Source organism: Athene noctua, chromosome 11, assembly GCF_965140245.1.
Source record: "Athene noctua chromosome 11, bAthNoc1.hap1.1, whole genome shotgun sequence".
NCBI classification, from domain to species: Eukaryota; Metazoa; Chordata; class Aves; order Strigiformes; family Strigidae; genus Athene; species Athene noctua.
Genome location: NC_134047.1, coordinates 12,712,321 through 12,783,448, shown reverse-complemented (window position 1 = coordinate 12,783,448; position 71,128 = coordinate 12,712,321). Strand labels below are relative to the sequence as shown.

At 50.4% G+C, this 71,128-nt stretch overlaps 1 protein-coding gene across 1 annotated transcript; it reads right to left on the bottom strand.

The window, feature by feature from the left end:
- Positions 1–40,235: 40,235 nt before the first annotated feature.
- On the bottom strand, positions 40,236–66,516 carry LOC141964664 (Krueppel-like factor 5). Its single transcript, XM_074915328.1, has 5 exons — positions 65,855–66,516; positions 50,699–50,746; positions 46,803–47,706; positions 43,946–44,005; positions 40,236–40,787 (listed from the first exon to the last, which is right to left on the bottom strand). Exons 1-5 carry the CDS (start codon positions 66,017–66,019, stop codon positions 40,609–40,611), a joined length of 1,356 nt encoding a protein of 451 aa, XP_074771429.1. The 5' UTR covers positions 66,020–66,516; the 3' UTR covers positions 40,236–40,608.
- Positions 66,517–71,128: the final 4,612 nt, after the last annotated feature.

Below are 71,128 nucleotides of genomic sequence, written 5' to 3'. Positions count from 1 at the left end.
TTTTCAAGATGGACTGGGGATTTCCAGAGCTGGGTTTTCAAACTCAACTTGGGATACTTGTTGGTGCTTGATTTTCCATAAATGTAGAGACCCTGCTTTCTGGTGAACAAAAACGAGCCTTGTGTGAGAAGTCTTTATAAAAGCCATTGTGCATCACCCAGATGCTGCTGTGTCTGGGCTCAGGACAACATCTGGACCCCTGAGAAACCGATGCACTCGTTAAGACACAAGCCCTTCCAACTTTTACCATGGGGGCTCCATAGGAGCTGCAAAGGGTCCTGGCACCCCCAACAAATAGGGGCAGTGCTGAGCCAGGATGGTGTGCTGGCTCTTGGGCACCCTCACCATGGACCTCCTGCTCCCCATACATTTTCTCCCAGAAACAAAGCCACGAGCAGTCAGGGGAAAAAACCTCAAATGGCTGATGCTTTGCAGTCCTAGCTTCCTAAATTGTGTATGAAGAAGAGAAAGGCTTTCACGGCACATTTCTTCTGTCGGTTTAATCCAGCCGCTCCTGAAGATATAAATAGCACTTGTGTGCTGCTCCACTCCCTCCCACCCAGCAGGGAAAGGAGCTGATCCCACGGGCAGAGGCATTGTGCACAGTCAGAATAAAACCATTCTGAGTCTTTTGATTGCTGGTCTCTGCAAGTCTGATCTGAGCAGCAGCTGAGGTGGGCAATGTCACACTGATCCAGAGACCCTCAGGAAGCTGGTCTAGGACCTCTTCTGCCACTGATCACACCTACAGCATGATCAGCTCCTGTGTGGTGTCACCTCTGGCCACGATATTGCTGTTGCTCCCTGTGCCAGAGATGTGTGAATTTCAGTGACGTTTCTTGGAAAAATCCATTTCTGGACAGAACAAGCAATTATTGCCAAATAACAGCAAGACCTCAGGACTCTTTGAGGCAAACAACATCTTGGAGAATGAGCACTGATTGTATTTTGAAAGAGTTCAGCCACAGATGACCAGTCTCCTTGGACTGGACACAGGTCAGGCCTTTGACACCCCATGGCAAGGGCTACAGGGTGAGATGCAGGCATCCTGAAGGCTAATATTTGGGTTTGGGCCAGCTGAAGTCACCTACTGAGCAGAAGGACTACAGGCATGGCTGCAATGGCTCTTCAGGCCTCCTGGAAGGGAGGATATGTAGAGGGAGGGAGGGAGGTTGTTCCCTCCTGCTGCTGCATGTCAAGCTGCCACCTTGGATTTCATGCTTGCAAAAGCATGAGACAAACAGCTCCCCAGCAGAAGCTCCCCAGGGCAGGCACTGCATGTCCCCACGCTGCTGCTGCGGAGCATCCTCCACTCTGTGGTGGCCGGAGAAGACAGAAGGGTGAACGTCACACAAGCATCCCTCGCTCTCTGCTCCATCTTGGTCCAAAAACTGGCCCAAGTGCTGCAGCAGCAGCCAAAGTATGGGGAGGCACAGGGAAAAGGTTAGTTGTGAACACCTCTGTCATCTCAGGGAAGGATCTCTGAGCACATGTGACTGAATAACATTTGCAGAAGCAGCCTGTAAACTTTACCTTTTATTAATAAACATTAGTTAGTAAAGAAGAGTCAATATGATCCCACATCCTGTAGCAATCTGTATCTGCTTCTCAGCCTGCAAACAAACCCTGACAGTCCTGCCATAGGCAAAATTCCCATTCAAGTCAGCAGGACTGAGGCTTTGGGCTTTGCTCATGAATAACTCAGCTATCCCCAGCCCGCACCAGAAACCTCTTATTCCAGTCTCCGCCTCCACAGGTATTTCTGTGCCAGCCACAGAAGGAAATGCCAGGAGCAGAAACAGGAGTTGTTTGGGCTCTGCTGGAGATCTTTGCTGAGATGAACTGGGACACGTGTCTGGCTCTGACCTCTGGGTCCCTTCAGACTCTGCCTATATGGGTAGCTCTGCATGGCTGACCCCATCCATTCCAGAAGGTGCTCCCCAGCAGGGGCTTCCTAGGAGGCAGGGTTGGGGTTACCATCGGTCTACAAGCTCTGTTGTCCTGTTTTAGCTGCTTTGGGGACTAAGTCTCTAAACAGGAGCCAGGAGCTGCTGGGACCACTCAAAATGGGCATTGCCTGGACTGTGGTGGGGCTGGAGACTAGCCCCAGCCACCAAGGTTTGAGCACAGGTCCTCTCCATTCAGCTGGGTCACACCATTTCTCTAGGGTACGTGAACACTGGTGGTCCTGAAGCCATCCTTGATAAAAATGGCAAAGGCACTTACCCATTAACCTCCTAGTACCTGGGACAGGCCCTGATGCAAACTGCATCTGGGTTGCTCTGAGGTGGGGAGACACAACATCACCAGCACATCCATCCCATGGGGCCCCACTCTCACCCCATCTGGTTGGGATCTTCTTGCTCCCTAGGGCATAAAGCAAAAATTAGGTAAATAATCATTATTTCCTCATGAGTGAGGAGCCTGCAGTCAAGCAGCAGCCCTGACACATGAGCTGCAGGAGGCACCCCCAAAGGTGACTCTTTCCCAGGCAGGCAGCTCCCCAGGTGTCAGGAGGCTTGACCGTTCACAGCCTCGTGTCCTCCTGATTGCTTAACAGATTTGGGTTTTTTTCTTATGCTTCCACTATATCAAGGACTTGCCATGTCAGAAGGAAGATGGCATTTGGGTTTTGCTGACACATACACACACAAACAAGGAGATGTTGGGAGATGATTCCAGTTGTTCACCTTGTGTGGGTTTTTTGTGCTTTGCTAACTGAAACAACCAGCAAAGCCACACTGAAAACACTGCTGTCGAACATAACAGCCCTGAGGACATCAACAAGCCTTGATGGCCCTGAGCAGCCTCACCTGGAGCCTCCAGCCACACCCATGGGCCCAGGAGAGGTATTTAAGCTCCACCCCAGGCCTTAATTCTCTTCCTAAACTGTGTTGGAGGAGTGCTGGTCTCTAGCTCAGCCCCAGCTTGTGCCTGGCTATAGAGCCCATGGATCTGGACCCTATGCTGACCTCCTGGATTAATCTTGTCTCTGCCTTGTCACTATAGGCCTGCCTGATGCTCCTGGCCCATGGATTGACTTCCCAGCTTGACCTTGGACCTGCCTCATCACCCTGGTATTGCCTTATGATTTAAATTCTTGGTTGGACCTGGCCGCTATCTCTGTGTCTGTCCTGCTTGCCTTGCTTGGGTCATGTGGGACTGGGTCCCAGCTGGCCCATGCCCTGATGGCTCTGTGATCCACATTGGCTCTTGGCTCACCTTCCTGAAGGGAGCAGCCCTGCTTTTGCTGTTCCATCATGACTGGGAGAAATTGAGGAGTTGTAAAGCTTCAGCTGCATATGTGAGTCCTCTGCCTGGAGCATAAAACAAGAAGAATAAACACCCCCAAAAAATGGGGTAGGTTTATGGGTGAAGCATGTTCTTTCTTGAAAGTGCTTCACATCTTTTGCGAAGACAAAAAATGTTTTGTTGAGTAAAATGAGGTTTTTGTCCAGAGTAAGGCAGGGAAAAAAAAGTAACCAGCCACACCTCCTACTTTCTCATTAACTTTACAGCTACATCACAGCTCTCCCTCTTTGACTAGATGCTTACCCATTAGTATGATTAGCTGGGTGGAAGTAGCAGCTTGCAACCACTACCCAAGGAAATCTATTTGGGGATATTATAAACGCTGCTGGTTTTCAGCTACATGCTAATATGCTTTGGTTTCTGGACAGCTGAAGTCCTCTTTTTATTGCAGAATAAATAAGATATGACTTACTAAATTCATCAACGCTACTATGGCAGGGGCCTCTTTTCTCCTAAGAGGTAAGGGTTGACCTCTTATGAACCATCTAGACTCTTACCTCTCACTGGAAGGAAATATTTTATGAACAGGTAATAACAGACAAAGCATTCAATGCTATCCACTGCTCTCCTTTCCCAACTATTTCTGACCTAGGGGAGGAACCAAAGACTTCAGTCCTTGCCAAATCCCTTGAGCTCTCTTCAGTGACTAGGGCGTATCAACCAATTAATGAATATAGATAGGTTTTTATGAAAAATGCATGCTGAATGTACATATTGGAGAAGGAAGCATACATCTCTTTCAAGCCTGGAAATGCACCAGAACCTTGAGGAAGGTATCCGAAGTTTACTTGAATGACCTTGTAAATATGGAGAAATTATTCTGCCCCTACAGCTAAGGATTTGAGTGCTCTTTGTTGCATCTGGCATTCACAGTAAAGAAATAAAAAGGCATAGAGTCGTCTTGCTAACATCTCTAATGTCAGGGGCACCTCTCAGCCCATCTATAATAAATACAGTAGTGGGAAAGGCAGAAGTCACTTCCATTCAAGGGTGGAGCCACACTCTTGGTGTCTTACTGTCTCTTCTGGAGATCGAGTCTCTGCACTTATGGGGAGGGACCCCTGGACATGAGCTTGAGAAACAGACTCTAGCTGGAGACCAACAGCAAGTAGAGTAATTCAAAGGCTTATTCTGGCACCTGTCCTGCTTAATGTTTTTAATGACCTGGAGGAGATGGAGTACTTGCTCAAGGTTTGCAGATGACACCAAATAGGGAGAAGCAGTCAATATGCTTGAGGGCAGCATTATATAGTGACTGAATAGCTCAATCTATTCCTTTCATGGTAAGTTCCCAAACCCTGTAAATTAAAATAGTCAGGAAAGCCTAGCCTGCAGCCACAGACTGTGTAATAAAAACCTGTGTACATCCTAAGATGTGCACAAGTAGGCATTTCTCTCCTCTTTTCTGATTGTTCAGAAAGTGTCAAGATCCTGTGTTTCTGGGAGAGAAGTGACACAGCCAGCTAGCCCTGCTGGGGAAGGAGAGCAGGAGGGGGATTTGTCATGAACCTGCTGAACAAAACCAGCAGCCCAAGCTGGGGAGATGGCACATCCAGGGCTGCAAACATCACACTGAGTTCCTCTATTATATGCTTGTCGATGGCTTATTGCTTCATCGACCAAGCTGGTGACTGGGTGTGAATCACAAAGCCAAGCAGGCAGGGACAAATCAATGCACTGTAATTCCTCCCTTCCTGTCTCTCTGGAGCGCACATACCGAAGTTGGGCATTGGTACTGATGTTGACAGTGAGGGAAGTAAGCTAAAGGGACACTTGCTCGCCAGGAGGTCTCTGACTGCAGGTCTGTGGTGCCTCCACATCACAGCTACTGCATTGCTTACCCGACTGTGCTAAGAGCTACATATTGCTTCAACCCCCAGTGAATTTCACGCAACTGAACCTGGACTTGATGACTTATGTTTTTAAGGCAATGTTTTTTCCCCTTCAGATTTTACAGGGGGAGGGGGTAGTTTTCCTTATAGCCAAAAATGTCATATGTTGGGTTTGGTTTTCTGCAAAAGTTTAAGAAAAGTTTTACATTTCTGCACCAGCTCTAATAAATAACGAAGACTTAGAGCCTCAGACTTAGCTAGAAGTGTTATTATAACTGAGAAATCTCAGGGTTTTTCCTGCTCACTTTTGCTGAGAGAAATGAATCTCATCATTTCCAATGGAGAAAAGCAGCAAAGCTAATGCATATCCATTGCCAGCCCAAGCTAGAAAGGTAATTTTTTTTGACTGTGAGACTTTGAGTGAAGCTGCCTCCGTGGTTCATGTCTCTGGAGATAAGTTTCATTCAGACCCTTCTGCAGGGGTCTGTTCCATTTCTTGGTTCTGTTTACTCTGAAAGTTGGAGTAGGTCTATAGTGCAAGAGATAAGACAGGATGTTTTAATAATTTGTAACAGTTTGTGCAGTCTGGGATCCCAGAACAGGGGATTTATTACTTCACTGTCACAAATTCAATACTACTGCCACAAAACCAGCAATACTACTACTTACATCCTGAGATGTAGGTGGACAGTGGGGGTGTCTTCATGACATCCATTTCAGGCTGTCAGACACATAACACAGGATGCTGTGACACAATCCTGGCAGAGAATACCATCTTTCTACATGACCTTCATGCTGGCTTTGGCTGTCTGATTTGTGGAATGGTGTGGATTTTGGTAATTCACTTCTCTGACAGGGCTCTTGCTGGCAGCTACACTGCTGCTGGTCTTATCTTAGGACAGGGGGTACCATCTCAGAAGTGCTACTGCCCTATGATGGCACACATACCTTCTGCAGCTTCAGCTGTATTTCCAAATTGCTCTGAAAGGGGAGTTTTTCCCAAGGAGTTTTTGTGCCAGGTCACCATTTTCCACTTTCATGGCTCTAAGAGGAGATGGGGTTTCATCCCTGATACAAAGCTGAACAGAGAGGGATCCCTCTTGAGAAATCGGCTGCTGAGGAAATAAAGCTCTCGGACTGCACTTTCATTCCTCAAAGTTTTCAAAGTGGATTAAGTTAAATTCCAGACTGATGTGGATTACTTCAGCCAAGAGAAGTGTGGAACAAGCTCCTTGTGCATTGTGCATGGGATTGTTGTGCATGATGACTGCACCAATTGTTTTGGGCTGGGGAAGGAAGCAGTTTTCTGCAGTTAACCTGCCTCTTGTTTTTCTCTGTTGGAGTGTAGGGAGAGAGAGGAAGGACATACAGAGAACTTTGCACAGGAAATCTTTTAATGTCATGCAACCAAGCAATATTTTGAAGGCTGGCTGTACTAACCCAGCAGAAAGGGAAACTGGCTGAGGTTTAAGGACTCTTCCCTTGCTGATGCAGCCAAAACAGCCTTCACCTTTCTGGGGACAGCAGCCCTGTATGTAGTCCCAGGAAGCAGGGACCCTGCCTTGGAACCTGCCAGAACAATCTTTGTCTTTGAACAAAGTGCAAGCCAGCTGAGAAGAGCCAAACTGAAAGCTGGAGGTCACAAGTCAGCTTCAGTGGGATGGTTTTCCTGTTGGGTGGAAAAACAGTAAACTTATAGTCAAACACTAAGGAAAACAAAAAGCTCCATCTTTGTGGAGTAGGCTCTGAAGATCAACAGGCTTCAAAGGTCTGGCTACTTCCACCTATTCATAAAATAGCACCACTAGAGTCAGCAGCCACTTCTGGCAGAGAAACTAGAAGATGACTTTATGAAAGCAGGCTTTTGAGAGCCCCTCATTTAGGTGAGGTCTGTTCCCTGCCTGCTGCATGCATTAGCATTGGAGAGACCCTTACTGAAGTCCAGAGCAAACTTTACGGCTGCTGGTTGTGTTTATAGTTCACCAGGGCTGCAGAAACCCAGCAGGTTTTATCTCTGGCAGTGAGGCACAGCTCAGGCAAGGGAGCGCCCTGCCTGTACAGAGCCTCCACCTTGCTGCTGGCATCCCTGTTTGTGCTTTCAGGCCATGTGTCCTGGGAGTCAAAGGCTACACTCGCATGAGCCATTTCCTCAGCTGCAGGACCAATGTACAAAACAAAAAGGCCTTTTTTTAAAATATGTAATTTTAATGTATCTGTCTTGCTGTGTCTGCAAAAGCAGATGTTCTGTGATGTAATGCTCTTGGTACTCCAGGGACATGCAGGTTAAAAATGTGCATGTCTGGGGTTTGGATTCTAAATTTCACTCATTTTGAGTGGAAGCTGGTGAATGTATATGCTGAGTGAATATAATTATTGGTGATCTGACTGGCTCAGGGCCCAGAGTTGAAGATGCTCTGGAAAAATCACTGTTAGGATGAGGGTTAATGAGGGAGGGAAAGGCAGGCTGGAGCAGACTCCTGTGCATATGATCTTCTGCAAGCGAGTTGTTGAGCGCTAATTTGTTTCACAGTCCACTGAAGGACCTTGTGCCAAGCAGCTGTAACCCAGGACCAGATCTGCAGGAGCTTTAATTTTTCTTCTGCTCTAGAGGAAGAGTTGGGTGATAAGTTGCTGCTCATCACTGCATTAAATGATTGTCCCTTCTGCAGAATGTAGCTACAAATCAAGATAGTCTGTGGAATGAAATTGTCAAAAACACTGGAAGTCCCCACCCAATTCCTGACCACCCAGGGGGGCTGGGGAAGAATCTGAGATGGGATGACAACAACTGGGATGTGGCTGGTGTACCTGGATATGTCAAAGAAATAGTAGATACAGCTTGTTGGGCCTAAATATTTCGAGAAACCAGAAAGCTGTACAAATGTGGAGATAAGTGAATAAGTGAGTAGAGACCCTTGGGATGAGGTGTTCGTTTCTCTTGCTTCAAAGAAACCACACATCCAGTCACCTAGAGCCTCCAATCACAATTGTTTAATGTCAAAACAGAGCAATCCATCCCTTCCAAAAGCCTTTGGACAGAGGATGAAGAGAGAGGGCATTTGGGAGACTGCAGAAGAGGCATCTGCTCCCACCAACAGCTCTAGTTGTGGGTGGGACTGTGGTGTCCCCACTAGTACCTTTCACCATACAAAATAGAGCTGAAAAAAATCATTGAACTTTTGTAACTGATAGCCAGTGATTTGGTTTTCCAGAACATGAGCATATGTGGCAAAGATTTAACTTGGTATTTGCAAAAGCACCGTTAGAGGTGCCAGTATCCCAGCCTGGGCCAGCAGATTGATGTTGTCAGCCTGGAGAACATGAGAACTAGTCTGAAGACTCATCTGCAATCCTTGAGGATTCCTTCTAGGGTCTCTTCTACTGACCACCATTTTCAGCAGGTTACAGCTCCTGGAGGAAAGGCTGTTGGTGAGGTCCAGTTACACCTAATAAAAATCTTTTATATAAGCCAACAGGACAGTCCCAGAACTTGTGGCATTTGAGGCCCCAACAGACAAGGAAGCCAAAGCAGGGAGAGCCCAGCTTGGCAGTGCCCACCATATCTTGCTCAATATTGCTTGCTGCAGCAGTAGAAGTTGAGGTCTCCAGTGTTAGCTTTGAGAGACAGGCTGCTACCCCTGCCATGAATGCTTGGCAAAGACCTAGATGGAGTTAATGGGAACCACAAACTGGGAAGAGAGGAGCTGCCAGGGCAGATTTCTGAGTGCTGAAATAAAACTGAAAAGTTTTTTTCAGTTTTAGTTGTGATAGCCTGACCCAGGAGAGGTGACAGCAGTGGCAGGCCGTGCCTGACATGAAAGACAGGGCACAAGCTGTGATGGACAACCCAAGTGTGATGAATTCATCTGGAGATGTGCCTTGTGCAGCTCCACCCTGACCCCCCTGTGTCTTGTCCCATGCGGTGGGTTATGAGGGGGGGTGAATCTTTTGAATTCTCCCCAAACCTACGTGCCAGCAGAGCCACAGGGCAGGCCGAGTCACAACAACAATTCAGAGGAACAATTGTGGTGGTGACTTTATTAACTGATGACTTTAGTGAACAAATGGAGACAATCTGGCAACAATCAACTATTGATAATATCTGTCTGGGGAATGAATAAAGGCACTTTGGCAATGGGGCTATTTTCCTAACTGGTCAATGATCAATTTATACAAAACTTATAACATGAATATATGTAAGAAAGAGAGCAAAAAGACAAAAGAGGAGGAAAAGGAGAATCACCACCCCTGGATCCTGCGTTGTTACAGACTAGCCAGCTTGGTCTGTAGGTGGTGGCTCGACAAAGGCACATGTGGGGTGTTGCCTTTATATAGTCTTTCTTATGCATGTGCAATAGGTTGTTCTAGAAGGTTCTCATTTTCTCTGGCTTGTACCTGCACAGTTAGGCAAGCTCTGTCTCTGGGCAACAACAGGGGAAAGAAACAGCCCACCACCCCACCTCTGCAGAGCTTGCTCTGCTTCTCCCTCACAGGGTGTCCCACTCGAGTTGTCTGAGACAGCCTCTTTACAAACAGCTTGTTTACAGTTTGTGACATCTTGCTGGAGATTGTCTGAGTAAGAGTTGCTGAGGAGCAGCTCTCCTATGGTCAGATGTTCAGGCAGCTTGCTCCAGCCCAGTCCCAGCTTTTTCTTGACTAGTGGAGGGGCAGATGACCACAGCACTGGGGTGAGCTGGAAAGAGTCACTGAGTGACCTCAGTTTATACAACATACTGAAATGTCTTCTCCTTTCTTCCAAAGACTTCACTCTTGTATAAAATAAAAAGCTGACCAAGATGTTTTTATGCTTATGAGGCTTTCAGGAGGGAAGACTGGGAACCTGAAGTTGGGGATGAGAAAGGAAGGTTGTGACCCAGGCTGGTAGCAGAGGTGGAAGAGTGGTGACAAGTCACGGATCTGCAAGATGGGTTTCTGCCAGGGGTAAGAGTAACAGGGAATAATGTCTAGGAGTTTTTCTTGGAGGGTCACTCAATAGCTCGTGTTTAGTCTCTTCTATTTCTGCTTCAGTTGGTTCTGATTTTCTTTTCACTTAGAGAAGTGACTTTCCCCACCCTCGACTGCCCTGCTCAGGCAGTTGTCCCCTAGGAAGCTGAGGAAAATGGGTAAAAATAAGCATCAAAATTTCACCTGTGCTTCTGTAATCAAGCAATGCAGGCACCACTGTGACTGGGGGCAGCAGTGCTGGCTTAGAAAATTACAGCTGAGTCTCAGAGCAGTTAAAAACGCCCTCCAGTAAACTCTGCTTCCTTCTTCCTTTCTGGCAGCAGAAAGGGTCCTCCTTCTCCCAGTTTACTTAGATTCAGATTTAAGTCTGTGTTCTTATTTGTACCTACTTGCTAAGAGTTTTACTCCCCATCCTACCTAAAAAAGTTGAGGAATAAATTCAAGTAGTTTCTTTACTGCTTTTTTATCTCTGTGAAACTCCCCAGCTTGGTTGGTCTTGAGCTTCGTTATGTCATTTTTGGCTTATGGAAATATGAATATAATGGAGTGATCAATCCCCCTGAGTAGACTAGAAGCCACTGTGCTCCCATCTTCATAATGGCACATGCAGTCTAGGCTCATAGGGATAACACTAAGATGAAGATTTTCCTTAAGGCTTCCCAGGAACATCTCTTTCCTGTTATCTTTCTGGTCAAAGTTGTCAGACACCAGGAATAATGTGTGTTTGTGTGTGAGAAGGTAGAGGTACCTCTTACCAGGCTTTTCTGCCCATCGATGCCTTCGAGACCACTCTGTGCATGCCATTAGGCCAAGCCTTGAAAGCAACTCTGTCTTCCTCAGGCTTTGCCCAAGAGGATGGAGAGTGTTAATGCAGCACTGGAAACCTCATGTTCTTGTCAAACCCCCAGTGATTAGTGTTCCCAGATTAATAGATACAGCTCTACTTAAAACCAGATCAATAGTTTTCACTCGCTTTTTTGGTCCCGTTCCCTGGAGCTGAGGCATTAAGTGATCGCTCCTGGAGATATATTGCATAAGGTGCAGTTCTGTATGGAAATGAGCTTTCCGAGGAGAGCAAATGTTCGGATAATAGCTCATGCCTTTGACCATGCCTTTATGGATGGTGACTGCTTGATCAGGGATATGTATTTCAGGGATGTGAATAATTACTAACCTTATTTGGCAACTGTTGTAACTAGAAAAGTTTCTTTCTGGGGACTCAAACAAATGTTAGTGAATAAAGGAACTGTGTATCACTTGCTGTTCATAAATACAGGGAGTTTAATCATCCTGCTCAGAGATAAGCCTGGTGAATGTCAGGTGCCATCAGGGGTGTTCTGCTGTTGTCCATCCCCTCACATCCATTATAGACTTAGATTTGTCTCCCTGTGATCCACTTTGTCCAGACACCAGCTCACTGCAAGAACCTTGTGAGCAAACTCGGAACACTAGAGACATTTGGCTTTTCCTGCAGTTTGGTCATAAGCTGTAGGGCCACGTGGCATCCTGTACATCTCAGAATCAAAGATTAAATATCTACTGCACAAGTGCATCTCGGTAGCAAAGAGGGTTCTTGTGTTTCTGGTTTTCTCTAGGCAGGAATGGTGCCAGCTAGAAACCACTGTCACAGGATAATGGGTCCCCCACTGATGCATCAGCACCAAGGCAAAACTGAGACACTTATTTTCCAAGCAGGAGATGCTCATCTTGTGACAGAGCTTCTTGTCTAATGACACTAAATGATTGATGCTGCAGATGCAATCATTTGCTTCATTGGACATTGCGGGAGCTGTGGTGATACACACTAAAACCCATTACTGCACTGCTCTGTCCTCATTGTCTCCCTCACACTACAGGACTCTTGTCTTGAACAGACATTAGCCCATCTATAAAACAACTCCTCATCCAAAATGCATCTTAACTCAGTATCAAGAGGATCCCTGGCTGACTAAGCTTTATCTTTTAAAATGTTTTCCTGTCTGCTTCCCTTCTTTTTGCAGGGTGACAATGTGTCCCTTGGAAGATAATGCACTCAAAGCAAGATGGTGGGAACTCTGAAATAATGAGTTTGTGTGTGTGGACTGTTCCTTGTGCAGAGGCAATGCACAAAGTAGTAAAACCTTCCTGAGTTGGGAGAAAAAGCCCCCCCCAACAATTTCTGTTATGTAAATGCTGACACTTTGGGGTTTTTTTTTATCCTCTGGCTGTGAGGATCTCTTTTTTGGAGGATGTAAACTTTGAATCTGAGTAGATTTGCATATGTTAAAGGGCTGAGTTTCTATAGGAAATGGCTTGGTCCTGACTGGACACCAGATCTGCCCCATCCCCACAGAGGTGCCTTGATGCCCTTGGCTGGGGGTTACCTACCCTGGAGAGTTAACAGGGTATAATACTTGAGAAGCAAGCAGGGGACTGCTTATCAGTCTAGTATGACAACACTGCAGCAGGGCAAGCTGATTTTAGACTTGCTTAGGCACTGTGTGTAGGGGAGCAGGGAGGTGTTTGGCAAATGATGGTATTTTGAGTGCTTTCTCCCCATGTGTGCTGCTGTGATGGGAGACCTTAAGGGTTGAGTCTGCTGATTTGGACAAAGACCCTACAGGAGTCAGTGCTGGGTGTAGTGGAGTGCAAGGTGCTCCCTGGGTGCAGCTATGGGGATGCTGGGCTCAGTCCTGTGAGATCTCTTCAGGTGTTCTTCCTTCCCCATGAACCTCTCTGCAGGGGATACATCAGTGGAAAGGAGGAAGGGAAGCCAGGACAACTTCTATCCAAACCCATGTGCCCAGTCCTTGCCAAGAGGCTGTGCAGCCCTTCCCCTTGTCCTGAGGAGGTCTGTGTGCCTAAGAGACATAGACCCATGGCCAAAGTCTAGGACCCCTTTCTCTGGGTACACCCTTCTCCTGGAGATGACACACCACAGTCTGTAACATAGGTATGAGCAAACAGCTGAGGCAACCCCTGGTCAAGGCTCAAAGCTTTGAGTTTCTACAGAGCAGTAGGCAACAGGGTGACAGACCATCCAGCCCTGTTTCCCCTGTCCTTTTCCCTTCTCAGCACCCAGAGACATTTTCAGTTCTAATCCCCCAGCAGCTGTCTGTCCCGACATCAGGAGCTGTACAACCTTGTGCCTTGCTTCCTTGATTCCTAATTTGGTAGCCCCAGCCATGAGGTGACATGGGGTATGCTGAGCCTGCAGAGGGAAGGGGCTATTGGGGAATGTCTGAGCACACAAAAAATGAAAGAAAACAATATTGTCCCCCTGAGCTAGCAATCCTTTGCATTAAGGCACATTGGGCTATTTGGTGTTTGCCCAAGGTCACAGGTTGAACAGGTCCAAGAGCTGACCATGGACCTCAGAGGCTTTGGCTTGATCTCCAGCCCACAGCTGCTGAGGATGAGCTAGTCTGTCCATGCAAACCCCACCAAGCACCTTGGACATGATTGCAGAGCTAGAGCAGAGGCAGGCAATAAATAATATCTTTCACCCAAGCCTGGCCCTGCTCTGAGATCCAGACAGCCTCCATTCAGTTGTGTTCCTCCTCCCATTTTCACTGCTAAGTCTGAAGAATCATTAAACCATCACGAGGAAAGCTGAGAGTGTGTTATTGCCAGTCTGTGGCTTCATCACCTGCCATACAGGGCACAGAAATTGGATAATGGATTTGCTGATGGCAGAAGATCTGCCTGGTACTTTGTCTGACAGAGGGAGCACTGGGAAGAAGGACGCGGAGGGCTGTGACATCCTTGTTTCACATCTCCCCTTAGCCTGAGACACTGGAAGTGCTGGGGTCTGGCTGGTGCAGACATCCCATTTACTGTGAAAAACCCTTGGAATCTAGTGCATTTCCACCAAGTATTTCTGGAATTGCCTTTTGTTATTTCCAGTAAGCACAAATTATATTTTTAATATAACACAAGCTATGCGCTGTCATCAGCACAGCACCGCACTCCCATCAATATGAACTAATTGGGGAAGCAACTTCCCCTGATAAAACAGTGCAGAGTGGAAACGCGCTGCAGTTCTTATGCAACGGGCCAAACTTTTTGCATTGCTATTTAAAGTGATCAATGAGCCCAACACATCCTTGTAATTAGATTTTGTTGCTGATATCTAAGCTCATACTAAATTAGATGAACCTCTGGCTTTCAGAAGCAGATGCAAGTTATCTGCCATTGACATGCTCCAAGCGCAGAATCAGCTAATGGTTCCCAAAATGTTGATTTGGTGGTGCTTGTTTTGATTCCCTGCAAGGAGACATCTCTCTCGGGTCTAGCAGTGTTTCTTCTCCCCTGAAAACTCACAGATTTACAATTCAATGTGGTTCAAGGGGAAGTGCCAAGTACTCTGGGGAAGTTGCTGGTGGACCTGGCCAGAGGTGGCATGACATGATGTTCTTCCCCTCCAACCTTCTCAGATGGGAACAAGTCCCTGGGTGTCCAGGGCTCAGGAAATTGCATTTTTGTTGTGGATGCAGATGCAGCATCCTGGAGGTGCAGGTTAATGGCAGGTCAGTGTTAGGGGAGGGTTAATGGATTGCTGAGTGATCTTGGAATTGAGTTATTCTGAGAGTTTTACCCTACTTTGGGGCTTGGCCCTGCACCAGTGTGTGGGTGTTGTCACCCACCAGCTCTCACCCATGTGCTTTCTGCTCTGTAGGAGATGTGATGCTCTATTCTGTGAGGTTATTTCTGTCTGACTGCTCTTTTTGGTCTCTCTCTGCTCTAGCCACCTCTTTACAGCAGGCTCTGATAAACTGGGAACTCCAGGGAACAAGAAACTCTGCCAGAAGCAGGAGGACCTGTGACCAGAGATGGGAAAGGCACAAGAGAAATAGTCTTGCAGGATGGAGTTCAGGGTGGGAAGGACCCACCATGGAGGGTGGGCTCATAGTCTGCACCTCTACTTCTAAGTAAAATCATCCAAGGTCTGCCCCAAGCCCTGGGGTCCTTGGTTGTGACAGCACTAATATCTTCTCTCCTGGCTTCCCTCCAGACAGGGCATCCTCAGCCACACTGACTTTTGGGAACAAGCCCTGTTGGGATATGGGCTATCCTTTGGGCATGTATCCTGTTGGGATATCCTTTCAGGAACCAGTCCCCAGAAAGGCAGCACAGCTCTGCCCTGCCCTAGAGTGAACAAAACCAGCTCATCCTCAAGGGGCAGTCAGGAAGGGATGGCCATCAGCAGCAACATTCATTGCTATGTTTCAAGGTGTGTTAAGTGATTTCCACAGACAAAAGCAGAACCAGAAATGGTTTGGAGAACAAAATAACATCTTCCTAGAGCAATCTGAATTTCCCCTGCTGTGTTGTGAAGCAAACAATGTTTGGGTTGCAGCATCGATTCTCCACTTGCTTCATCTGTCAAAGGAGGGATCTTTTCTGAGCTGGAGGCAACAACATAAGGAAAAAACCCTGGGGAGAGTTGACAAAATGTTTTGGAGTAGTAGGAGTAAGGGCTGAGCTGAAAGTCCTCCCTAAGCCCTGCCAGGTCCATCTGGAGATTGGAGCCTGGTGACAGTGGCCAGAAGCTGGATTGTGTACCTACCCCAGGACGAGGAGGCGGGAACACAGCTGACTCCCTAGCTGGCTTTGCTGGTCTTCAGGGGTGGGCGACATCTCTGGCTGCTGGGAACTTTACCCAAAAAGAAAGGGAGGGGAGAGAGACCTCAGTAACTGCAAACTGAGGTCAAACCTGGCAAAGCAACTTTAGTCCAAAACATGAGTGGAACCTTTTCAAAAGTGTCAGGACATCTTTTGTTGACATTTCTTTAAGGGTTTTCATTTGATCTTCTCTTATACTTCAGGATTTCCTGGCTGCAGGGCAACATTTTCTTTAAAATGGTATCTGCTCTTTTTTTCATTTTAAAGGGCCCCATAAAGTGCAGAATTCCAGTAACCTCAACACAATGCTTTGCTGCAGGCCATGTGAAGGGCTCTGGGATGATGCAGTGGTTTCCTTCTGCTGTTTCCAAACAACCCCAGCCCCTAAATTCTGCTTGATCAGCCCAAACCTTCTCTCTTCTTGTGCCTTGGATGAGGAGTCATACTACTGCAGACTGAGGCTTCCCAGGGCAGTGGTGTGAGAAGCTGGACCACTTTCTCTCTGAAGTGATGCACTGCCTCCCATCACGGTGCAGCCAGGGCCTTTCCAGGCAGCTTTCTCTTCCCCTGGTTTGCCAAGCCTGGGAATTTAATTATGAACCCACTGCTGCCTCCGAGCACAACTGGAGGCTTGCTCGATCCAAGCAGCTTGTCATCATTTGCATGGCCCATGGGGCTGAACAAGACCAGGCAGCTCCTCCCCTTTGGGATCCATGCAGCTGGTCTCCTCTGGCAGAGTATTGCCTGCTCAAAGTGTGTAGCTGGAGGAAAAAAGGGGGAGGGAAGGAAACGGGGGATGTGAACTGTAGGACCCTGGAGAGGCAGCATCATCCCAGTCTCCCTGCTGAAAGCAAGGTCAGGAGAAGCCATAAACCATCTTGGTGTTTGCAATAAGGGGAGTGCGAGAAGGGGAAACACCCCGGATAATGTTGCCTCCCTGGATACATCATCTGTCTGGGACAGATGTGTAAGTGCAAGCAGCAAATGTGAAACCCCGCCAAAGGGACATATCCCCTTCCCATGGTCCTACTGTGGGCTCTGGGTTGCTCCCCATGGGCAGATCTCCCTTTCTGCTCGTTTTCTGTTTAACTGAAAACAGATCACCAAATTTGACCCCAGTCTTTCTTTCCAGAAATGCAGGAGTTTGTGCCTGGAAGCACTTTGCCCTCCTTGCGCCCTTCTATAGCCCCATTCTGCCTTTCAATCTGCCATGAGCGCTCACTGCCAGGGTTCCCGGTGCCCTAGTTAGCACCCCAGTGCGTGCAGATGCACCTTCCCTGTGCACTGAGACCTTGAGAAACGCCATGTTAATGATGCTGCTCCCGCTCTCCCCAGCAGACTCAGCCGCTGTGCTCAGGCTCTCCGGGGATCTCCCGCCTGCGGGTGCCCTCGGCGAGGTTAATTGCAGCAAGAGCCCCGGCAGCTTTCCAAGGAGGCCATTCCAGCAGGGTGCCAGCACAGTGGAAATCAAAACCTTCCCCTGTCTTGGTTGCTCTCCAAGGAGCTCAGTTATGCACAGAACAGCTGCCCTGCTGTTCCTGCAGCACGGATGGATGAGGTATCATGCAGCAGACACTGCTGCAAAAAACCCCATAGTTTATTGTTTAACTGAATTTACCATTTCCAGCCTCGATGGGTCTGTGCAAAAAAGTTCCATTTCACAGCGTGTCTTTTTACAAAGGAGCTCAGGACAGGCGACCCAGGCAGAGAGCACCTGCATCTCACAGGTGGGACCACGGTGGGCACCCAGGTCCTCGGCAATGCTGGCATGTGCACAGCACACGCACTTCCCCACAGCCACATGCGCCCAGGTGGAAAAAGCACATACAAGATACTGCAGTTGTTTCAAGGACTGCTGCCATGGAAGGTGCTAGCAGGCAGAAGTATTTTATATACCTGGATGATGCTAAGGGACCAGGACAGGGGAGAGACTTTTCTCCTGCATCAGATGATTCAGGTCTCAGAAAACTGACTCATTTCAGCACATGCTACACGGATGGTCTTAGTCCTCAGAGAACATGCCCACCCTTCCCAGCTCAGAAAAACTGCATCAAACTGGGAGAGAAGAGTCTCCTAAACCTGAGGCTCCTGACTTCTCTGATTGAACATTTCTGTCTCCAGGACTTCTGCAGAGATACACAGAGTTCGCTCAGATCTCTTGTCCTAATTTCTCTTTTGTGGCCAGACATTCCCAGAGGAGCTGACAGCTTCCCTCACCCAGCTCAGTCTGAGTGATGGGAAGAATGCTGTTATTTTAGCAGAACATAGGTGATATCACGATAAGTTAGGGAAATATTGGCTGAGGGAAAGGCTTGCAATGTGTCCAATGCTGTCAAAGATCTAGGAAAGATACAGCCACCGCAGGTGTGGCCTGGGGTTAACTGGTATTCCTTGAAGTTATTAAATCTGAAAAAATACCTGTGGTGTGTTGTGATTAGAGCTCTGCCCTCTTGGGGAGATAGGGATCTGTCAAGTGCTTATAGACTTATAAATTCAAGAGTTTCTTCTGCTTCAGTTTAAAGCAATCATGTGTAGATTCATCTGCAGGAGTCGTCTCCATCAGCTCAGCCCTGCCAGAAGTGGAGGTACAGATGAGTGGGAAAGGGTGTTGGGCACAAATCCCTGTGCCAGACAGAAGGTGAGGGCACAGCACAAGGTGGCAATTTCTCATTGAGAAACTGAGGTTTTGGATGAATAGCAGCAGCAGGTAGGGGACAGGAGGTGCCGAAATGCTTTAGGTGCAGAGCTGAGCTGGCCAAGGGCTCTGCATCATTCCCTGGCAGAACACTGGTGCTGGGGGAGCCGTAAATGCCACTCGCGTGATCCGCAGTCCCTGATTTATGAACCTTGCCTCCTTTCTTCCAAGCAACTTTTCTTTCTGTTCACAAAAGCAGCCACCCAACCACCCAGGAAGGCAGTGTCTGGGTGCCACCACTCCCACTGCCTCGGCTCAGGGGATCCCCACCTGAAGCATCCCCCCAGCCAGGTCCTGCCTGCCCCTCACTGCTGCCAGAGTCCCTGAGCAGCAGGTCTGGCACTAGGCTGTGTCCCAGACACATTGTCCAGCCACAAGGATTAAGCAGAATCTCTCCAGCAGGTACCCAGGTGGACCCCTCTCACCTCCCAGCCTCAGGCACGCTGCTGGTTGCACTGACCACCCCCCTGCCTCATCCCCAGTGAGGATGAGCCCTAATTACTGCTTGTATTGAATCATTTATTATTTATTACACTACTAGCACGAGCAACACCTTGCAGCTCTGTTCTGGACCAAAAGCCAACTGAGATTGCACCACAAATCTCTGCTTTATATAGAAATCTTCTCAAGCATGTTTCTTCAATGAGGCTGAATGGTATCTGCTCCTGGGGCATTTAATTTGTCCCTGTTTAATAGCGATCATCCTGGGCTCTTTCTTGCTTTCGGGGTCATTCTTGCTGAGTAACCTTGCCAGATAGGCTGGCTGAGCTTTGCAAATGCTCTCCTGCCTCGGCATTTTCTGGGTGAGTGCAGAGAGTAATGCAACAGTGAGCTGCAGTGCAGATAAGAGAAAGCTACCTGCGAGTTGGTGCAGAGGACTCTGTCCTTTGTTTCCTACAGGCCAGCAAGTAGAGATGGACTTTTCTTCCTTTTTTTTTTTTTGCATTTAGTCTGCAAGCTAGGTCTTGATAAATACCAGGTGAATGACAGTGGCTGTGATTCAACTTAAAGAGAGGGAAGGTTCCTAAGTACTGTGAGATCACAACTGCTCTGCAGGGAGCTGCCTGAGTCCCAGTGCCATGCCAGCAGCCTCTCATGGCAGGTGCAACACAGCTTCATGCCAGCAGCTCAAGGGAGCTGGAGCCAGAGTAAGAGAAATACTGGGATCATGAAGCAAAGTGTATTCCCAAGACTGCAGTTCCATTTGACTCAGAGACATGGTGCTCCCTTCCTGGGCACATGGGAGGAGAAACACGTGGTCTTGCCCAGCAGTGTGAAAGGTCTTAGATGCATCATGTGGGGACAAGAAAACCTGCAAATCAGCCCAAGGTAAGGCTCCTTTAAAAACAGCACCTGCACCTTTGTCCTGCTCCAGTTAGCCAAGGAAGGAGACCACCTCTTCAGGTTTCCCATACAGTTAAACCCCACTGGACTCTTGTAGCAGGTCAGCATGGGAAACTGCACTGGGAGAGCGCATTGACTGGGGTGTATGTGAAGAGGAGCAGATGCTGGATCACAGGCACCCAAGAAGTAATGTCACTGCTCAGCTGCCTTGGGAGAGCTCTAGCACGTCCCTGCAGCCAGCATCATCACAAGGCAGGCTATGGCAGTAATCCTAGCATCATTTCTCCTTGTGGTGGCTTCTGCCAGGTTACACCAACAGCTTATACCAGCTGCAGGGACACCAGCCTACCTCTTCCCCCTTCGCACAGCTGCAGTCAGGCAGGCAGGGGTACCAGCAGATGTGGTGAACAGGCAGAGTGAGCTGGAAAACCCACCACAAAGAGGAACCGTGCAGTCCCAGTGCCTCAGCTCCACCTACACCCCTCCCTTTAGCTGTCAGAGGGGCCAGGACACCAGTAACGCTGCAGGCAGAGGCAGGACTGCTGGCCAGCATCAGAGTAGATACCCACATGGTGCCAGTCATGATGCAGCATGTCTTTCACAGGCTTACAGTAAAAATATCTCTTGCCAGCAAGGCTTGGTTACATCTCTCCAGTCATCCCAGGAAAACGCTTCTCCTTGCAGTGCAATCACACACAGCACAGGTCTTCCTGGGACCACCACAAGCAGCTGCCTGTCCCTCCACCCTGCCACAGTGCTGCCAGGTAGCTCTCAGGGCTGGAAGAAAAGGGAGGGGGAACATGTGGGCCCCTTGCTCACCTTGTCCTCTCCATCTCAACCAACAGGTCCTTCATTCTAGCTGCTTTCTGAAGCACTGTCCGCAGAGCAGCACAGCTCCATGAAAAAGGGCTCCCCACCCAGCACGGCTGCCAAACACAAGGGTGTCTGATTTTAGCAGGACGAGATGAAGCAGGGGGGTGTCTGCTGACCCCACAGACCTTCTGTTCCCAAGGCTGAGCACAGTGAGTGATGGATGGCTTGCTGGGCGCTGCTGGGGAGAGGCAGGGGGTGGAGGAAGGGTGGAGATGATTTCCATCACCCTGCAGAGTTGGCAGTCTGCAAGGAGCTCACTGGGAGCTGAGATGTTGGGGGTGGGGATGGGAGGTTATTTATTTATTTATTCTTTTCTGCCTCTCCACATATCTAAAAATAAATCAATTGAAACAAATAGCAGGAGCAGATCAAGGCCAGCACAGGCTCCCAGCGCCTCTGAAGAGCAGCAGGAGTGAGCAGCAGATCTGGATGCAAAGCAGCCTGATGGGGCTGGCATTTTACTTCCAACTTCCTTTCACCCAGGATGCAAAGGTCACCGCACCTGCTGCCGCTTTGTCTGCCCATCCTTTTTCCCCCCTGCCTGCTGGGAAGAAGGTTTGCAGGCAGGCTTTGATCTTTAGCTATTGCAAGTTGAAATCTCAAGTGTCCCATCTCCGATGTGATCCCCTCCAGGGGAAAGAACTGCTGCGGGCACCCTTGTGCAGGAGATGGCAGCATCCCAACATTGTCATCAGGTCCCCTACAGGCCCCCCAGCACTACCCCAGTCATGGGGAGGTGCCCACACCATTCCCAGGCCTTTCCCAAATCTCGCCGGTTCCTGGTGCTGTGGCCACCCCAGGAGCTGGTGCACTTCCTCAGGGAAAGCCCCCAGGGATAAACTCACCCATGAGTCATGGCCCATTACAGCAAGGCTTGTGATGATGGATCTGGAACCCAGGGAAAGGAGAAAGTGAAAATATTGTCTTTTCTCTTTGCATTTTGCACAATTCACTGAAAGCTGAACTTTTCTGGGACTCCAAAGAAGAATTTGCACTTTGGGGCTTGATGGGACACCTCTTGGCTGGTGTATCTGCCCTTGGCTCCTAAAAGGCTTTGAAAAGTACATTGGCTTGACTGTCATTCCTCTTCCCCTGGTCAAACAGGGACCCAGGGGTGTGATCCTTTGAGCACAGATCCTTGGTATAGAGCTGACTCCAGGCAGTGGTGTGACAAACCCTGCATGGTGCCTCCTCCACCAAGGTCAAGGAGAAGAGTGTTAGGGGCAGCACGAGCCCTTGGAGACCAAAAATCCTGGGGTTTAGTCCAAGATCTGAGGCTGAACAGCTTGCAAGCACGACTAAGAGTCCTTCTAGTCCTTCTTTCACTTTCCCACTGATAAAGAAAAGGGTCTTACTCCCTTTGTAGAAGACCACTGCCACCTCTATAAATAGCAAAGGATCTTCTGATGGGCTTGTGCGAAGTCTCCTCCTTATGCCAAAGCTCTGTGACATTTAAACACTGATTCACTACATGTCTTAAATACATCGTTAGGTTTTTGTAGGGGAATTGCAGTCAGTTACGAGGGTCCTGTAAAATCCTCCTTCCCACAAGGTGATCCTGCAGCCAAGATGATGGCGTAGGTGCCCCAGAAGGATGGCAGGATGGCTGCACAGCCCTGTACCGCCACCTCCCCGCAGGAACTCAATGGGATGCTGAAGATACAACTGAAGAGGTTCAGGAGCCTATTTGCCAAATCAGAACAAACACCTAAAAGCAGACACAAGAGATTTAGACCGCTCATTCCCTTGGCAGATTTGGATGGCAGGAGCTTCAGACTCAGAAGCAAGTCAGCAGATTCCAACTTCCCTCCTCTACCCACAACAGCCCTAAACAATGCCCATTGCTAATCCCCATTTCCAGAAGTGATTTTGGCTTCTACCCATCCATGGCCAGCAGTCCCACAAAGCCCAAGAACTTGGGCCACAGTCAGGAGCGCCTCTGGAAGAGAAACCAGTGTCTCTTTGGAGAGAGGCTCCCCTCCTTCTGGAGTCTCAAAGATGCTGCCTTGCCTGAACCCCAAGATTGCAGCCACATTTCTTGCAGCCTTGAAATTTTTACTGTGGATGAGATTTCCTAGCATGGTGATTTGTGCCATGGAGAAAAGTAAACTGGGACAAAGTGGAAAACTCTGCCTTTCGGGTTCCATTGCCAGCAGTCCTGAATTGAGACATGGTTGAGCATGGAGGCTCCTCTGCCTTCCTGTGACATGGGGAACAGGAAGCTCTCCCAGAGCAGTTGCAGCATGCTCAGCACACCTGCTCGCTGGTGGTCACTGAACGCCTGCTCTCCTGAATAACTCTCCCTGTCCTTCCCCAGCACTGTGATTTGTCCTGGGTGTCAGCACAGCCCTCCCTGGGAGCCATTAAGATGAATCTAATAAATATAAATATGACCTTGATGATTCCTCCACCAGCAGAGGCTTGAAAGAAAATAAAAAAATAAATTTATTTTACATTTTAGTAGCAGGGAGGACATACAGCAAACGGCACTTCTGCCACAAAGCCACATTTACAGTCACGGGTTTCAAGAGTAAAGGATTCTGCTGTCACTTGGCTGGCCACCACTGCCTGTGGTGAGGGTCACTTGCTCTGCTGCAGCCTGGGGGCGTCCCACACACCCCTTGTTAAGATGGACCCCATTAAGCCCCCACAGGAGCAGCAGCAACAGGGTGCAAGGGAGCAGGATGTGGCCCTGGGATGCAAGCACAATGGGAGCACCACCAGGACCATTCATCTCCATTCCCCAGGGACCTTCAGCTAAAAGGGGGCTTATAAAAAGTCCTCAGGCTTCTGCCAGCTCACAGGAGCAGGATGGGTCTGTTGCTACTGTGGGAAGAGCTGCCTGGGCTGGGGATGTTGCTAACTACAGTTCTGAAAAAACAAAACAAAACAAAGTCTAAATCCATTCAGGACACGTGAAATACTTGGCTTGTTTGTATGTTTTGGCATCTACAACACTTAAAGCCAGCCTCTAAGCATCTCAGATAAAAACTGACATGTTTACATAAGAGTGCACTGAAGACTTTGAAGAGTTTTAGGGAGTTCTAGTGGGAGAAGTGTTGTTTCAGCCTCCTCTTGCCGACCAGAAATTGTCTGCACCCCAGCCTCTGCGCACAGATCCACAACCTGTCAGGCTGGTTTCAGTGGGACCACACAGCAGGGACATACTCTGAAAAATGTGCTGTTCTGGTCTACACTGTAAAAGTGGATGGATGGATGGATGGATGGATGGATGGATGGATGGATGGATGGATGGATGGATGGAGAAAGACCCAAAAATGGCCCTACTACACAAAAAGCATACCTGGGCAGCATGAACATTGAGGAAAATTATTATCTTCCTTTTGCTTGACCACATCTGGAATATTTTGTCCAGTTTTGGGCACCCAATATAAACAGGAGCAACTTCAGCAGAGGACCACAAAGACGGTCAGGAGCTGGAGCCCATGCCCTGTGAAGGCACTGCAGGACTGGGCCTTGCCAGGCTGGAGAGGAAATGGCTTTGGGGGACCTGACAGCAGCTTTCCAGCCCATGTGAGAAGATCTCAAGAAGATGGAGCCAGGCTACCACAGCAGCGCATGGCAGGAGGGCAAATGACAATGGACACAAATGAAACAAGAGTGGGAAACACTGGATATAAAAGGTTTTTTCACATCCTTTGGGGATGTGCCACCTCCTCCCTGGGATGTTTCAGGACCCAAGAGGATCAAGACTTAAGCAACCTGGTCAGACCTCACAGCTGACTGTCAGGGCCTTGAAGGCTCTAATTGGCTGTAATGGCCCTGAGCATCCTCACCTGGACCACCCAGGAGCCCATTTAAGCTCAGCCCTGACTGAGGGGCTCTTCCTCTCTGAGCAGCGCTGTAGGGGTGTTGGTCTCCAGTTCACCTGCAGCCATGCCTGTCCTTGGCCACTGATACTCCTGATCTGGACATTGACCCATGGAGTGTTTCCCAGCTCAACACTGAACCTGCCTCACCACCATGGGTTTGTGTGGTGATCTGTTTGGCTGACTCTATCTGATAGCCCTGTGTCTGTGCTGCCTGGAGATGGTGGGACTGGATCCCTGCCCTGCTGGCTGTGTCTGGGTGGATCTCCTGGGGGGCTCCAGAGGAATTAGTGCCCTAGGATTCTCCTTGCAGGAGACCCTGTCCCTGCTGCAAGTGGTAGGGCAGTCCCTGGGGCTGCTCAGCATCCTGGATCTGCCTCCAGAGACATAAACACAGGTGAGGAGGGGCACCAGCATGGGCATTGCTTCTGCTGAACTTGTCTTGATGGTGTTTGGTCCAAAGTGGAGTATATTTTTAGACTGGTGTTTGGAAGGTCTGTTTTTTCCTTGCTATAGTTATTGTGTGTGAGCAAAGCCACTGTAGAGGAGCAGCAGGTGAAGGGAGTTTCAGGTTGGAGAGGGAAATGCAGAGCCCACTCAAGTAAGTGTGGGTTCAGAGAGGGGATGATAGCGGCTATACCTGGTGGTTGAAGCTTGTATGGCAGTCCAGGAGAGCTTAAGGCAGTCCCAGGACCGGCCAGGGAAGGGCTGAGTGCTGTACAGCCACCCTGTACCACTGGAGGGTCAGGGCTGGATTGCTCTCTACCCCCATGGCTGTGGTAATTAATATCACCAGGGAGGTAGTACACAGATATTAGTACTTGATGGTGATTAACGGGTCTAATAGGATTCTACCAGCCAGTCATTTTTGTTTTTCACTGTGTCTTTCTGAGCTTGGCAAATGTAATAAAAACTCTGAAATAAACACCATATTACTTTTTAATATTTCAGTGCTCTGTTATTGAAAACCATTATCTGAGGCTTCTTGCCATGGTGAACTTATGCACTGATGCAGCTCACTGCTCCACACTTGAGGGATCAGTGTTTTCCCACCCTACAGAGCCAGGCACCGTGCCCACACGTGCATGGTCAAATTGCACATTTGACACGAGCAGAGCTTGTCTCCCTGAGGTCAGATGACCAGAGGGCACCTATGAACCCAGGTCTACAAACCCCTCCTTCTCCAAAAATTCCTCCTCCTTTAGAAACTCTAAAGATCTTCACTTCCTCCTCAAAGCATATGTTAATCTAATTTAATCATGCCTAGTAATACTGAACATTAAGTCCTCAGTGAATTCCCACAGTGATTCTCTTTAGCAGCATAGCAGCAGGGCTGCTCCGCTGAGCAGCTCTAATTCCTCTGCTGGAGGCAGTCACCTGCTGCAAGTAAAACAGTTCATTTAATGCATCGCTCTGGGCTGCATATAGCTCTGGGCAAGGACTGGTCTCTGGTAAACACAACAGAAGCTGAGACCAGAGCTGTGTGGAAGCTTGAGCCTGCACAGCAGTGTTGCATGCTAAACACCTCCTGCTGGATCACGTTGGTAAGTGGGAACTTAATGCTCTGTGCAGAAAGCCCACCCTGGGTCAGCATTTCTGCAGTAAAAGGCTGCCCAGAGCTGTACTGGCCCTTCAGGCTGTCTTGCTGCAGACTGATGCCCACCTATTCCCAAGCGACTCCTTGTTCTTGCTGATTCCACCTTCAATTCCTGCTGCAGTCTGGGTTTTGCATTGCTTGTCCCTAAGTGAATTAGCTGGCTCCTCCTGAGCTATTCAAGAGGAATGGGGATGCATCAGCTCCAAAACTGACCTTCCCAAACTTGGGACTGGGGGCTTCTGCAGGCAATGCCCATGTCTCCTCCACCATTGCAGCTTGCTGCAGAAGGGGTTAACAGCAATCAGCTGCTGCCAGCAACTGCTTGCCCATATTTCACAGCTGTCCATGTCCTCCCCTAAATGCCATCCAGCTAAGATGCAGCCTAATTGATTCTTTTCCTAGTTCCTGTTTTGTTCCTTGCTGATGAGTGTTATTAATTGTAGTCTGCCCTCCCTGTGGGTATAATCCAGTGAGGACAGCTGTGCCCTTCACTCCATGGCAGAGCTCATGAATCTTCTTAGAGGAGGAATGGGAAAGCCCTGGAGGACCATAGGACCAAATGAGCTTCAAAGAAAAGTTCAAGATGTTTTGCAAAACCTCCTATAGCTTTGGCGTAACCTTAAAGCAGCAGGATAAGACTGGGATGGGAATGCAAGCTTTGCATGCGCAAAGGAGACTTCAAAGCATCTGAAGGGTGCCATGTATATGGAGTCCTTTTCCCCATCATGCTGTGGAGGGTGAGCTTATCTCCTGTTGCTTTCTCCTAGTGCTGGTCTTGATAGGACTGTTAGTGTTATTTGTTTTAAAAGAGAAGTAAAATGGATCTCTTGACCCAAGAGAGATGATCTGCCAAGAGCTCCCCAATGTCTGCTGACCCTGTGCCTGTGCAGAGTGACCCTGCTCAACCCCACGGCCATGCAGAGCTTGCTGGGTTTCCCATCCTGAGTCTGCACTGAGTGATGGCTTGGGAATGGCTGAGGATCAGACACGGGAGTCACCCAGGCACCTCTCACAAGTATGGCAATCTACCTGATTCATCTCTTTTCTGTTCAGCTTTGAGTGCTGCACACCCAGCTGTCTCAGAGCAGAGCTTTGCTGGACCCTTTGCATGTACAGGCTGACACACTTCTGAGACACCCCCCCCATCATATTGAGGTGAGCTCTGAATCTGCTTGTGGGATAATGGTGCTGGTGCAGGTGATGTGGGGAGGTCTCTGAGAGCTCTTCTCTAAGCAAAATACGTCTCCATTTCTCTTCTGGCAAATGTGTGAAAGCTCTGGAGAGATCACTCAGCTCTGAAAGGATTATCCATGGAGCTTAGTGTTCAATTAATGCCCCAGATCTAAAGACAGGGCTATTTTTCAAAAGGGACACCCCCACTTTGGAGTAATGCAATAGCTGGTACAATCTAATCACACTTCCCCACGAGCCCTGTCCCTGCTCATGATGGATAGTGTTAATTACAGTATGCTACAGGAGCCATGGTCCAGCCCAGATGAAGGGTCCTCCCAGCATTCAGCAAGCCACTGAGCAAGGATATAGTTGTTTCTTGCCAAAAAACTGAAGCCACCAGCCCCAGGAAGAGTTGCCCTCACAGCAGCCATGTGTGATCTTTTTGGCAAAACTCTTGTCTGATGAGCAGCTTCGGGATGTTTCATACTGCGGCTCTGAAGCTTCCAGCATGAGGAATGTTCCTTCATGTGAAATGGGGACGTTTGCTGTGTCTCTGCAGCAAATGTCTGATAATGTGGTGGAAGAGGCTAGAGACTCATCTTCTGCCCAGATGCCTGCTACTTGACACAGTTGTTAATGTCTAAGAAAGTTTAGCCATCCTTGTGACATCTCACTGAAATGAAGCATTTTGAGTGGCAGCATCTCACTTTTTGATGAGATCTCACAACAGACGTTTTCTTCTTGCTTTTAAAGTGACTCCTCAAAGCCAAACTCTATCTGCTGTAGATAAGAAAACCAATAAATGAGCTTTTCCTTCCACAGGAGCGCAAGGCCTCCCTCCAGCTAAAATCCAGCAAGGAGTCACAGCTCCCCACCTGAGCCAGAGTCCTCCTGCACTACTTTTTTCCTTCAAAGGCTACTTTGTTTTTATCCCAGGTTTGCTTGTCTGGATATACCCAAACATATTTGCCCTGGGGAGAGGGGATGAGAAGCACGCTGTGCCCTGGCACTTGCTGCTGGTGTCTGGCTGGAAGTGGCAGCTCTGCTTTGGTTCTCGGTGGTGGAGGGATGCACGGAGGCTGTTTTCTGGCGGTGCATGCAGCAAATGCAGACCTTTCAAGTGGACTCTGAAAGCAGATTCAATTAGTGAGAGAGGAATGATGTTCCCTTATTAAGTGCTGCTCTCCAGGCAGCTTCTGGAAGCAGCCAAGCAATGGTATTAGAGGCTTTTAATTTGTTTTCCTGGCCCTCCTGGGTGAACACACATACCCAGTGCCAGCGCAGGATGGGGAGGGCTGGACTGGCAGTGTCCCGTCTAGCCCTGCCAGAGGGGACCATCCGAGCTGGTGTCCCCTTCCCCCAGCTGGAAGGGGCTGTGGGGTAGAAATTGCCAGAATAAGTGGGGTTATTCTGCCGCTGGCCTGGGATATGTAAAATCAGGGTCTCACTGGGGTATTGGAAGGGTCTGTGTTGGTATCTCCAGCTCCAGAGGGATTTTCCCACTCTGGGAGCAGGGCCAGCATCCCACTAGATGGCACAGCAGGACAGCCGGGGCCACCCCCTCCTCCCCAGCTGTCAGTCCCAGGCACCACTGGGGGTGCAAGGTCAGCGCAGACTCCAGACCCCCCTAACTGCTCCGGCCTCCAGTTTTCCTAGCTGGGAAACAGCGAAGGAAAAGGTCCCAACACCACTGCATAAAGCTCTGAGCTCTGCCAGGAGCCTGAGCAAACCTGCTGGTGTGGACGTGCACTGCTGATGCCATCCATTGCCTGGGTGACACTTTCAATGACAGCTTCAACCATGATCTGAGCCCCTGGCACAGCCAGGACCTCTCTCCACATCATACTCCTGCTCTTCCAGTATTGTATATTTATGCAATTTATACTTCTGACTGCTCTCCCACCTGGAGCAGCCGTGGGACTATGGGCTTTGAATATGGGGCTGAGTCCTTGATCTTCCTCAGGGTCTTCCTCTCAGGCTGCAACTCCTGCTGCAACGCTGCTGCTCTGGCACTTGTCCGAGCATCCTCCCGCAGAGCTCCACTGCGAACGGATGCAAGTGGAAAACACTGCCTGCCTTCCTGCAGCTTTCCACACCCTCTCTCAGAACTGGGCAGAGGGGAAGAGGTGCTCCTCGGGCGGGTATCGCCTCTGCTGTCCCCACTGTCAAAATTCACCCTGGGCTGGCCCAGCTCCCAGGACGTGTGTCTGAAGCTCCAACCATGAGCAGGGCTCTGCTGCCCCAAGTGCTGCGCAGACGAATGGCATCAGCACTGAGCCGGGAGAGCCGACAGAAAAAGCGGATGAGTTTGGGGTAAGCAAAGGAGCCAGGGGTGAAGATCCGGCTTCTGGCTCATCCTTGCCCTGGGAGGAAAGCAGATTGCCTCTGCTCCTCTTCACACCTGGCAGATGCGTTGCCTCCTCCTGAGCATGGAAACCTGACCTGGGTGCAAGGGGTGACATCACGCCCAAGGATCTCCCTCCCAAAACACACAGCCGTGGAGCGAGGATGTCTGCCCTTCCTCCGGCATCACGAAACCGCAGTGCCCGGGCTCAGTTGTGCCGGGATGGGCTGGAGGACGTGGAGGCTGGTTTGTTTGATCAGGGCATATTTGGCTCCGCGTCCCCTCCCGCGAGGCGAGGCGTGCTGGCACTGACACAACGCCTGTTTGCACAGGCCTCCCGCTCCGGGGCAGCTCCCCAGCACTGCTGGGCCCGGGCGCTACACATTTCAGTTCACCCTGCCGTTGTCTCTTTTACAGGTTCTTTCCCCAAACATCAGCTTGGGTGATCCGGAGCCCTGGTACAGAGCGAGGGACCAGCAGAGACAGAGATGAATGTAACCACTGTGAAAATTCAATTCACCAGGGCAATGAGTTGCAAGGTCTCTGCGCTGGCTCAGCTAAACTGGTGTCCAGTGGGAGGTGGTGGGAGCTTCAGTGCACATCCCTGCGGGTGCCCAGGATGGGTTGCAAGGGGCTGAAGTGCCCTACAGCCCTGGCGAGTCAGAGGAGATAGTGGGACCAAAAAGGAGTTTCCCATGCAGGGTCAGATGAATCCTTTCTCATCTAAACTATCTATCTAAACTATCTTTCTTCCTGTTGCCAGCAGGAATTTTTTTCACCAAAATCTTACCCAGTTTGATTGCACCCAGCCATGTCTCACTCCAACCCACCCACGATGGGGTTATGGGGCAGAGCAGACCCCCACTCCAGCAGTCCAAGGTCCCTATTTTCTTCAAACCAAAGCCAGTCCTGGGGGACACCTCCCACCCTCATTGTGCCACTTAAGATGCCCTGTAAAAGGCACTTTGGGAAGTGGGGATGGTTAAACACCAGTGGTGCCCAAACCGGGGGAATCAGTATGGGAATGGGTTACAAGGAGGGTGCTGGTGTTGCTTGCTGAAGCAGCTTCTCCTTGGAGTTGCAGAGCAGAGCAGCCATCTCTCCAGTCCTTCCCTTGGCCCTGCTGTGTCCAGGGGTGAGCCAAAAAACAATGGGACTTGGCAGGGGTGTCAGGAACTAATTATCCCACTCTGGGGCCCCTCTGCTTCCCACAGTGCCAGGTAATGCTCAGGTCTCCTTGGTGATGGATTACAGGATTAGAGGGTTCAGGTGAACCCTCCTGCACGTGATTCGGTTACTCCTGGGAACAGCATCATTTTGACATGCTGTGGGAAGCATCCCCACTGCTGCCACGTGCCCAGGAAGGACCATGCATCGGTTGAGGGAAGGACCAGGAGAGTGAAGGATCCATCCCACAGCCTGATGCTGTGGTCAGGGGTGCTGGTGGTACTTGGGTCATGTCGGGCCTGGCACTGAAAAGGATGGGGATGTCCCTGCCCTTCCCCACTTCTCCCACCTGGGAGCACACAGCTGTGCTCCCGTAGAGGGCAGAGACTGACGGGATGTACTCGTGGGGCTGCAAAAACCACCAGCAAGGCTGGGACTTCCCAGTCACTCCTTTCCCACTGTACCAGCTGCTCACAGCAAGACAAAATCAGTGTGAAATCAGTGCTGCCAGCACTTCTCCACACTGGAGCTGTTGCTCCCATTCAGGCCAAGCACCTGCAGGGATGCATCCCCCTCACTGCTGGTGGCAGCCCCCAGCTGCTTTTTCAACCCCAAACTCACTGTTTGGGGGATTTTGTCCAGCTGGTGGCTCCAGATGGGGTGGTGGGTCTATGGGCAGGGACAGGGCACTCCACTCACTGGGTCACACACCGGCCAAGCTCAGTGCCTTCAATGCCTTCCCACTGCCCCCGCATGGCTCTTCCAGTCAGCCTCTGTCCCACACTTTCATGCTGGTCCTGCAGCCCAGGTGTTGCTGCTTTCCCACTGCCTTGCATCCTATCAAAAGTCACCTGCTTCACCACATCCACATCCCTTACAAGGCTTTCACGGACTGCCTTCATCCTTCTGCATCCCATCACTCTTCTTTGCCACCCTTCCTGAAGCCTTGGACACGTTCCTTGCTCTTCTGCTCATCACCCTTTCCCCAAGGTCCTCCCAGAGCTGCCTCCTCCAAACCTCCCCTCAGGGCTCAGGCTGTGCAGCCTGCCCCATCTCCTTGCAAAGACCCCACCAGTCTGTAAAGCCACTGCCACAGCAGTGACACTGAGACCACAGCATCTCAGTGCATGATTAGAATTTCAGCAGGGGGACCTGGGATCATCCCAAACCATTTGGCTGTGGCAGCTGTGGGAAGGCTTCTTTTCTTGTCTCAGCTAGCAAGTCCCCTGCCCTGCAGCAGCAACTGGCATGGGGTACCCTCCAGGAAGAGAGGAGAGGAAGAAATGGTCTTGGGAGTGGAGAAAAAGGACTTAGATTCTGGGGTGGTGATTTGTCTGGGGCAGGACTGGGCCTGGGGATCCCTCTACTTCGGGGATGTTCAGTTTCAGAGTGGAAGATGGGTGATGCCCATCTACGACCCAAAGAATGGGCTGGATGTGGATGTTCCCTACCCTGGCTTGTTCTTCTGCCTGATATCTGCATGGCTGATGGAGGTAGGTAGTGGGAAGAGCAGCCATCTGGGTGGAGATACACCGTGGGTGTGCGAGTGGAAGAAGAAAACATATGGAAATGAAGGATTTCTCTCCAAAGTCGCTCAATGACAAAAAGCCAGGGGAAAGCTTGTAGGGACCTTTCCTTCCACCTGTACAAGACAAACCTCCCTGTACAAGGCTCCTCATGGGCTGGGGGGACACAAGGTAGCCCAGACATGTGGCTGCAGCTCAGCGGCTGGTGGTGGCCAGGGCTCTCCCATCTCACCTCCCGGCAGCGCTGTTTGCCATCTGTTATTTAAGCATTCATCTTGTTTAAGCACCACTTTAGCGCTGCGGGCCTGGAGATATCTTGTAGAAAAGAAACAAGAGCCTTCCTCCTCCCCTCCCTCACTTTCCCCCAGGCCTATATTACACCAAATAAACACTCACTTTGGGTAATAGTTAACTTTAATGGCTCAGTCCTGGCTTCGCTGCATGATAGGGCACCACAGGGAGACTCGAGGGGTTGATAGTCCTCAGGATAAAGGAGATAAGGTCTGGGTTTGAAGGGCAGCACTCGCGGCAGCTGTCACGGCAAGCATGGACGTTCCCACAGGGGGGGGAGCAGCCACTGGCACATGCCCCTCTCCGTCACCCACCCCAAAATTTAGCCTGCCTTGGCATTCCCTTCCCAGCCTTTGTGTTTTCCAGATGGCGAGGGCTGACAGCACCACTACCGGAGCTGGTCCCCCTGTCTCCCCCTGCCAGACATCATCCCAGCCCTGGGGTCCCATCCGAGGCTTTGCCCACACCCACCAGTAGCCACATCTCTGGCCCACACCACACTCCTTTGCTGAGCTGCAGAGATACCTGAATAACCCGCCCGGCAGCTCTTTCTCTCTTAATTGTGCTTTCCCGAGTCAATGGATAACTTTACAGCCCAGGCCATGAAAACATCAAACAGAATAACCTTGGGGAGACAACTATCTGCCAGCGGGGAGATGCACTGGGTTAGTCACTTGGAGGGAAAGGGACAATTAAGTTCAAAAATAAATCCATTCTGAAAGTCACTGCCATGTCCAGCGGGCGCCTGTGGGCAGAGGTCAGCACTGGGCTTGCTGCAACGCCAGCACCGCTCAGCCAAGCTGGAGATGCAGAGTGGCTTCTCCAGATCCCAGGGGAAGATGGGTTAGGTTTTCTCCCATCCCATTCCACCAGACCTTGCGCACAGAGTGCTGCTGTGCAGGCACTTCACTGTCCTGGAGCAGTGGGACCTTCCTGCCTTCCCCTCCAAAATCACCTCAGGGCAGCTGAAGGAGACCAAAGCCTTGTTGAGCCTCCCCCACTGACTTGCCCATGTCCACCAAGCCCACCAGACCCTCCTGCCAGGGTGACTCCCATTGCTTTACAGGTGCTAGTCACAGCATGGTGGCATCAGCGTTGCTTCCTCCTGGATGCCAAGCAAAAAAGCCGATAGGACCCAGTTGGTGCCTTCGCCTCCTGGCCGTGCCATGGGAGATCATGTGGCAGGACCCCCTCCTCCAGGCTTTCACCTCTGGTTTTTACCCCCTGCTTCCACCTCCTCCTTCCTTCCCTGTCCTTGACCAGCCATGCTCTTAGCATTCCTGCAGCTTTAACAGCCCCGTAACTGTGCACGAACCACGGTTTTACAGCAGTGTTGCTTCATCGCTGGAGCACAAACAAGGCAAAGATGGTACCGGCAGCTGGGGGGGACAGTGCAGGCAGTGAAAGTCACAGGGTAGGTAAGGAGGGGTCCTCTCGCTGGCTGGGTCTGAAGGGTGAAGGGCTTTCAGCAGAATGAGGTCCTGCTCTGTTGAGGAGCCTCTGGGGGATGAGCCTGAACTTCTAGCTCTACTTTGAACCACATCCCAGATTTGCCTGTGTTTGGAGAAAGAGGATTTTCTTTTTTTAATTGCAGCCTTCTCCTCTGTTTCAAGGAGAAAGCTGACCCAAAGGGACCTGAGCAAGGGCTTGCATCTCTCCCTTGGGGATGCCCAACACAGAACAGCTCCCTAGCACCCAAAGGGACTGTGTCCTCCCAGGACATCCCAGCCTGACTTGAAGAAGGACTCTCCACCCCTGGGTCAGCAGCTGACCCTTAGACCGGAGCAGGGCCTTCTCAGGTCCGTGATGCCATATGGGTGAAGCAGAGCATCACCACCCTAGGGCAAAGGACCAGGGGTTGGGGCCCTGGGCAGGGAAAGGCCAGGGTGGGGAACCAGGGGCTACACAGCCCTGTGCTCCAACGGAGACAGTCCGTGGCCACCTTGGTGCCTGCCTGCTGCCCTCAGCCCCACCGACATGATCCAGTCCCTCAAAACTAGGGATGGCACAAATCACTTTTGGCAATGGAGGTGGAGATGAGTGAGCAGAGACAGCTATGGGTGGGCTTGAAAGGCTATTTTCTAAAAAGGATGGTTTGGAAACCTGACTGGGTCATTTTAACTTGAGTGACCCAAAAGGTGAGCCCCTCTCACCGCCTCCTGAGTTGTGTCCCCCCCAGCTGTGGCCCATGGCTATGGCAAGCTTTTCTCAAGCAGCAGTGCCACAGGGGAGAAGAAGCCATGGCAGCCCCATCCACACTCTCCTCTGATGCCCTCTCCTGGGTTTTTCCTGCTGCAGCCAAGGAAGGACACTTCAGTTCCACATGCAATAAAATAGCCACTCTCTGGACTTTCCTGATGTCATGGCAGATCTTCCCCATTATTCACTACTTCGGTGATCTTGCCAGGAGCAGATTGGTTGTGCAGCCAGAGAAAAGTCCAAAGCACAGCAGCATGCCGAAGGACATGCAGGATGGAAGGATGGGGTGCGTCGAGGATGTGTTTGGGCATGTAATGCCTCTTGCCATGGGAATGTATTTAGCAAAAATGAACAGCATCCCAGCTCCATCCATACCGGCCAGCATGAGATCATACATCAAAAACCGAGTTTTCACAAATACTTGCAGAGCAGGGGATGGCTTCAAAGGAGGCATGTTGTACCCAGCAGTCAGTCCATGATGGTTCCATGGCGATCTCCACAAGGCTCTCTTTGGCCTTTAGACCTCCCCAGAGGCTTCAGCCACTGGGCCATGTCTTCCTAACCCAATCTCCTTTCCAGCCCCAAACCTCCCTCCCTGTGCCACAGGTGTCTCTGACATCCCCATGCACAAGGATGGGGTCCTGACAGCATCCCCTTCCTCCTCCCCCACTTCTGACATTATCTGCAGGCAGAAGAAATTGGAAAGGTAAAAACCAAGGCTGTTGAGGAGTTGAAGTCAGCAAATAACTACAGGTTTCTTCTCCCCTTTGCCACCCATGCAGCAAAGGAGAAGTTCACTGTGCTGATTTCTCCCCCAGCCTCCCCTGCCTATGGGCTGCACAGGTTTGCTGTAGCACCCAGCATCAAACACGCCGTGGAGAGCTGCAGCCGGCTCCTTCCCAGGCAGGCAGCACTGCCCGGCGGTCCCTCCAGCTCTGCGCAGGCAATCGCTGCAGCAAAACATTTCAACCGCAGGGAAGTGACAACAGGAGAAGGTGGGTGGCTCAATGTCCTGCTCTCCCTGCCCCCCTAATCTTCGTTAGATCTCGGTCCCCAAGTTATTCGGCAAATGATGGTGAAATCTGGAAAGAACTGAGGAAGGAGAAGGACTTGGAAAGTAAAACGGTACAACAGGAGAAGGATGTAAAACAACTTGTCTCAGCATTGTAATGAAGTTCAAGATGAGGAAACCTAACCAGTAGGGAAAGAGGATTTTATCATGAAAAATGTAGCTGAAATGCAAGACCTTTGGAAAGCAATGGGGAGTTGTTGTTACTAACATGGAATAAGACTCATCATCTGACAAGCGTAGCCAGGCCAGGAGGCAACTGCAGGAAGCAGTCACAAAGAAGATGCTGGAGAAAGCTGATGGGATCCTGCCAGGGACAGCTTATAAAAGAGCTTTTTAGTTCAGCCTATATATGGGTATGTGTGTGTGTGTGTATTTGTAGGTGTTTGCATATGTGTGTGCAGGTGCGTGCATGCAAAAGTCATGAGCTCAGAAGCCCTTGCTGAGCCCCTGCTGCCTGTTTGCATATGTACAAATGTGTGTATATATACACACAAAAGTACACAGACAGGGATTTTGAATGCCATGTCCCCAGCCCAGCACTTCCTCGTGTGTCCCCGTCTCTTCTCTCTTCCCCTCTGCCTGGCCTGGGGAGGGAGGAGGCTCCCGCTCTGCTCCAGCTCCCTCTGACCCACTTGGCCTGTGGATGCCCCCTTCTCCCCTCACAGAGCAAAAAAATGGGAGCACATAGTAAAGGCAGAGGGGAATTTAAAAAAGAGCGTCCTGCTCCTCCATTTTCTTTGCACAGCATTGCAACATCGGTTTGAGAAAGGGCTTGCCATACCTCCGAAACGTCAGCTTAGGTCACGTAACAACTCTAATAGCATTGCCTGGTGCCCCAGGCTTATTCCATGCACAGCTCTTTCCCTTGCTCACATATCCATTTTTCCTAATCCAACTTTAAAAGCTTTTTTTCCTTTTCTTAAGCCTGTAATCAACATACACACAAGCATCAGTGCATAAAGGCAAAAAGAGCATTTGCAATGGGCAGGAACAGAAGAAAGACCATGTCTCCACGTGATAAAATTTTATTACAAAATACGAGATAGATTAATAATTGTAGGGGAGTTTCAGGAGGGAGAGGGGTTATGTAACAAACAAAAGCATCACCAGAAAAATAAACCTTCCACCCAAGTTTTCCAGTTCCCAATTTTTTTTTCACATTGTGTTCATCTTGGACAGTAAACAATCACTTTCAATCCACACAGATCTGTGAAGCAATACAGTGCTCTTTTCCTATTTACAGTGATTTTTATTTTTTTTCCCCGCTATGATACAGGCGCAGCAGAGATGAGCCGCCTGCCTCCTGGCTGGACTGGCATTTGTTCTGCACCAAGCACAGGCTTGAAAAGCCTTCCAGGCTTGGAAACCATCACCTACGTGTCCCAGGGATGGAGGGACCTTCGTTCAGCTGGGGTTCACATACTCTCAGCCACCTCACTTGGCTCCAAGCCATCCCTCCCACAGCAAAGAGGGGCTTCGCTCCATCAGCATCACTCCCCACCTCCCCCAGCTTTCTCCCAAGGAATAGCTGCTCTCAGCCACCAACAGCTGCAGTGAAATGCAAGGCTAGAGGCTGCCCACTGCTGTACACACAAAAATAGAGAAAGAAAAGCTGAGGCTTGCTTGCTGTGGTTTTCCTTCCAACTTTTTTTTTTAAACTGTTGCCTTTGCACTAGTAAAACATTTGCATGTCAGCATTTTGCAGGCAGACCAGTGGTACTGCTTGGGAAGCAGCACTAGGTTGGGGTGGTTTTTTTAAGACACTTCTTCCTCTCCCCCCCCCCCCTTTAAAAAAAACTAAAAATAAAAAATACATATATACACACACACATAGTCTATGTGAGAATAAGCAGATGCATTTTTTTTTCTGTAGTGAAAAAAATCCAAGATCATCAGGAAAATTATTCAAAATTCCCCTAAGATTTAAAGCTGCCTGTTGGTTGTTTTGGTTTTGTACTGTTTTTCAGCAAACAGGTTTTGGGCCCCATCAGCACAGCAAGGGAGGTGATGGAAATGGGTGGTGGAGTGGAGGTTTTCTTCTCAAAAATAAGAGGGTTGGCAATGAGACCCCCCCTGAGAGGGCCACGGGTGTGAGGTCTAGCCCCATGCACAGCCTGATGTCATGGTGGCTGGGTCAATCCTGTGCCCTGCAGTTTGGCTGACATGTTTAGGAGGTTCAACCACAACAGACGCACTGAAAAAAAGGTCTTCCCACATGGAGGTTGCAGTTACAGCCGTGGGGGCTGCTGGCTCCCGGGGGGGAGACATGGGAACTGCTGTGCCAGGGTTCACCTGCCAAGGAGCTGAACGGGTGCCAGCAGAGCAGGGTGGAGCCCAGCAGGTCCCAGCACAGCTGCAGCGGGTCCCCACCAGCCCCACTGAGGCAGCTTGAGCTTCCTGGAGACACCAGCAGGGACTGGCTGAGGCATCTCCACGCTACCCTGAAATTCCTTTAGCGTGAGCTCAACCCTCACGCACCGGCAGACACGCACGTTCCTACACCCTGCACCACCCCCATTCTCTGAGGGGTTTTTCCATAATCAGCCCTTCCCTGAGGCTCTCCAGAGCCATCATCTCCAAGCAGGAGCAAGAGGTAAAACTGCTCCCCGCATGAAGGCTTCAGGCCATGCACCACTCCCACCCTCAATTTTTTGGGGGGCACATGGCACTGCAATGCCCTACTCGCTCATATGGCTCAACCTCCAAGGTGAGGTGGGAAATAGAAAGAGCTCAGGTCACAGTGGTGGCATTGGCAAGGTCCTGCTCTGTGCCCTGAAGAGGAGCCAGACCCCACAGCCAGAAAGGTAGATGGCAAACGAGCCTATTTGCTCCAGCACCCGCTGATCCCCAGTGAGCTATGATGACAAGCAATGAAAGAGTTGGAAAAAGGATGTGGAGGACATACACGTGGTCAGCAAAAACTGATTTATGAGCCAGACTCTCCAATCCTCACTTGAACACAGTGTCAGGAGGGTGCCATCATCAAACCCTCCAGCCAGACAAAGTGCTGAGGTCTGGAAAGCCCTTCCCACACACCATCAGAGAAAGTCACCCAAGCTGGCTCCCAGCAACAAGGTGTCCTGACTTCACCCCTCCCTTCCCACCCTCCCGGTGGTATGGAGAAAGGAGGAGGCTTACTGCCAAAGAGCCACACGAAGGGCTCACTGGAGTGCTGCACCACCAGCCCCGGGCACATCATCCATCCCAAAGCCTACACTACACTCTGCACCCCCCCAGATCCTTCCTGCCCTCTCCTGTCACACCAGACCAGCCACGTGTACTGCAGGTGTGATCGGTTTTATTTATCCAAGGCAAAGGACAACCAGGAACCCAGCTGCGGTTTTTGGCTAATGTGCTGTTGGGCAATAGCAGAGAGGGGTGGCCTTCAAATTTCCACCACCTGAAGATGCCGTGGTTCAGCATGGCCTTTCAGTTCACACTGCAGACGCGCATCAGTCTGCGCATTACTTAAATTTGTTCAAGGAAGAACAAAAGAGGAGGATGGCATGGGAGAAATCAATATTCTGTTGAATGCACCAGACCCATTATTTGTTCCTGATTTATTTATTACCTGCACGGCTGCTGTTTAAACTGGCATGGCCTGGTTCTTGTTCTGCCTAAGTTTAACCCCCGGTAGACTTTGAATAATGGCTGATGTGCCCCACACGTCACAGCACCCCACAGAAGAAGAGGGAAGGTGCCTTACGGAGCCCGAGGCGGTGAACCTGTGAGGTAGGTAACATGATTACAATCTGAACAGCAGGATTTATTGGAATTTGTTTCAAAGATGCTTTCTTCTTTTCTTCTTTTCTGTCTGAATGTGATGAAATGGCAACAGCAAAAGACCAGTGTGATTGGCGATGACTGATTCCCTGTGTGCATGTTCAAGGCACGAGCAGAGCCTGCCCAGTGCTTTTTGGAGAAAGGCACAGTGTATTCTGGGAGACCGGAGCTTTATCGGCGGCTTTTTTTGCAGTCCCTTGGGTGGCTTCAGGACCCCTGCTGATCCTCCCAGAGAGCCTGAAGTAAAAATTCATCTTGGAAGCAGAAATGCTAAGGACACAACCAAAAAACCTGGCCAAGCAGAGCAGATATTCACAGCCCCATGTGAGCTGGCTGCCAGGAAAACACAGGTGGACTCAATGGGACACAGATGATGGCTCTTGTCATCTGCTTTTGTGCTGTCCCTTGCTTGAAGGCACGTCAGGTGAGTATGTCATAGGCCCTTTTTTCTATGCCCCCATAGAGACTGGGATTGTCAGCCCAAACAGCCCTGGGCATGTGTTCTTACACATCAGAGGTGCCACATCCACAGCCACACCATGGGGCAGTCCAAGAGGATTGCACTGGCGGTTTGAAGTGAGACCTCTCACACACAGCCAGGCTACTAATCCATCACAACCCTCCTCGCGTTCACCAAAGGCACCACCCTGAAAGGGGTAAAAAAATACCAAAGAGCTTGAGACACGAAGGACAGCTGCTCCTGAGTGTCAAATAAATAGCAGGTTTGCTGAAGAAAGCCCTTTGGAATCCAAGGTCCGTTGCCCCAGTGCCACCGGGAGCCTCATCATGAGATCAGTCTATAATTATAACTCTTTTTTAATGAGATTTCTTTTAAAACCAGAAACAGTTGGGGACAGGACTTGCAGAGGGGGTTTTCCCACCACCCCTGCCCTGCCAGTTGATCACAGTATGGGTTTGTTCCTACGTACAAGAAGAGGAGAGGCTCTTCGGAAAAGAAGAATTTCAGCTGCTCTTGGAGAAGTGGTGAATGTAGGCGGCTCCTAGTTCTGGTGCCGCTTCATGTGGAGAGCCAGATGGTCGGAGCGGGAGAAGCACCGCCCGCAGGCTAGGCACTTGAAGGGCTTGGCGCCCGTGTGCTTCCGGTAGTGCCGGGTCAGCTCATCGGAGCGGGCAAAGCGCCAGTCGCAGCCTTCCCATGTGCATTTATAGGGCTTCTCACCTGCGGGGAAGAGCCACAGGTCACAGGCACAGCCACGCCACATGGGAGCCTACGCGGACACGCGTCTGCCCAGCCTCCCAAACACCCACCTCGTCTTCTCAGAGGTGCCCGTCCTCTTTGGGAGGCCCAGGGCTGCCCTGCTGCAGAACAGGGCTTGTGGCCATGCTGCTGCTTCACACTACCAGGGCTCACTTGCTGTCCATAGCCACCAAGGGACCACAGATTGTTGAGCTGCAGTAGCCAAGAGTCTTGACCATGTGCCCCCCAACACCTTTGTTTTCTTAGGCTCAGTTTCTAATGCTGTTCAAGTTCTGGTTGGATTTTAGAGTTTCTGGCTAAAAAAATTTCTGTCTTTTTTTTAACTAAAAAATTCCTATGAAAGTTGTTGCTGCTCATATAGTTGTGGAGGGCAACAGGAGGAAGAAGGGGGTTATGCCATATAAATTTTCTTCGAAGTCTCACATCTTTGAAACCACCATCTAACACTCTTTGCCTCAAAGTTCAGCCCTGCAGCAGCTCTTTGTACACAAAACATGTTTTCTTCAGAGCATTTGGGTGATGTAATGCCTCAGGTCTCTCCCTCCTCCCGCCCATACACACCTATTCCCAAACTGAAATCAATTAAATTGTGCAACTTCTCAGCCAGCTGGGAACTGGGCTGGAAAAGCCCGTGCCTGCTTCCAACTCCCTGCGTGCCCAGGTTGTAGAGTTGAACCCTGGCTGCAGCTCTCTCCACGCATGGGTGTGGTGCTCTCAAATATTAGCCCTCGCTCTTAACAGCCTGAACAAGCAGGCAGAGTTCAGGGAATGTGCTGACTTTCCCGACCTCAAATATTTACCGTTTCATCGGCCAAATGCTGAGCGCACCATCACGGCATGAATGCACGTACACATGCAGCATGCATGCACAGGCATGTGTGTCGTGCTCTGACATGTTTCCCAGTGAAAGGCCGTTCCTCCCCACAGCCTGTTTACTAGGCAGGCGGTGCATTTGGCCAAGAAACAGAACATGTTCAGCCACAGCAAGATCTACAGTGTCTTTGCACACGCCAGACAAAATATGAAAGACAGGGCACCAAGACCACATCCTGCTCCTCAAAAAGCCCCTGGGATCTGCACCATGGGGAGGAGAGGGGTACATTTTTTATGGCTCAGGTAAATATAGAACTTCAAGTCAATTTACGAGCAGCACGCTGGATGTTTTATGGCATGCTGGGGATCTCGGGGTTTGCGTTAGCATGCTAAGACAAAGGCGGGATTTGCACCGTGCAGCTACAGACATTGTCCCAGCCAGGTGACCTGGCTGGGTCAACCCTACCAAGGCCCTTTAGTTTCAAACAATAACAGGTTGATCTCCAGGATAGAAACAAAATGCTTTCCATTGTCCCATGAGCTGGCTCCATCTCCCAGGACAGCACGGCAGGGCAAGCTCAAACAAAGGACCCAAACTGGCATTCCCAGCCCCCGGGAGGCGGGTGATCAGCCACTGGGTTATATATTTAATCTCACAATGGCACCCAGGAAATGAATGGTGTCTCCAGGAGATGAATACAGCCCAGCCCATAGCAACGGACAAACCACAAGAAAAGATCTTAGAGATCATGTACTTCTCAGCCCAGCTGCCATCAGGCGAGGAATTGAGAGAAAAAGCTTGATTAACCCTTCTCTGTTTTAAATTCCCTTCTTTTTACCCACCCCACAACACTACTGGTTTTCTTGACCACTCAGGTCACATCCTCCTTTGTCCCTTTGCCCTTCCTTCTTACAGCAAGTGAGGTGGAAGGAGGCAAACAGACTTGGATTTCCAGCCCAATTACTGGGAAACCTGGAAAAATTACTGCATTTTATTAGGTTGAAAAACTGCCCAAGTTTGCCTGGATTCATCTTTACACTGTGACTTGTAAGGATGGTGCCTGCCTCAGATGGGTCACATCTCTAGGCAGAGAGCGAAGACCTGTGCTTTGAACAGAAACGGAAAAAAAATACTTCCATTTTAAAGCAATAGCCCTACCATAGCCCTGAGTACAGATTGCTGTTGTGACAAATGGTTATCACCATCCAGCTTGCAGAGCTGGGACAATGTCCTTCCTGTTCCTTTCTTCCACCCCTTCCGTGTTGTTCTTCAGCCTGCTCCTACACAGGCCCAGCCAAAAAAATATTGTACCTCATGCACAAAGAAAAATTCTTTGCTGGCTTGTTTGAAGGACTGATAAGACGAAAACGGAACAGAGCCAAGTGCAAGAACTGATTCCCAGCCTCAGGATGGGTTTTGTTCGTTTTTAATAAAAAAGAAAAGTGAACTCTGGGCCAGCTTAATTGCTTTCAGTAAAGATCAGCCCTTCTATAAAAGAGATTTATGAGGGCACTGATGGTTCCTGGACTACCTGAGGATCTGATAAAGTTTCAGGTATAATAAATGCCTTAGTGAGACCTGTGCTTGAATGCACAAATGCCACTGAGCTAGATTTACCCCAGGGAAGTTGGTTGTGGTGGGAGCTCCTCTGTACTAGTGACCCTGTCTACACCAGCAAGAGCAGCCCACGGCACTTTTGCCTTCAAGAGTGAGGGCACAGCCCTTCTGTACCTGTATTTGGAGCCCTTCTGTACCTGTATTCGGCAGCTCCAGTGACACACCACTGGCAGCTGCTAAGGGGACAAGCACTGGGCGTGAGTGATCTGTGTGGCTGGTACACAAGGAATCCTTCCTTGGGAATCTCAGGGACACTTGACACGAAAGACAGCCCTTGCCTCCTCAGAGGTCACAGATATTCACCACATGCCTTTACACAATCTTTCTGTAGGCTGAGCAGGATCAGACCTGGCTAGGATTTGCGAGATCTCAAAGGAAGAGCTCATAGTAGTAGAGGTTTTGGGGGCAGCTCCTTCTCCCAATCCATCAACTCAAGAGTCTCCAAGAGCTCTCCTAACTTCCACCCCTCCAAAAGGCAAGCAAGTGCACACTTAGTGCACAGTTGCTATAAAACAGTGCAATCACTGGACTTTTTTTAACATTAACATCAATAGACTTAACTGTGCTCCTTACCCCAATAACCACCCTAGATTAAGGTAATCATCTCAACTACATTATCACTGCCATTAACAGACAGAGTGTAAGAAGGGTGGGCTGGAAGAGTTTCCTGAAGATGTGGTGATCTTACCTGTGTGAGTCCTCTGATGTGCCTTCAGGTGGGAGCTCTTGGTATAAACTTTTGAGCAACCTGCAAGAACAGAAAAGACACAACTTCCCTGAGAGAAAGGGGCCCTTGCTCAAACAAATCCAGAACATTTGTATTTGAGGTTAGGGACAGAGCAAGCCTGAAAAGCACTCTGAGTAACAGTATGCAAATAAGCCCCGCTATACCTGTTTTGTTTCAGCAGTAACTAAGAAGTGTTTGTTCTCCAAGATAGACCTTTACAACACTCCATCTTTTGCCACACAGTCCTGACACCCATAGGCATTGTGCTAGGAATTGGGGGCAGGGGGAAGAGCCAGGCACAGACTTTCAAATCCCCCCTTCCTCAACCAGGTCTTTAAGGCAGGATGAAAACATTAAATTTACCCCTCTTAGCTGCTGGCTTTGTGCTGCCGTTTGTCTTTCTGGATTCCAGATGTAACCAATATCACTACTGCAAGGCTGGAGGGAAGACACATTTTGTAATAGTTCCAGCCCCAGCAGATGTGGTAAAAATGCTCCAGGAAGCAGGAAACACCAGGTACACTCTGGAGCCACTGCCTGGCTTTCAGGATTCAGAATAAAGCCAATGGGAAGTTTTTGGCAGAACATCAGCAACAACAGGTTTAATCAAAGAAAGGCTCTTAACAGAAATACCATGACTTTGGCAAAAATTCCAACAATGGGCCTCTCAAATCATTGCTAGTTCCTCATTTCAGTTAGATAAAGCTTAGAAAAGCTTCTCATGCTGCCTTTATGGCCCTGCTTCATTGTGTTTTGACAAGTATATTAAAATACAAATTTGAATTTTTATGACCTGCATAAACAACATAGTCATATCTTTTGTTCCAGTGTTTCCACACAGCCTAAAGAAACCTCTTGCAGATCTGCTCTCCATCCTGTCCTGCTCAGGAAGTGCAGGAACAGCTTGCGGCCTTTCCCCTCCCCATGGTAGAGTGCTTGGTGACCCAGCTCAATTTTGCTTCTGATACTCTGAAGCCTCAGAGGTCCCTCACACTCGAAAGGGACTTGAGTATGCGTGAGACCAAGGACTGCCTCCCTGCTGAGCATGGAAACAAAGCCAGCCAGGCACCCAGAGCAGTTTCCAAACCCAGAGGGAGCAGCACAGAGAAGCCAGAGCAGGGCATGGCCGAGCTTCATTTCCCCATGAGCACACGGAGGAAAAAGTGCTGGGGCCACCACCTGGAAACTTGAATTGGGGCTTTGCAAACAGGTCTCCCCTGTTCATCCAGTTACGGGTGTGAATTCAGCATGCCTCCTGTCGCTTCCTCACGCAGACCACGTCAGTGAGACCTTCTGCCCCTGCCGTCAATCCTGACTGGTTTCACCTCTAACTGAACCTCAGTGTGAAGGATTAGAAGAAGCCCTCCTCTGTCTCTGCACGTACACACTATCGAGACACCCAGTGTTTATACAGTGCCGGTTGGGGTTTTTTTGCACCACAGATGTGTTCCTGCCTTCCTATGCAGGCCAAAATCCTGCTGAAAACAGGGAGCTTCGCCTTCGTAATGCATCCTGCAGCATGAGACTCTCGCTCAGACCAGTTCTGACACGAGTGGAGGTGTCTGTCTCAGAGCAGTGGGCCACTTACACCCTTAATCTGTCTCCCACTGTGACCAGCAGAAGGTAAAAAATTCAGCACAACATGTTAACCACAAGAACATGGGTGCAGCTTCTGGATCAGAAAGTCCCTTATCTGCAGGCTGCCAGAGGGTAGGAAGGTCTAAGCACAGAAAGATCTCTCTAAACATGTCCTATTCTTATATACTTCCTCTGGTCACTGCTGGAGACAGGATCTGGGCTAGACGGACCTCTGGGCTGACCTACTACAGCCACTCTTGTGCCACGGAAAGAGCACATAAATCTTGCAGGAGGCAGTTAGGAAATTACTTTCCTCAGTTCACACACCCCCATGGGAAAACTGTTTGCTAATCCCCAACAATTCAATGGCTGGGGCTTGGCCCAGGAAGTGGGAGGTGTGTGTCCCTGCACAAGGACTGGTGATTTTCAAGCCCTGACACCGGTTTCATTGGGCTTTCTCACTAGTGACACAATTGCTTCTCTCCTGCGCAGCATGAATGAGATTTTGCAGCTGTGGGTCCCACAAGCTCTCTGTGCACAGTGGAGGAAACCCTTCAAGATCTCCTCCTGCTAAGATGGACAAGCTCATGGGAATGAGGTGACACGGGGAACAGCTGCAGCTCTGGGCTGATCATTACCCTGAAATGCCTTTCCACACCATCCTGATGCAGTACATGAAGCCACTGAAGGGAGCAACACAGAGATATTCCGCTCATTGCATCTTTGGAAAAAGAGAACTGGGGCTACAGAAAAAAGACTGTAAAGGCTTCTTATGGACGTTATTTGATGGTTTGCCACACATTATGGGAGAGTGGGAAAGGTCAGTGAGAAAGACAGCGTGGTTTCACCTGTGGAGAGCATGTGGCTGCTCAGGGTTAGGCAAGACCAAAGCAAAACAGGCAGCTAAGGCAGCAGATTTCCAGAAGCATCCCTGTGCTTGGCAGGAGCTCTCTGCCTCTCAGAGCCAGGCTTGCTTTTGCCAGAGTGTGAGGGGGAAAGAAGGGGAGAAAAAGGCATCAGCTAGCACAGGCAGAATCAACCTCTTCTACTCCCTTGGTGGTGGTAGGAACCCCACTTCCCTGGGGTTCACTACCCAGCTCCATAGCTCCCTTCATTATGCAGACAAAGTTATTTCAGATTAAACTCTTGCAGAGGCCCAAGGCAGCCCCCAGCCTCAGTGTGTCATGAACACACACACACCCCCAGCAAAGCCAAGCCAGTACATCAACCGTGAGCATACCTGGGTAATCGCAGTGATGGATTCTCCTTTTCTCCAGCTCAGGGTTGTTGCGTCTGTTATATTTAGGGGGCTGCATGACAATGTGCCCTTGGGAGAGGGTCCCAAGGCCATTGGGGACTGGGGGGACCTGGGATGACTGGACCATCTTCAGTCCAAAAGTGGCTTCATAGGATGGTGGGGGAGAGATGGTATTGATGAGCTCTGGTTGATTTTCTGGGCTGCCAGGCTGTGAGTTGGGGGGTGAAGGGGGCAGGTTCACCCCTGGAGCATGGTAGAACTGCCCTGAGATGCTGAAGTTTCCCTGTCCCTGGGAGACATGTGGGTACTGCTTAACTGGCCCTCCTGGCTGGACAGGTCTGTGGAGCACACTGGACATGGTGTTACCTGTGGACATGGTAACACCACTGAGACTGTTGATGGCTGTGGTGCTGTTGGAGGAGGATGTCAGAGTGGTAATGTCAGCACTTCCATTGCCAAGAGGCATCTGGTAAAGCTGGGACTGCTGTGGATTGGTGGATAAGGGGATCTCAGAGGGCATCTCCTGCTTGATGAAGATGTTGTTCACTGCCACTGACTGGGGCATGCTGAAGACACTGGTGAAGTCAGGCAGGGTCTGTGTGGAGCCGGAGGCAGAAGAGCAGGGCTGGGAGAAGCTGGTGCCAGGCTCTGTTTTGATCTGTGGGAATGGTGTCATGGGTTTGGGTGGCCGGTAAAGTCCAGTGCGCAGGTGTGTGGTGTCTGGCAGAATCACGTTGATGTTCACGCTGTATGGCGTAGAGGTGGGCTTCTCTGTGGAGAAGAACTCATCCACCACTGAGGCACTCTCCCGGCGGTACTTCTTGTCTGGTATCATTGGGATGGGTGGCACCTCATTTGAAAGGTACTTATCCATTTCGGACCGCGCCTATGGCAAAAAATAGACAAGTGAAGAGTGACCTTGACACACTGGAGGTGGGAGTCCAAGGTTCAACAAGTACTTAAGCTAGCAGGAAATGGAGAGAACAGCAAGAACAGCCCAGGAGTCATCACAGGCTGTGGTGATTTAGCTTCAGTCTCTGACTCAGCCAGACTCTCCAGGAGTGAATCACTGTCCTCTGTCCCACTTCCCTCCTACCCATCTGCACTGATAACAAAGGGTAAGCTAGGCAGAGGATGCAGTTATGAGAGGAATATAGCCTGATAATGAAGAGCCAAGCTTTAGGTACAAAGCTTTGGTCACACAAACAAGAAAATTTAACACTAGAAATGGGATAAAATCAGAAACTCTGCTCCACTCAGCCTCATGCCTTTGGGCATGTTGGATTTGCAGCCCACCTTCGACATGCTGACTCTGGTCTCTAAACTCAATGGCCTGAGATGCATTGCATTTTATTCTAGGAATAATTGAGAATATTCTAGGACAATATCTTTAATTAATTGAGAATAATTTGGGCTATAGCCCTAGAAATCTAAGTGATGTTGCCACCAATTCAGTGGACTGTGAGCCTAAACTGGAAACTGCCAGGCATACTATTAATGTCTTGTCTTGGTAAAGTGACTCAGCCCTCACCTAACCTTTGGTTTAGCTCTAGTTTTGTTGAGCTGTTCTTACAAGTCTGGGTTCTCCAAGCTAACAGGACCTCTAGCTCAGACAATCATGACTTGCCAGGTTTCTTCCTCTCCTGGTTCATGTCTGATGCAGCATCACACTGGATCCAGGCCCAATAATTCAGCAACCTGATGGAGCAATCCACTAGGAAATTCATCCCCTGGCATTTGATGACTCAAGTTCTGCTTTTTGTGGTTAAAGATACCAGCCCTAATGCTCTTCTATAAAGCTACAGTCTTTAATTATGTGGTTATCCATGTGTCAAGCTCATTGCAAAGCCCTCGTAGACTCATTCATATGTAGAGGAGCTGGCAAAACCACCAAGTTTCCCTGGCAGTGCCTACAGCGCACTTCAGGAGAGCAAGCTGATCTCAGCCCACACCCTGCACGCTTGAGCCGAGAGTTTTACAGCTCTGAACTATGTCACTGGAGTGCAATGGGCCAAAGTCATCCCTGCTACAACTTCATTGCTCTTAACAAAGCTGGACAGGACCCAAGAGATTTCCTCGCCCTTTCCAGTGAAACATATCACTTTGTGCTTCCAGCTAATTCAAAGAGCCTTTGCACCTCTGCAAGCCATACTGGCAACACATGGGTAAGCTGGCTTCCACCCAAATACAGGTACGTGCCACAGATACACCCTCTTCTACACAGGTGGAAGCTCAGAGCAACTGGACTTGGAAGTGCTACACTGCACTGGGACTGCATTTTCTAGGATGTGCTCAAGGCACTAGTGTGTGTACACACTGTGATGTAAATCCTATCTGTCTTCACCGAATGCGCAGGCCCCGAAAAGTCCCTGCTCTCATTAAAGGAAGCTACATGTTGGCACTACAAGCTCACTTTCTGTCATGTCCTCACCTAACCACCTCTGCTCAAGGCAGTGCTGCCTCCAGCAACACCCCACCACTCCATGCTCCAGTGAGGAAACCCTTGCTCAGGCATACCTTAAAACTAAGGCATCAGTGGGGAGCAAGGAGAGAACCAGAGACCCCCAACTCAATCTGAAACCCTGATTTCCTCTCTGCTCCCCCCTGCAGTGTCCAGCTTGGCTCCTGCCCAAGGAAGAATGATGCCAATGCTTTGGTGCTGAACCCTGCCTGCTCTTGCCCTGTGCACCCACACTGGCATATTGTTGTTACCCTTGGGAGTCAGCTTGCTCTAGGCACTACCGGAGGCTATGAATGCCGGACATACCTGAGCAATGAAATGACCCACTTGCCAGAAGTGGGGGCAGGGGGAAGGCGTTGGATGCCTTTTACTTCTACACTTTCCCTTATCTCTGGCATTTAACGTTCTCACCCTCAGTTCCCCAAGGAAGGTCTCCCCTTCCACAACGCCAGTAGGTCCTTATATGGCAGGTGACTAGGCAGGTATATTAAATGTAGAAAGGTATGGAGGGCCCTAATTTGAGATCTAAAACCTGCATTCTCAGGCAGACTCCCCTTGTCTGCTGCCTGGCCTGCTGTTTGGTGCCTCCCAGCCTCCTTTTCTCTTATAACCGCCTCTATCTGCAAAAAAGTCTTCTTCCTGTCCATTAAAGCCTGATAAATCCACTTCTCATCCTGAGCATTCCCAGGGTCCTGGGGAAGGGGGGTGTTAAAAGAAATGGGCTTTCACTGGACAGGAGAGGATACCAGCCCTGTCCTCAGATGCAGCCCCACTGGTGTGTGCCCCACTCCGCTGGAATCCAGACTGCTACAATGCTGCTGATCGTGACATAGGTCCAACGTGACCCTGAGGGCCCCAGCATCCTTCAAAGAGGGAGAAAGGGGCTCTTTGTTTGTTTGTAGCCCAGAAACGCCTAGCAACCCTAGTCTGATCCAGCACTGCTCGTGCTGGGTGCTGACACCTAATACCACACCATTTCCATAGGCACCTGCCAGCTAATGTTCTATCCAAAACCTCAGCCTACAGTCAGCACAACTGGGATGACTAAGTGCTGATGTGTCTGAGTGGGATCCAACTCAAGTGTCCTGAATGCAGGTGTCTCTATCTGGCTGTCACTCACAGCTCCTTTCACAGTCTGTGGGGACACACAAGCCACGAAGGACATAGCTACACAGGCACCCAGGGGGTTTACACAGATGGAGACACCACGAGTAGGAGGAACACACCATGGATGGTGATCGGGGGCAGAAGAAGGGAGCGGAGGCGCTGCCATGTCCTCGGCAGTGGATGTGGGTGGCCTGCACTGGGGCTGGGTGTGTAGGGGGAAGTCCCAGCTCTATCTTTTAGGGCCTTTAGCAGTACCTGTCACCAATGGGGGCACAAGCATGCAGAGGGAGGAATAAGAAAAGCACTTCACCTCGAGAATGAGCGGCGGCATCCGCTGTTCCATCCTCATAGGGTGCAGCTGTGGGGCAGACAGGGCTGGGTTAGTGAGGCGACGTCTCCCGGAGCCCAGACACAACCTCGCAGGCCTCCCCACCCGCCCCGGGCCATGGAGAGCCTCACCCCTTTTCCCCCTAGCCCCTCACAGCCCCCATGGCCTCAAGCTGCTCGCCCTGTCATCGAGCAGGTCCCCACCACCATCACCAGCACCTCCTCCCGCCCGACATCCCCGACATGGAAGCAGCCAGCGGTTGCCAGCCAGAGGTTGCTGGGAGACAACACAAAGCCAGAGCCCCCTCTGCGCTGTGTCGCCCCCTGCAGGCCGGGAGGACCAGCAGTGAGGGGAAGGCTGGAGCCAGCCCTGAAGGCCATCCCCACTGTGGGCGGGGCTGGGCGGCAGCCATCTTTGCCCTGGGCATGTGCCCTGGCTGCCCCAGCCTGGTGGGGTTCCCCTCAGCGCCCACCCCGGGGCCATGGCACAGGAGGACGCTGCCCACCTCCCAGTGGCTCCCAGACTCGGGCTTCACATGCAGAAACAGAGACGGGGGCTCGGAGGCCGCAGGAAAAGCAGGCAAGGGCTCAGCCTGCCCAGCCTGTGCAGGGATGACCTCCACTTTCCTCTTGCTCGGAGGTGGGAGCAGAACCGGCTGTGCCTTGACATCGCCTTCTGTCTGTTCACTAACAGGGATTTTATTTTTTTTTCAATCTTTCTTTCCTGTTTAACATCACCTGTCCCGGAGGGGGGTGGGAGGAGGGACAGAGCAGCCCGCTGCGCAGATGAGCAGGGACTCAGTTCCCAGCCCACAGAGCCAGTCTCTGGTTTTATCTCTCAGCCCTCACCAAGGGGCAGAGCCACAGCATTTGGAGTTTGCCCAAGGAGGACAGCCACTTGGTGAATCTGGGCAGCAGCTCGTCCTGGCTGCAAGGTTTGGTGAACTCTGGGCTTCTCACAGGGAAAGAAACGATAGCTGAGAAATACAGAGATTTCCAGAGGAGGCTTTGAGGCATGGCGCAAAGACTGTCAGAGATTTCCAGCCCAGTCAAACCAGCAACTTCTCCCAGTTTCCATGGAGCTCCCATCTACCAATCTGCTCTACCTTAGCGTAGGCAGAAACATTCATGCTGTGTCCTGAGAACTGGATAGAAATCACCAAAGCAGGCATCAAGGTGCTGAGCCTGCAACACTCACTCACTCAAGTCATCTATGAGGGTTTTTTTGCTGTAGACCCAGAACCCGCCACCTGGAATGGGCACCCACCATGAGGTGCTGTGACAGACAGGACACACCATACTCAGCTGCATGCCCAGGGCCTCCGACACAACTCCTCTCCTCTGCTAATCTAACAGAATCCTCTCCTCTGCTCATTTAACAATCTCCCCGTGCCATGGGCCATGGCATCTGCAAGAGCAAGGATACGAGAATCTTTCCCCGGGAAGAGCCTCAGCCATACCACAAGGGCTCAGAAGATGGTGCTTCCTGACAGAAGTGTGGCAGCACCACAAGCTAGATTCAGCCCCTCAGAGGTAAAGATCTCAACGTCACACTACTGCCAGGCTCCTACAGACAGAGGACTTGGGGGAATTCCACCTCCTCAGTCCCAGGAGCAGGTACCCCAGCAGCAGGGTCCTCAGGGATCTTCTCTGCAGTTTGACTTCAGCTAGTCCATTCCTGTTCTTAGCAATCTCCAAGGTTGAAAGACTTTGCCAGAACTTAAAATCTCCTTTATCATTCCCTGTATGCACTACAGCATGCTTGCAAATGTCCTGCATACCTCTTCTCCTGCCTCGATTCCCCCCAGCTTTCCACAGAGCGCTGAGAGCTCTTCTCAGATCTGTCACCCAGATCCTTTCTCCAAGGTCAGTGCTCAAAATAGGCCACAGTCCTCCATCACCAAGTAAAGGTGAAAAGTTACCTCCAAAACCCAGAACAGTATTTATCTGCCCTCTGTTGGTTCAGCACCGGCCTGTGACCCCTTCTCATTCTGCATCCTTCTCATGAAGCTGCTGCTGCCTGCTTGCTTCCAGTGTGCCCATTTTCTTCTCCACAACTACAAGGTTTCACCCTAACCTCTACCACTTCTCCAGTTCATCAAGATTGTGGTAAAGCCTTTTCTCAGCCTCCCAGTTTGGGGTCATGCACGCATTGTCAGGCTGGTCAGTCAGATCAGCAAGGGCTAGAAACCAACGCAGGCTTTCCTCCCTCTCACAGAAAAACAGCAAAACCAACTCAATGGACTCCATTTTCCCATTTTGGGGGTGTTCAACTCAATTCTGGGAGTTGCATTTAAATGCAGGATATTCCTTGCAAGGCCACAATAGAACAGAGAGCTACATGGCCTTGAGAGAACAAGTGCCAAACAGGCTGGGGATGCTACCATCCCTGGACATCCACTGGTCTCCGTGTGGTCTTCATGCCTGAAAGCATGAGGAGATGCTTAAACATTAAATATCCAGGTCAGAGCTACAAGGGTTTTGGGGTTGAAAGCTGCATCCCATCACCCCCATCAACTGGAAGAAACAGCTTCAGAAGCACCTGCATACTTCAGGCTCCTTCACAGGTAGTGCTTGAGCCTGCAAGCGGTGGTCCAGCTTCTAGATCCCTGATTTTGGGGTCAACCACACCAGGAGACCAACAAAACCCTCTGCTCTGCCAGCCATCTGCATTTAAGACCTGCCATGGTGAGCAGCACAAATGCAAAGAGAGCAATTGTGCTCAAAGCAGGCCCCACCAGGAGGAAGCTCCATAGACACTGGGTCTGTGCAGACTCCTTGGCCAGTCCCAAGTGAGTCCTGGCAGCAGGCTGCAGCCCTGCCTGAGGCAGCTGAGGGCAGCTGAGGACACTTTGGTGGGCTCACATGAGACAGCAATGATCTGGAACAATCACCCCATCCCTTCCTCCCTGTCTGCCAGTCACAGGCAGGGAATTAACCATTTTCTTGCCTTTTTGAGAAGGACTGGATGTATCACATAGCCTGGGAGCTCAGTTCATCTCAATACTGCAAGAGAGATACACACCATGACTTGATGGACAAAGCCTCTGGGGCCTTCGAGCTGAAGAGCCACTAGGTCTGCAGTGGGTTCAGTGGTTTAGTTTCCCCTATAGTCACTAGCAATGCCATGAGTGCAATCACCAGAGATGAGGATGAGAGACAAGGTCTGGAGGTGGGCATGCCCCAGACTCCACCGGCTGCATTGACAAGGGCTCCAGCAGCCATCATAGGTCAGTGGCTCAGGCAAAAAGTGAGCAAAGGGGAAATACAGGCAAAGCAGACGTTAGCAAAACTTCTGTGAGTTTAGAGGTGTCCAAACTGGAATCTTTGGTCTAGCCAGGAAAGTAAAGCAAATAAGTATAGCCCTTGATACAATAAAAGCACTGAACTCCTGTGATATTTTCCCCTCAAAGTCCTAGTATCTATTTCTGACCACAGAGGAGGGTCTTCTGAACATGCCTGTGAAAAGAAAGCCAAAAAAAGCCAAAGAGGAAAAGTGTTAAACTAAGCACTCTGTCCACTCCAGGCAAGGCCATTGGACACCAGTTTGTGTCACTGGACCAGCAGGACCGTGTTACACTCAGCACTGGCACATGCAAACCTGGGACCTGGAGACCAAAATTCCCTGGAGGGCAAGATAACCTCAACAGCCTCTGAAAGAGCTGTATGTTGTGAAGCACCCAGCATTGTGAAATCAGTAAAAGCCCAGCCCTTCAAGCCAGTTACTCGATGAAGACAGCAGACAATGAAGCCCTGCTTCCCCCAGAGTGGATTCTCCTGTGGCTAATAGGTGCTGACATGAGTCTTCCCCCTCTACCATCTGCCAAATTTCACAAATCCTGGAGGAACCTCCTGCCTTGGAGACCTCTATCCCTCGTTCAGATATTGTCAAAAGCAGGGTGAGGCATTATCAGGACATCGATCAATACATGCAGAGTCCAAGACAAACATTTCTTGGGAGGACACAGAAAAAAACAGCGCTTGAGCCAACCATGCCATTTTGCCAGCGATTAACCGCGAGCATCGTTAGAACAGCGCTAGGCACTGCAGGCTGTCAAAGCAGGAGGCGGGACATGTCTTTCCCATGATTAAACTCTTTCTAATCTGAAGTTGATAAATAACAAACTGCCATAGAAACATCAGATGTTGTCACCACACGGGCAGCAGCAGAGAACAAGGAGAGAAATCAATGTTTGCTAAACAGGCAATGAGCCTGTAAAATTGGCAGAGGGAGCGGCTGAGGGGGAAAGGCCGGGGGGGTGGGGGTGGGGGTGGGGGGGGGGGGGTGGCAGTGGGGAGGAGTTTCTTCAGTACTTGGCAGCTTCGAGCCCTGTGCTAGTCCTGGCCTGGCCGCACACCCCCCCCCCCATCCTGCTCTGCAACGCTGGGAGGCATCAAGTCCTCTCCCCCCCTTCCCAGCTGGGTCTTGGGCTCTTGCTCACAGCCAGCCCCTGCCGCCACGCTGTGCTGGTCACTGATGCGAAGAGATTTTGGGAGGGGGGTGCAAGCAAAATGCCAGCTTCACCCATGCAGGTCAGCCAGCAGCACAACCCTGTGATGTAGGGGTTCAAGGGATGGGAGAATGGCAGGGCACATGCTCCAGGTGCAAGGGGGGACACCTCCTCGGGATGAGGGACCCTTCCTGAGCACAGGCATGTGGGGGACAACGGTTGTGCCAGTTGCCCAGGCCCTGGGATTATGCAGTACAGCCTTTTTCTCATACATGCACCTGCATGAAACTCCAGCCTCCAAGGGAATCAGCAAACAATGGGAAGGATAATCATCAATCAAAACCCATGGCAAGTACCTGGCAGTACCCCTTTAAAGGCACACATTATAAACAGACTGTATTTATATACAGATTTGGTTCAATATCAGCATTTATTGTGTCCTAGTTAAATATTGACCTGAGTAAATATTTGTTTCTCTGATCATTTGGTTTTGATATTGACCTCGATCGACATTATTTTCTGTTTGTTCCTCAAGTCTTCTGGAACTCTCTGCAAAACGGGATTAGAGGAAACCCCCAGGACTCTTCCTTTCAAGTACACACAGGGCCAAATGTTTCGCCACTGTTAATAACAAAGCACCGTTGCAGGCAACAGAGCCAGACTCTGTGCTTATGTAGGTGGGTGCTGGGCTGCAGAAAGCCCTGGATGGACTCCTCTGCTTGCTCTATTTCAAAGAGGCTAGGAACAACTCCAGAAAACTAGTACTGCCCTCAAAATATTCAGCTGTGTCTGCATTACACGCAGTGGGGCAAGATTCATTTTCACTAGCTTTGGCCACCTGGAAAGTGAGCATCTAAGGTGAAGTCTCTGTGCAAGCTCTCTCCGGAGTCCGTGGATAAGACTATCTATCCCACTAGCTTTCCATCTTGAAGCTGTCACACCTTTCCACCTACAAGAGCAGCTCCTGGAGCAGGACAAAGATACACCCTTTCTCCAGGTTTCTGCCAGGAGATGGCCCAGGATCTGAGCCACGCTGCTCTGGAGGGTTATTCGGGTACTCTTTTCTGCCCTTGTGTTTGAACTACCCAAGGTAATTATCACCTCTCAGAAACATGGAATTTCCTTGAGGCCAAGAGTCACCATCAAGGCAGATGTGGGCAGCTGGGAGATTGGCTGGCCTCCGGCTGAGCCAGTAGGCAGCGACATTTCCAGCAGACTTGCTGACTCTGTTTGCTATTCCTTTCCTCCGACAACTGATAAAGACTCACTCAGAGGCAATCTACCTTGGTTATTTGTCACAGAAATCATGCCACTACAGTCAGCAATCCCAAAGGCCAAAGAAACCAGGAAAAACACCCTCATCCAATTCCAAGGTCAAGTGCCTGGAAGAGGAGCCGTTTGGAGTAGCCAGGCTCCACCGGGCTTTAAGAGAGCAAGAAGAAACCTTTCAAAAAATAAAGCCATAAATGGCCTGAAAAATAGCTACCAGGGTAGACACTGAGCTTGGAGGAAACTCTAGCCCAGCTGCACCAGTTTAGTTTAGGCCTTACTGAACACAGTGGCCATTCAGCCCACCTGGCCTTTAGGCAGGTCTAGATGAGGGTGGGGGGTCCCATGTTGACAGTAGAGTAGCTCCACACTAGTTTCCCCTTTTGCCTGCAACCTCAGCACTGGATGGAGCCCAAAGGCAGGTGGGGAAACAGGGACAGCCATGTCTCCTTGCGCGTTGCTCCCTGCTCTGCCCTGGAAGGAGGGCAGCTCTCTTAAAGTGTGGGAGGGGAGGTACATGAGGTCTTAAGGGAATCATGGATTCATACACAACTTTCTGTTTCTGGGGTCAAGCCCATCAAAGCCAACTGGAGGTTTTCTGTCAGGCTAAGTGGGCACCCACTACTGGAGGCAGGAGGCTGAGCTGGGTAGACTTTTGGTGTGAGATGGTCCAGCCATTTGGATGGTTTTTTACTGGAAAGATGAAATGATCTAAGGTTATTTCAACTCCTGGAAGATCAGGAGGCTTGGAGTTACTTCAGCCCCAGCCAAAACATGCAGTAACTCAAGCATTCCCCCAGTTTATGCATGCATGCTATCAAAAGTTGAATTTGGATAGCTGTGCAGCTCCTGCTGGTACCATCATCTAGAAGCAGGTCCACCCGCAGCTCCACTTCTTGGTTTCAAGCCTCAGCTCCAGCACACCCTCCCCCATGAATCTGAGAAGAGGGTGGCTCTCAGGTGTTACCACTCCCCAGGATGACCTGGACAAATTTATCCACCTGTTTCTCGCTACTGGATGGCCACAGGGCACTGGGCTTGTCTTTGAGCCTTCCAGCTCCCCTCTGGTTACACCTCTGTGCCATGGGTCCTGAAACAAGTGTGACATGGGAGAGGCTGTTACAGCTCACAGGGAGCTTCCCCAGCTGGGTTATGGGTGGGATTTGTTCCACCTCAGTCAAACCATCTAAAAGCTCACACTCATCACCTTGTCTCCTCTGATCAGAAGAAAAGAAAAGCAGCACATTCCCAGGGCAGGGTCTGACAAAGGCAGAGTGAGTCATCCTCTGCTTGCTGGGGCTTGTGAAGTCCTCCTGGCATTCAGCAAGCGATAAAACAGGCCAAAAAGCCTGTTCTTTCCAGTACAATGCGCAAGGCAGACCCAGTACCCTGTGCACGTCTGGGAAAAGCAAGGTCAGGTTTCGCGTGTGGACAGCAAATCCCACCATCCTTGTGGCCCTCAACTTCCTCTACCAAAGCAGTTGGCAAAACAAAACAAAACAAACCCTAAGGCAGATGAAAACATTGTCTTTGAAGGAATAGGTCTTTGGGCCAACTTCTTTCCTCCAAGCTTGCACAGCACCTAGCACAGTACAAGGCCAAGAAGATACTGTGAGAATGAGGGACCAAGGGGAATGCTGAAGCAGGTCCGTCTGCTGCAGCCCCTCCTGCCATGCATGCTACCCCGTGTATTTCCTGGCATCTTTGCTGCTAGGAGGGCCACTCTGTTAGCCTGAGAGCAGGAAGCCTCAAAGAGTTTCCTCAAGATCCACCCTTTCAGTTTAAACTGCCTCTTTCCACATTTAGCCGGTATATAAATGAAGGGCCAATTGCTGTTAGTTAAGGGAGACTGATTATGGCACAGGCAGTTGATAGTTCCCGTGGAGAAGGCACTGAGCCTTGAAGAAGCTCTAGCCAGAGCATTTTGGAGCCTGGGGTTTGCGAGCCCCTAAGAAATGCGAGGGCTGTGTCCCAAAGGTGATGTCAAACAGTCAGCCAAGCTGATGATTTTGAGTTCTCCCAAAAGCATGACACAGAACCACAAAAACACCAAATATTGAAAAGTGCTCAGAATGAAACGCTGTGTTCTAAAAGAACAGCATTTTGAACGATCAGTTGGGAAGGGGAGATGCCCTAATTTTTCCATTCAATTTAACAAAGTTGGGTCATTTCCACATTTTAGAGAACACCATCAAACCTTCTGTTCATTGCAAGAAAGATTTTAATTTTAATATATTCAGCTATCCCTGGGTTCAGATCCCTAAACTGTCCTTGAGTAGCAGGAAAATGGTAATGTTCTATAGGCAGCATTAAAATGATGGGCTGTATTGGCTGGTGAGTAGGTACCCAGGTATCTCTGCCCTCACCAGGTTGGGTTCAGATTCATGAAACAAATTGCCTTTGATGTGACAGATGTGATAACAGATGGATAATATTCTTTTCTCCTGCAAGGGATAAGTACCTGCATTTTCAGACGAGCTATACTGGGACCAATTTCTTGCCATTCTCTTCTCCTGCTTGTACTGGAAATACTACAAAGAGCAAGGTCATTAAATGCATTTTAATACTTGCAAATCCTGTCTTTAGTGGAAAGTTGAAGGTCCCCATCACACTAAAAAAAATATTTTAAAATAATAATTTTCAAAGAATTCTCCAAGCATTTCTGAACTTAATGAAAGATTCTTTGTTTGAGTTTCAATCTGAGCTTGGAAGGGGCTGAACCCCTTTGATGTGGTAAACAGCCCATGGGGGTTTTTTGAGAGTTTTCGTGCTAGCTCAAGTTCTGAGAACATCTGAATTATAAACATTAGTTATCCAATCCCCAAACACCAACTGTACCCTGTGACTCATGTAATTCACCAATGGAGCACAAGAAAAGCAAATATTCTAATCAAGGGGCTCAGCTAACAAGACGCTCGTAAGTGTGATTATTTGCAGTGGATGGGTTAGATAAAAGAACTCACTGGACCAGGGAATGAGAACAAAATAGCGTAGGTAGCTGACCAAACAGGTTTGAGAGGGGAAAATTCACAGTTGATGATGCACCGGCCAGAAATGCATTACCCTAGACCTTCGTGAGTAATTTCAGATGACTGTGTTTGCTTCCCACACACCGTTCAGGAAGAGTGATAAAGGGAAATCCGTTGCATTTATTATGGAGTCGGAGTCCCCTGCTCATTTCCTCCCATACATACCTGCGTTTTCAGTGTTACCCACAACATGCTTTTCTAGCTAATTTGCAACCTACTCCATGTCAGCAAGTGGAAAACAGGTTCCAGTGAGGGCTGCACAGGAGGACAAGGAACAGCACACCTGCGATCTTTTTCTTTCTCAGCACTGTCCCTTTCTCTTGCTCCCCACCTTGCTGAGCCAAACTTCCCCCAAGCAGAACAATCAGCCTTTGTACCACCCAGACAAAGCCATTGTGCTCCAGCAAGCTCAAAGTTCGGCCAAGCCATTTCATCCTACACCTTGTCTGCTTCCAGCAGCACTTGCGTGCACACACGCACACAGACAGGGAAGTCTGTGGGTTTGGGGGATTAAGAAAAATAAAATAACAAATGCTGTGGCTGAGATCCCCCAAATTTCCCGGTCTTTGGCTCACCGGTAACACCGGTTTTGTCCAAAGCCTGCTGAGCAGTAGCAAGCTCCCCGCTGACTTTGGACCTGCTCCCACAATAGGATCTGATCTGCAGTGAGACCACCACCCTGACACAGGGCTGCGGCACTCGGGCGTCCTGCCTGGGGACTCTCCCTGAGGCTTGTCCCGCAGGAGTAGAGGGACAAATTAGTCCTTTCTGGTGACTTCATTTCTCGTGGCTGTGTGACACCTGCCAGACAGAAAGCCCATCAGACTTGCAAATCTGTGGGCTGGTCTTGAAAGCATCAGGCTTCAGCTGATCCCAAAGCAAAACAGCCTGAAAGGATCCCTCCCTCCTGAGATCCCTCTAGCCAGAGGCCATGCAGGGCTCAGCCCCGCTGGCTGCCAACCCACCATCTTGACTTGTGCTGAGAGGGATCAAGTAAGCCCATTTCTCCTTGTCCAGGGTTTAACTTGACATGTCTGTATCACCAATCTGTTTTTGCACACCCCTTGAGCCTGCCCAGGCTGATGGCACCTTTTGAAAATGTATTTTGCACACTTCTGTGGAATGCATGGACATTGTTGAATGCTTCTGCAAAGCCAGGAGGATCCCAGAGGGCAGAACATCCCAGCCACCCAAGAATGAGTGAAGATCTGTGACTTCACACTGCTCACAGAAACACGTTACATGGACCAAGCAGCTCAGAAAGAGGAAGAAAGAACTGAGTCCCTGAGTCCTCAGCAGATCACATCAGCCTGCTCCATTTCCACGCCTGTTTGCACAGTTCTAAGTGTGGGATCCTGGCAGAGGCCTGAGCTCAGCTCCCTGCTCAGCTGGTGGAGTAGAGGATGGGTAGGAACTGAAGGCAGCACGTGGCTCCTGACAGTGTTGTGAGTCGCGGCTTGTCTGACATGTGGCGGTGCAAAGCCTGCATAGTCCCCTTGCACCATCATGATCCAGCAGAGATAGGCAGGGGAATACCTTTGCATTGCAACACCACGAGCTCAAAGCCTGTCCTCAAACACAGGCACAACCTTGAAAACCGGCACTACCCTATTGAGCTCATGTCTGTGGTGTCCCCGTACATGGGGCCACATCCAGCAGTGTGACTTTCTTCTCCTGAGTGTGCTGGGCCCAAGGAGGACCCTGGGAGAGGACACAATATTTTCAGTCCCCTCTGAGCACCCAAGGAGGGACATTAAACTGCAGAAAGATGCCCAGGCTCAGCCACCCCCAGCCACAACAAGATGTCAACATTTCATTACAGACCCAGAGCTACCATTTCCCTTGCTCTGCAGAAAAGCTGAATTCATTCATTGCATGCAACTCCTGACAGCCCAATGAAATTAATCACTCCTTGACAGCTGTGTTGTGGACTTCTACATCTCTACTAATAAATAAAGTAGAGCAGGACTCCTTCCTGGCCCTGTTGCAAACCACATCTGTATGAGCAAGACCCATCACCCTGGTTCCAACTGGGCTGGGCTGGTTCCTGCTGGACTACCAGGGAGCAGGAAAACCCATCCCTGGTCCGAGAGAGAGTCACCGTTTAGTTATCACACCAGCACAGCCACATTCATAACAAAGATGTGGCCAAAGGGGCTCAGACCCATGAGATGCAGGACACAGCACACCAGACCCCACAGGGACAGAGCAGGATTGAAATGACTCCTGCATTGTCCAGAAAGCTGGAGCACACCTAAAAATGTTTGGCCCAGCTTCTCCTGTGCTACCAGAAGCAAAATCTCTTCCAGAATAAAGTTAGAGGAACACCATGGCACCTACATCCACTCCATTGAAAGGATCTGGGAAACGCAGTTTGCAGTACTGAGGATCTGAAGTGCCAGGAAAAGTTCTCCGGGAACAGCACCATCATGATACCATCTAATCTGTTCAAGCACCTCCCAGATGCCGGAGCTCTTTTCTTCCTGTGTGAGCCCCCCACCCAGCCCTTGGGCAGAGCAGAAGGGAGGTGCACTAAGCACAGGGGTGAGAAACTGCCTGTGGGGTAGGAACTGGGCTTAGAGGACACCAGGGGAGCCATTTGCTACCATTTCGCAGTTTACAGCAGCATAGCCCACCCAAGAAAAGCAAGGCAATGAAGGACAAGCTGGCTGGAGGTTATCCCCAGCCACACTCACCAGGACCTTCCACATCACCCATGACAGCCTCTGTCTCCTCTGAGTGCTCACCAGCCACAACGCAACTTGGGGCTCCTGATACAAGTAGGCAAGGGGTTAAACCAGGGGACAGACTGTGGGTTTTGTCCATCTCTCTTCTCAGCAGCTCCTTCACCAGATCCTGACCTCACTTAATGCTGCTGAAAACCCAGGTGTCCCTCCAACATCAGACAGCAGCTCTCAATTCATGGCCGGTACAACCCACTGAGACAGGCAATCCTCGAGGACAGGTAATTGCACCCAGCAGGGCCAACACCCCCGCTAGCTGGCCATTCTCCCCACCCCTTAGTTGTAGCAAACCCAACCATGGAGAGAAGCGCTAATGCCTTCCACCTCACCAGCACCTCGTGCTCCTCACTACTGCAGGAAAGCTCATTAGGAGCCAGCTCCTGTCCTGCACATGTTGGGAGTGGAGCAAGGGAAGTGCCACCTCCTTCCCAACTATACAGGCAACCTTCCTTCTAGAAACAGCTCCCAGATCATGGAAACCTGGGTCTGTTCTCACCCTCTCACTTTCCACCACCACAGCTGTCTGCCCAGGGACAGCTCTCACAGGAAGGCAGGAATCGGGCTTGCACCACTGAGGACCACACTGACACTCAAGGGAGACCATGGCATAAGGCCACAGATGGCTCCGGGAAGCTCAGGAGGGATAGGGTGGCTTAGAGGACTTGTCAGTCCTGGGGTAGCTCATTACCATGAGGTCAAGCCCAGCCCAGAGGGACACAGTCACTCATCTGACAAGCAGCAGATGATCCCAGGAGGGTTCCCCAGCCCCAGGTAACAACAATGTGCCCAGGAGGTGCTTTGGCTCATCAGACCTGGAGAGCAAAGGGCAGCAAAGTGGGAGCAACAGATGAGCCCCAGTGCCCCCCCTCCTTGCTCATCAGTGGGTATCTGGCAGCCACAAAAAGGGACCATCTCCTCCTCTTCTGAAATGCTTCCCTGGACATGCCTTGCTTTTGGTTTATTATTATTTTTACCCTCCGTCTAGTAACAGCCTCTTGAGATTTAGAAGGGAAAATTCTGTTTCTGCCCAATCTGACTCAAATCAGAAAGGAAAAGTGCTTTTCTCTCAGAAGTCTTTTTGTCTCCTCTTTTCCCTTTCTGTTTATTTTTTAATTTGGGGCAGGACAGCTGGAAAGGCAGAGAAAAGGGAAAAACTGATCATCAACTCCACAAAGGATCTCTTTCCACCTAACTTGGATAGAATAAAATTTTCAACAGCAAATAGCTCTTACCTTCCACTCTCGTTTGAAAAGCAATTTGTGAAAGGGGGGGGGGGCATTGGGGGGAACGACGGCTTTGCAACCAGCAAGATAAAGAGATTAGCTGTGAGTTTACTCCTTTCTTTGCCTGAGATCAGTGAGACAGAAGTCAGGAGAGTTGGAGCAGCGGGAAATGCCCCGTGGGTGAGAGCCAGTGCCAGAGCTCTGACAGGTCATAGCCTTTTCCATAAGTCTTGTCAAACTGCTCTTATAAACACCCTCCCGACGTGCAGCCATCCAGCTTTTCCACCCTCCAGCTACGGCAGTTTCTTCAGCATCTCTTCTGCAACGACCACAGTCTTTGGCATTTGTTAAGAGAAAAGGGGCCAACACATGGAAAACTCCCTGGGAGATGTGGGGTCCAGCCCTGGGCTGTGAGAGTTTTGCCACCCATAACGCTTCACCCTGGGTGGGTTTGCAAAGGAGCCCTGAGACGGCTGTGGGGGGCTGAGTGGGTGATGCACCGAGCATGGGTGTGCTGGTACTCAGCTCCAGCCCTGCAGGTTTCCAGCCCCTGTTCCAGGGACCCCATTGTCCATAAAGGGACACAGGATGGGCTTATGGCAAAGGGATGACATCTCTGATCGGCCACCCCCGAGGCCCCCCCCTCAGCTGCCTCCACCCTGGAGCAAACCAGCAGTGGGGTGGCATGGCCCCAGGGACTAAACAGGGTGGGAAACTCTTCTTCCCTTTAAAGGGCAGTGAGGATGGTGTTGTGGGATGAAGGTGTTTGAACCGTGGGTGGGCTCTGCATCCCCACATCCCCCACGAGGAGGATGAGAGGTGGCACAGAAGGCACCACTGGCCATCTGCCCCCATGATCATGGCCGAGGTGTGGGGCGAGCACCAGCCCTACTGCCTAATCCCACTCAGCAGCCGGGACTACAGAGGCAGAGAGAAAGCAAACCTCGCCCTCCCCCCAGACCAAACAGGGAGCTGCCGCCCTTTCCCACCGGGGACAGGCCCCAGAGATAACCCACACCTTTCTGAAGAGCTACCACCAGACCCTCCGACTTCAGATAAATCACCCAAAGCCAGCACAGAGAGGCAGGGGCTTTGGGGTTATGGGGAGAAGCACCGAGCCGGGGCCACTGCAGAGGAAGGAGGAGTGGGCTGCACAGCCTTCTCCCCCCATTTTGACCCTCACATTTGTGACCACCGCTCGTGTGGCTGCTGCGGATGCCAGATCGCCAGGGCGTCATATGGAAGTACGGCAATGGAGACGCTGCCTTCATCTCCCCACCTTCCTTTGAAGGACAGAGCCCCAAAACTGGCCCCTGGGGCATCAGTGCCGCGGGGAGAGGGGAAGCAGGCAGTGGATTCACAGCCCCAACCCCTGCCCCATGCCATACCGTAGCCACCCACCACAGGGATGCTCTCCCAGGGGTCCCCAGAGGAATGGTGACCAGGACAAGGGGGTCCCTGCAGGGCAGCCGTGGAGAGAGGGGCCGGAGCCGCCCTCCCATCCTGATCAAAATGGCGCTGGAGACGTGGGGCGCGAGGTTAATCATTAGCCGCTGGCAGAGCTGGGCACCCCATGCCCCAGCTCGCCCTATTCCTCCCAGGGGGAAAAGAGGCCGAAACTGCAGTAGAAGTGTGGGAGCAGGCCTGACCCACCCCCTTCCCCACCAGGAAGAGCAGCTGAAGGCTCTTCACGGTGGAACAAGGGGTCCGGCACCCAAAACACCGTCAAGGAGCCTTGCCCCCTTGCCTGGGATGGGCCGCAGGGCTTGAACGTGCTTCTGCCGTGGCCCAGGACAGGGGTGGGCATGCAAGAAGGGTGCATGCACAAGAGGGACACACGTTCAGCAACACCCCAAAGCAGCTTATCCGGATCTTTATCTACAGTGTGCACAGGGGGGATGCCGCCAGGGAGTTTCAAGGAGCATTCCTTCCCCACCATGGCGGTGGAAAAAATAAATATCATAAAATAAAATAGAAAATAACCTCCTGTTCCCCTGCCCCCCCATCACACAGATACAGTGATCCTGTTGCCCATGTCCTTCCCAGGGATCTGGCTGCAGCACAGAGCCCCTCCGCACCCCCTCACCTGCCAGCCCTGGGGGAGAGGAACCGAGCCCCGACTGTGGAGAGTGAGCAAAACCCAGACTCTCCTCCAAAACGGGAGACGGGGCGTTTCGAAGAAAGGCAAGAGGGAAAAAAAAAAAAAATGAAACCCAACACGCCCAAGAGAAAATCTGGCGGAGGGGGAAGCACGAGCGTACAAAGCAACGGAGGTGTTTTAGCAAGGAGCGGAAAAACAAAGCAGAATTAAGTCAAAACCCATGTTTGCATTCGTAGGAGGCATTAGCAGTCTCCGTGCACCTGAGCAGGCGAAGCTGGCCCCTTCCTGCTGCCCCACGGCAAACCGCTGGCCTCCGCCTTACCTGCGCCAGGTCGGGCGGGTTTTCCAGGGGCCGGGCAGGGGCTTTGATGTCCTCAAAGACAGGGGTGTCTTCGCCGGGTTCCCCCGACATGGTGACGGGCTTCAGTGGCGTAAACGCCGAGGCGTCCTCGGGGAGCGGGGTGCGCAGCACCAGCCCACTGCTCATTCCTCCCGTACCCCGTGTGCCCGCTCCCCCAGGGGGAAAACAAGTCTTATTGAAAAAAAAAAATATTTTAAAAAATGAAAAAAAAAAAAAAAAAGGGGGGGGGGGGAGGAAAGGAAGGGGAGGGGAAAAGTGGAAAAAAAAAAAAAAAAAACCTGAAGGCAGAGACGAGCTGGAGCGAGTTGCTAATCCTGGGAGGCCAGGTGCCGGGTCGCGGGAAGCTTTACCTGGGCTGCGGGAGGAGGAACGCCAACCTGGAAGCGGCGGCGAGGCCGTGCCGAGCCAATCAGGCTCCCGCCGACAGCCCCACCGGCACCTCCACCGGGCCACCAGCACATAAAAGGCTGTTGGGAGCAAGTGGGTGTCCGGGAGCCTCGCCGTCAGCCATGCTCTGCCACGGCGCCCAGGCAGCCCCGGCACGGTACAGCGGCTCTCACCGGGACGGAGGGACGCGGTCCCACCAGTGCCACCCCAGTCCCCGACCCCCGGCTGGGGCTGGGGCCAACCTGCGAGGCTGGGGAAGGGCCGGAACAACCCACGTCAGGGAAACTTTCTCTCAGATTGAGTCCCCTGCTCTGAAACCAGGGATTTATTTTAGTTCTTTTAATAAGTGGCTTTTTTGAAGGAGAAAATGCCTTTTTCTAACGAATGGTTGGATTTTGCACGAAAACAGATTTTTAGACAAGGAAATTTCTGCTTGCTCGCACTTCTCATTCCCGGGGGACTAAAAAGAGAAGGATCAAAAATAAAATTAAGGGAAAAAAAGGATAAACCCTGAGGAGGAAAAAAAAAACAACAACAAAGGAAAAGTTTAAAAGAAACAGATAGGAGGGCACAGTGCTCTCTAGACCAGCTCCTATGGAGAAACCAAGCAACTATGTTTGGGTTTCTTTTTTGATCACAGGGACAAAAAAGAAGTGTAAAAAGCCAGAGAAACAAGGGAATAAAAACCACCTTTCCAGAACAAAGCCATTTCTCCTTCAGATGCATCCAGCCCCAATTGTGCTCAGCACCTTCCTGAGGAGCTGCACCATGTCAGGCTAAGTAAGAGCCCGGTCTCCCCCTCGGTGCTCATCCACCCCAAATCAGCCCTGAGAACTCCCTTCCCCACCTTCTGGTGCCTCCTGGGCAGGAACCCACATAGCCTTCGCCCTTGCAGGGAGGCTACTACTATCACCCTGTCCTGGGTCATCCCCAGGACCTTCCAGGAACTCGAGGGCCACAGAAAATGGAGGGGGTGGGGGGGTGGACTAAGGCTGCTCTATGCGCCCTCCCAGCTAAAGGGAAGGGAGCTGGGCTCCTGCCAGGGAAAGGGAAAGCCTATACCCATGGGGCTGCTGCCACCCTGGCGAGTGCAGGGTGGCCAAAAGGACGTTACACCAACCACACACATGATCAAGGCCCATGATCATTCAGATGATGCCAGGAGCCATGGCTGGTGAGTTTTGGTGTCTCACAGCTGGCATCTCCCCATGCCTCATCCAAGCCAGGGTCCAAAAAGCATCAGCTGCAGGGGCTGAGCATCCCTGAGAGCCAGGCGAAGGGTGACAGCTCCAAAACACTGCTTGGGGAACACCTTCCCCAAGGGCACCAGGTCAACAGAGTTGCCATAAAACATCCTCCAGTGGTGAGAAAACATTGCCCTGAGCAGGACAAGACCTTAATAAACACGGGGAAAGCCATGTGGGATAGGGATCAGCCGGGTTTTAACAACGGCCGGCTTCCAGCAGCATAAACACACAACAAATGCAAACGGTTTCTATCGATGTGAGACTTTGGACCGACGTCCAGGTCCTCCTGAGGGGCCGCTCGTGCTGAACAAGGGAGAGTTCAACTCCTGCAGCAGGAGTACAGGACAGACAGAATTGTTGAGCACTTGGAAAAGCAAATGAGGGGAAACAGCTCAGGCCTTGCCAGGAGCATCTTCCCTGCCTGGCTCTTCTTCCTACAGAAGCTGTGCTGCTGCTGAAGCTGATACCAAGGACATGGTGGGCTCCTAAGTAATGCCAGGGAGATGGGTGATGTCTCCACCAAGCCATGCATGGAAATTGAAACCCACCACACAACAAAAGGTTGACGCTCACAGCTGACGGGGGCGGTCCTGGGGCCCCAGGGGCACAGGCAGCAGGGTTGCGCTGTGCAAAGGCATGTGTGGGACTGGCTCTGTAGCACCATCTCTCCATCTTTGGAGGAGCTGGTACCAACAACTGAAGCCCGTCTTGGAAAGCAGCTAGATGGGATCAACATCACATTCCTCATCATACAGCCTTGAGGAATGCTCTCGTATGTTATTATGAATATAAGAACATTGGGCAGTAAATACTAGGGTTAATACCTGATGAAAGTGTAGCTGCTGCACTTATTCGATATTCAGGTTCAAATTTAGGTATTAGGGTCAGAAGACAATTTTTTTTTCCATTTATCTTGCTTATAATTTGGGGACAGTTGTGTTACTGAATTTATAATACCCTATGGAACCTGCATAAGAACTCCTGCTGCATGTAGACCACCAAATGCATCCATTCCTCCATCCCTTCCTGAGCATTTCACAGATCACGGGGAAGATCAAGAACTCCATCTAGATCTCCCTAGAAGTAACAGTTGTTCAGAGTCGGTGCAGAGGATCTCAATCTCCCCAACAGTGATCACCCCACCTTACACATCCTTAAGGACTTTGGAGGACTATATCAAAACCTTGATTCAAAATTTAATGAGGACTGGAAAATTCCTCAATTTCCTTCTTGTCATCTAGAAGAAAATAATAAACTAGCCACACCAGATAGCAGGTGGTCCCTACTGCTACCTGCACATTTATATGTAGCAAGTGCAACTTATTTGCCATTATTTTGTGCCATCAAAAATAAATATGAGGCATCGTTACTTCATCTGGTCATGTGTGCTGACTACCTATAAAATCATTTAGAGTGTTGTATTGTTTATAGACAAGGCAATTATAAGTCCCAGGAATGCTGGGGAAAACTCTACACTTTGGAGTGTAGCTTCCCACCTACGGATGGAAGGCATAATAGGGCTATTAGACCCTCAATTTCAAACAGGAAAAAATTGGTATCAATATTAACAAAGATACCAAGGAACTATCCCCAAGATCCCATCTCAAGAATGGGAACAAGACAGAAGATGATCTCTCAGGTATCATGGGTACCTGATAAATCTTGGACTTGACTGGGACAAGGACCCACCTGATAAGAGAAGCATCAAAGGTCCTTAACAGACTAAAGGAGGAGGAACCTTCTCCAACACCACCTCAACCTCACGCATCTCCGGGACAACCACTCCCATCTGTAGGGAATTGCCCAGGAATGGGGTCGACATGCTAATGCAAACCCACTAGGATGCTGTGGCACAAGGAGTGGGGTTGGGGTCTCAAGATTTTTTACTGGATGTGTTAGCATTCCAGAAACTGAAGCAAGAAATGGGAGATGCAAGAAATGGGTGATGTAAGAAACAAGGAAGAATTATAAGCAGCGATCAACAGAGCAAATGTGGCATAGGTAAAGGTAAAACAGACACCCCCAAGGAGCTTCCAGTCACAAACCAAATTTGTAAGGCCTGTTGTGCCATCCAGGAGTGGTTTATCCTTACCAGCTTCTGGAACAGCATCCCATAGCAGTATCACAACAGGAGGGAGGACCAGCACATACAGATCAGACATCATAGCAAAATCAGAAGTGTCCCTATGGCTGGTCATATTATTAACAGGGTTATCAGGGGCTGCATTCCTGTGGACAAAAATCCTAGAAATACTACAGAAGGTAGAACGGTGGTAGACTTGGAACTCTCAGTTTTCAAGGAACCCTCCTAAAGAGTCCTGGCCTAACTTCACTTGCCCAGACCTTGGGGCATTGTCCCAGTTATTGCTCCAAGGATTCTCCTGGCATTGTTGGATGTCTCTGAAGCTTTTAATCATGTTCCTTTTAATCCTAATGCCAGTCACTTTGTTACTGTTTGGGTAGCTGGATTCCAAGGGTTATACACCTGTATGTCCCCCTCTACTAGATGGGGATTGTCCAGAGAAGTGCATTTCAAATCAGCAAGAAAACAGAGAGTTGGACAAACACCAAACCTTGCTGCTCTTACAAAACTACAAAATGGGATCAACTCACATTGTTGTTGCACCCCAAAACCATGGGCTTCAGGAAGACTCCTCTGGGTATTGGCCTTAACCCATTTGTCTTGTCTTTATTGTCTACATTACTTGTTCAGTATTATAGGAAGCAATGTGACCATATTTTTATTTCTGCTTACATGGATTATTTGGTGGTGGGTTGTAAAAACCCTTTTCATCCTCATGCAGCGGTCCATCATATTATTAATCATTTATTGTCACTGAGAGTAAGTATAAAGATAAAAGAAAGTTTTCAGGAAAATATTTATATTTTCTTGGTTACTAACTGGGAAGTTTGGGAATTTTCCCTAGGGATGATAAAACTTGTAAGTCAGAAGAATTACTTTTCTCTCCATCCCATCACCAGAGTGTGGGCTGGCAGCAAGGGGACTGGATGAACCCCGCTCCTGGAAGTGGGGCACATGCCAGGCTGCGCCTGCCCAGCGGAGATCAACCTGGCAATGATTTCCCAAGACAGAGCAGCTTTTTGTTTCAGGGACGGGCCAAAGCCATCCGCAGCACCCTTATCTGCCGCCAGCCCCGCGGGAAGGGAAACGGCCTTGAGTCTATCAACATTGCCAGGCACTTTGCTCCTTACCCCCGCCGCAGCCTCCAAGGAGGCCCCACCACGCTGCACCCGCGGAGCCAGGCGCACCCCGACCGGCGTTGGTCTAAGGTTCCGTTTTGTCCCCACATGCCACGCAATACCGAGGACAGCATGTCTTGCTTGAGCGAGGTACAGAGATAACGACAGCTCTCCCGTGACCCGGCTACGCAATCTGCTTCCCTCCTGTGGTTCCTTGGGTACAGAAACCCCTTCTGCCCGGGCAAGCTGATGCTGAGATGCTGAAGGGGGTTTGGGGAAGGGAGATGCTGTGAAGAGGGTGGAGGGTTCATGGTAGAGCTGAAAGGGGCTCTCAAACCTAGGGTCGTAGCTGAAGTCTCCCCTTTGCAATACAAAGGAGAGGATGGGGCTTGCTGGTGGT

What these genes read in the sequence shown, in the direction of transcription:
- LOC141964664 (XM_074915328.1), bottom strand. Translation starts at nt 66,019, where the DNA reads ATGAGCAGTGGGCTGGTGCTGCGCACCCCGCTCCCCGAGGACGCCTCG. An exon ending in TGCCGCCGCTCATTCTCGAG is followed by an intron (nt 47,707 to 50,698) that starts GTGAAGTGCTTT and finishes TTTTTGCCATAG; the next exon opens with GCGCGGTCCGAAATGGATAA. An exon ending in CCATCACTGCGATTACCCAG is followed by an intron (nt 44,006 to 46,802) that starts GTATGCTCACGG and finishes CTGTTCTTGCAG; the next exon opens with GTTGCTCAAAAGTTTATACC.